At 43.0% G+C, this 72,089-nt stretch overlaps 1 protein-coding gene across 1 annotated transcript; it reads right to left on the bottom strand.

Annotated features, from left to right (window-relative positions):
* Positions 1–40,763: 40,763 nt before the first annotated feature.
* LOC130283158 (olfactory receptor 6F1-like) lies at positions 40,764–58,960 on the bottom strand. The gene is made up of 5 exons (XM_056532352.1): positions 58,665–58,960; positions 58,446–58,497; positions 55,977–56,976; positions 44,101–44,160; positions 40,764–40,825 (listed from the first exon to the last, which is right to left on the bottom strand). The coding sequence occupies exons 1-5, from the start codon at positions 58,958–58,960 to the stop codon at positions 40,764–40,766; spliced, it is 1,470 nt and encodes a 489-aa protein (XP_056388327.1).
* Positions 58,961–72,089: the final 13,129 nt, after the last annotated feature.

Below are 72,089 nucleotides of genomic sequence, written 5' to 3' on the forward strand. Positions count from 1 at the left end.
TTGTGGGGAAATTAAAAAGAAAACCGCAATTTAGCAAATTTTGGAAGGTTTTGTTTTCAAGCCATACAATTTATGGTAAAAATGACACGAGTTCTTTATTCTTTGGGTCAGTACGATTAAAATGATACCCATGATAACATACTTTTATATCACTGTTGCACTTCAAAAAATCTTAAACTTTTTAACCAAATTAGTACATTTAAAATCCCCCTATTTTGAAGACCTATAACTTTTTTCATTTTTCCCTATAAGCAGCGGTATGAGGGCTCATTTTTTGCGCCGTGATCTGTACTTATTATTGATACCATATTTGCTTATATAAAACTTTTAATCCATTTTTTATAAATTTTTTGGGAATGAAATGTAATAAAAAAAGCAGCTGTTTTGGACTTTTTATTTTTTTACGTTCACGCCGTTCACCATACGATATCATTATCATTTTATTTTAATAGTTCAGATATTTACGCACGTGGCGATACCAAATATTAGAGATGAGCGAACTTACAGTAAATTCGATTCGTCACGAACTTCTCAGCTCGGCAGTTGATGACTTTTCCTGCGTAAATTAGTTCAGCCTTGCAGGTGCTCCGGTGGGCTGGAAAAGGTGGATACATTCCTAGGAAAGAGTCTCCTAGGACTGTATCCACCTTTTCCAGCCCACTTGAGCACCGGAAAGCTGAACTAATTTATGCAGGAAAAGTCATCAACTGCCGAGCCGAGAAGTTCGTGACGAATCGAATTTACTGTAAGTTCCCTCATCTCTACCAAATATGTATATAAAATATTTTTTTAACACTTTTTGGGGGTGAAATAGGGAAAATGAGACAATTTACGTTTTTATTGGGGATGGGGATTTTTCAAATTTTTTTTACTTTCTTTTTTAACTTTTTTAACTTTTATTTTTACACTTTAATAGTCTATTTATAGCAATCATTCGATTGCTAATACTGTTCAGTGCTATTTATAGGACATAGCACTGATCAGTGTTATCGGTCATCTTCTGCTCTGGTCTGCGGGAAGGCAGATCAGAGCAGAAGACGCCGGGAAGGCAGCGGAGGCAGGTGAGGGGACCTCCGGCTGTCATGCTGGATGATCGGATCGCCGCGCCAGTGCTGCGGGCGATCCGATCATCCATTTTAATGACCGCGATGCTGCAGATGCCGTGATCTGTATTGATGACGGCATCTGAGGGGTTAATGGCGGACATCCCCGGGATCGCGGATGTCTGCCATTACCGGCAGATCCCTGGCTGTGATCAGCAGCCGGGACCTGCCGCGCTTGATCGGGTCATCACTCCGATGCTTGCGGTTATGCTAAGGACGTAAATGTACGTTCTGGTGCGTTAAGTACCACCTCCCCAGGACGTACATTTACATCTTGCGTCGTTAAGGGGTTAAGCGTACTGTAGCACATTTTTGTGTCCACATAAGTGCATACCTCATACCTAGATCTTAGTAGTAGTGTACTATTTTGTACCTGTTAATCTGTCAAGGGCCTAGATACTATGAAAGGACAGCCAAAAGTACACACCTGCTGCTGTTCTAGACAAATACTGTTTTAAGCGTAGTGAAGCGTATTGTACTCCCCTCATATACGCACTAAGTATGTCAGGCAGAGAAGTGCCAGGATGTGCACAGAGGAGTGTCAGAGGCCTAAATTCATCAGGCACAGGTTGCAGCAGACTAGGGGCAAGTGGCAGCAGGAGTCACAGCGAGAGGCCTGAGCTCCCGGTATCAGCTAATGGTTGTGTCTCAACCAGCAACCCATCTGCCATCATCGATTGGTCATCAACAGGGTCATCCACTTCATCAAAAGTGACACCTGATACACCAAGTCAACAGGTGGGTTCCTCAGGCACAACCCTCAGTTGGCATGGCCCGGGAGCAGTCCCTGTCCTCTCATTGCCTCTGACCTATGCTGTTCCCTCCCCTAAAGAACAAAAAGAAAAACAGGCGCTCCCTTGTGAAGAACCAACGGGATCACAGGTGTGTGGGAGGGGAGGGAAAAAGTGAAGGCTCACCCTGCCAGGTTGTGTGCACTCCCACACAACCAAGATGTGCGTTTGATATAATGATCCCGGTCTGCAGCCTTCCCAGAAATAGCGGAGAGATATAAAGCGAACTTCGGAAGAGATGGGAATACCGGCGCTGACCAAGGAGAAGACAATAGAGCCAGGTATGTAGCGAACAGATTTAATCCAATGCGATGCGTTTCACCGCGCTTGCGCGGTTTCATCAGGCATCATGCTGTGGGTTCAGCTCCACTATTCAGTGAGGACGATCTAATCGAGAACAGTCAGCAGCTACTGCCCAGCCAAGAAGTGGAGGAGACATCCGCAGCTTCCTCCGCTAGGATGGCAAGTAGTGATGAGGAGAGTGACGTGGGAGGTGGTGTTGCCAGCGTTTAGGGTCCTCCTGAAGCAGACACTGTTGAGGAACCTGAGGAGGACATCAGTGACGTGCAGTCACTTGATGATAAAGCCAATCGCAATTGGGAGCCAGGTGCAGAAGGGGCTTTGTCATCGTCAGGAGAAGAGGGTTGCATGTTGCCCGTGAGCCAGCAGCTGAGCCAGCAAGGTGGTAGCATGGTTGGCAGTCAGCATGGTGCCAGAAGTGGAAATTCTGAAGCCAAACATGCCCGGGGGAGACCACCTGCTTCGTGGCAGCCTACCTTCCCGGGAGGTAGTGGAACAGGGGTTCCTGGAAACGGCGGCAGTAGCAGTCAATTAGTGTGTACTATTGGTGGGAAAATCAGCTACTCGGCAGTGTGGCAGTTATTCATCAAGCATCCGGAGGAGGTTAACATGCAAGATGTGTCGGCAGAAGGTGAAGCGTTGCCAAGGTCCCAATGTTGGCACCACGGCCCTGTGTCAAAATATGCTGTGTCAACATAAAGCAGCCTGGGAGAACCATGGCTCTGATGTAGTAGTCCAGCCTGCTGCATCACCCAGTGGCATGCCGCTCCCTCTTTCAGCCAGCCAAGGCTCCACCACCTCAGCCAAAGGGAGCTGTGTGTCATACCCTCCTTCTGTTGCTCCAGATGCTCCTGCTCCTCCTACTTTTAGTCAGCCATTCCGCCAGCAATCCATCGGTGAAGCCATGTCCAAGAGACAACAGTATGCGCCCACTCATCCAACGACGCAGAAGCTGAATGTGCTCCTGTCCAACTTGCTGGTGCTGTCCCTGCCTTATCAAGTGGTGGACTCTGCACCTTTCAGAGAACTGATGGCTTGTGCCGAGCCGAGGGGGGGAGTGCCAAGCCTTCATTTCTTTGCGAAGAAGGCAGTACCAGCCCTGCACAATTTTGTGGAAGAGAAGGTGGGCCAGTCCTTGAGCCTGTCAGTGTGTACCAAAGTGCATGGCAGCGCCGATGTATGTAGCTGTAACTATGGTCAGGGACAATACATGTCCTTTAAGGCCAACTGGGTGAATGTGGTTCCTGCACAGCCACAACACCAACTTGGACAGGTCACACCGCTTCCTCCTCCGCGCTCTCAGGCCGTTGGTCCTGTGACAGTGTGCGACTCTGCCTCCTCATCCTCCACCGTATCCTCAGCCTCCACTGCACAGGCAAGTCTCAGTGCCCCTTCAGCATACCATGTGTGCAGGGCACAGTGGTGTCACGCTGTTCTTCACATTGTTTGCCTTGGCGAACGGAGTCACACAGGGGAGGAACTGCTAAAAGTAATTCATAAAGAAATCGGAGCATGGCTTACTCCCCAAAAACTGGAAATAGGAACCATGGTGACTGACAATGGGGATAACATCTTTTCATGGTGATTGACAATGGGGATAACATCTTTTCTGCGCTGCAACAAGGAAGGCTGAGCCATGTGCCCTGTATGGCACAGGTGTTCAATCTGGTTGTCAAGTGGTTCCTGAAGTGTGTCCCCCCATTTGCAAGACATCCTAACAATGGGAAGGAAACTTTGCATGCACTTCAGCCACTCGTACACCGTAAAGCACACCCTCCTTGAGCTGCAGCATCAGAACAGTATCCCCCAATATAGTCTGATTTGCGACGTTTCCACATATTGGAATTCCACCCTCCCTATGTTGGACTGACTATACGAACAGAGAAAAGCCACAACCGATTCCTTGATGATCCAAGCGGATACGGGTACTCCCCTGTGTAACTTCAATGTCAACCAGTGGCTGCTCATACGTGACACCTGCCATTTGCTCAGGCCCTTTGAGGAAGCCACATTATTAGTCAGACACCAGGATTACAAGATGATTGACGTCATTCCACTACTTCATTTCCTACAACACGTGTTGTCAGGGCAATGGAGACATGGCGCCTACATCTCACGGCCACATGAGCCCTGTGGGGCTGAACTGGAGGAGGAGGAGGAGGGGAAGGGGCACAGTGGAGCACAGTTTAGGTTTCGCGAAATGGGTTGATTTTTCTAGTAATTTGACAGGAGAGGAGCAGCCAGAGGAGCTAGAGGGTTATGAGGAAGGCGAGACAGACGGCCCAGACACACCGTGGCAGTATGCAGTGGAGATGGAGTCAGGTAGTACCTCCAAGTCCCTTGCACAAATGGCACGATGCATGCTCACTTGCTTGCATAGTGACTGCCGAATTGTCACCATTTGGCAGTGGGAGGACTTCTGGCTCTCCACCTTATTGGACCCTCCCTACCACCACAAAATGGGGGCCTTTTTTTACACTCACTGAGAGGGAGGACAAATTGACCCAGTAGTCAGTTGGCCGATGCCTATTGGCGCAATCGTCCATCCTCTCGCAGGTCTGACTAAGGTCTGCGTAGGTCTGCGCTCACCTTCCACTGCCATGGCTGCTGGGGAGGGGTGTGGTGGCAGGAGCAGTACCAGCTCCATCAGCAGCAGCCTGAGTCTACAGTCGCTGATGAGTACCTTTCTTCACCCGCATAGTGAAGCAACTCATCAGCAGCAGGTAGACCTGTAGCAGGGTATACAAAAAAGAGAAGGTTGCCCCAGCACTCTTGGTAAAAAAAAAAAAATGGAGGCTCCTAGCGCACTTTTTGATCAAAATGTTTCCCCCATCCACCACGCAGAGGAGGCCTCGTGTCGGATCTGACTGACACTAACATGCTTAATTCACTCACCTCTGCTGGGCATATGGCCTCTGACTGGGTGATATGCAGGTTCCACTAGCAATTTAAAAACCTCCTGTGAAACAGGGAAAGGTGCATGGCTGGAGAGGGTGCCACTGTTCCTAACTTGCATAGCAAAAACACACAAAAAATTTATACCAGCAGGTGGTGGCATACCTTGACATGCCCATGCCAACACACCTTGAAGATCCGCTGGACTTCTGGGCAGCCAAACTTGATTTGTGGCCGCAACTAGTAGAGTTTGCATTGGAAAAGCTGTCCTGCCCGGCCAGTAGTGCGCCATCAGAGCGGGTGTTTAGTGTGGCGGGGGCAATAGTCACACCAAGAAGAACTCTCCTATCCACAAAAAATGTGGAGAGACTGACCTTTGTGAAGATGAATCAGGCATGGATCAGACAGGATTTCCACCCACCAATGCCTGATGCATCAGAGTAGATTGACCATGGTGCCACACCAACACTTCACAAATATGTATAGTGCCAAACACACTTAAGGCGCTGCCACTCAGTTACAAACATTCCTCCGCATCAGACCTTTTTTCACCCACCTTCGTCACCGGGTACTTGTATTGCCAACCACCGTACCACTCTGTCACCGGGTCACTTTCAGGACTCCTGATGCTGCTACTGCCACCTCCAGGTTGTTCCATTCTGCCACCATATGGTCTCCACATGATTCTGCCAACTCCAGGCTGTGCCATTCAGCCACTATATGGTCTCCTAATCTGCCGCCAACTCCAGGCTGTGCCATTCAGCCACTATATGGTTTACTGATGCTGCTGGGCCTGGGACATTATCTAAAAAATGTTATGGTAGCACTAGCTACCATAAATCTTCCATTTAAATTTGAAAATTCATCTTTTAATCTTAGGGTTTGTGAAGCCCTATTGTCTCCTCATCTGCCGCCAACTCCAGGCTGTGTCATTCAGCTACTATATGTTCTACTCATGCTGCCGTCAATTCCAGGCTGTGCCATTCAGACACTATATGGTTTACTTATGCTGCTGGGCCTGGGACATTACTTAAAAATAATTCTGGTAGCACTAGCTGCCATAAATATACAATTTAAATTTGAAAATTCATCTTTTAATCTTAGGGTTTATGAAGCCCTATTGTTTCCTCATCTGCCGCCAACTCCAGGCTGTGCCATTCAGCCACTATATGTTCTACTCATGCTGCCGCCAACTCAAGGCTGTGCTATTCAGCCACTATATGTTCTACTCATGCTGCCGCCAACTCCAGTCTGTGCCATTCAACCACTATATGGTTTACTGATGTTGCTGGGCCTGGGACATTACCTACAAATTTTTGTGGGAGCACTAGCTACCATAAATCATCAATTTAAATTAAAAAAATCATCTTTTAATTTTAGAGATTGTGAGCCCTATGGTCTCCTCATGCTGCTGCAAGCTGCAGGCTGTGTCATTCAGCCACTATATGGTTTACTGATGCTGCTCGGCCTAGGACATTACCTACACATTCTTATAGTAGCGCTAGCTACCATAAATCTTCAATTAAAATTTTTAAATGCACCTTTTAATCTTAGGGATTGTGAGGCCCTATGGTCTCCTCATGCTGCCACGAGCTGCAGGCTGTGTCATTCAGCCACTATATGGTCTCCTCTTGCTGCCGCCAATTCCAGGCTTTGTCATTCTGCCAGATTATTGCCTCCTAATGCTGCTGCAGCCTCTAGTCTCTGTCATTGTGCCACCATGTGACTCCTTGTTAGTTTGGGTTTTGTGGTCATACAGTATTGGTTCAAAGTAAACTCCAGGACATTAAACATGGGAATCTAATATAAATCTTAAATTTAAATCAATGTAATCTTAAAAATCAATTTACCGTATATACTCGAGAATAAGCCGACCCGAGTATAAGCCGAGACCCCTAATTTCAACCCAAAATCCCAGGAAAATTGACTCGAGTATAAGCCTAGGGTGGGAAATACATCATCCCCCCATGTCATCATCCAGACCCCCGTCATTAACATTCTCATCATCATCACTGCCTGTCATCATCCAGACCCTCATCATCATCACCTGTCATTATACCCTTGTCATCATCCCACACCCCCCCTTCATCATCCCCTTGTCATCATCCCCACCCCCCTTCATCATCATCCCACACACCCCCTTCATCATCCCCACCCCCCTTCATCATCCCCTTGTCATCATCCCCACCCCCTTCATCATCCCCTTGTAATCATCCCACACCCCCCCCCCCTTCATTATCCCCTTGTCATCATCCCACACACCCCCCTTCATCATCCCACACCCCCCCTTCATCATCCCACACCCCCCCTCATCATCCCACACCCCCCCCCTTCATCATCCTCTTGTCATCATCCGCCCGCAGTGGTCTTCAACCTGCGGACCTCCAGAGGTTTCAAAACTACAACTCCCAGCAAGCCCGGGCAGCCATCGGCTGTCCGGGCTTGCTGGGAGTTGTAGTTTTGAAACCTCCGGAGGTCCGCAGGTTGAAGACCACTGCGGCCTTCGACATCATCCAGCCCCCTCTCGCCCCCCTTTAGTTCTGTACAGTACTCACCTCCGCTCGGCGCTGGTCCGGTGCTGCAGGGCTGTCCGGTGAGGAGGTCATCCGGTGGGATAGTGGTTCCGGGCTGCTATCTTCACTGGGGGCGCCTCTTCTCCGCGCTGCGGGCCCGGAATAGAGGCGTTGCCTGGACGATGACGCAGAAGTACGTTGGCAATGAACGCACCTCTGCGTCGTTGTCAAGGCAACGTGACTATTCTGGGGCCGGCCCGAAATTTATTCGGAAAATTCGGCGAATCAGCCGAATAAAATTTTTCAAAAATTCTCTCATCTCTAATTATATAGATATACCCTCAGATACCCCACTATGGCACAACCCAAGTTTCACAGATCTGAACAACAATCTTGATCCTGTCTTCTGGCAAAATGCTGGAGTACAAACTCTACACCATCTATATGCTGATAATGTGCTGCACTCCTTTGAGCAACTACAGGCTATACACGATATCCCAAGCCAGTGTTTCTTTAAGTATTTACAATTATGTCACACTCTTAATATTCAGTTCCTGGTGGGTGCCTCTTCCATTTCTGAGTTCCCGCTGATTGGAGTCTTGAATTCTCAGGGTCTTGTGCCCATCCTCTTTACTCCTCTTATCCATGCCAAGAACTCACAAGTGCAGTTGCCTGCAGTCGGGTATTGGCAGTCATATATCCCTACTGTTACAGATGATGATTGGGAGGAGATTCTATCTTCTCATATGTTCGTGTCCCCAGCTGCCAACAATAAGCTAATTCAATTGAATATTATAAATAATTGTTACATCACTCCCATAGTGTTGCACAGAATGGATAGATCGGGTTATGATGCCTTCCACCATTGCAGTGAGGCTCGGGACAGTTACAAAATTGCATTTTTTCTTCAATTTTGTCACACAATTAATTTTCTTTCCATTTTGCCGTGGATTTTTTGGTAAAATGACTAATGTCACTGCAAAGTAGAATTGGTGGCGCAAAAAATAAGCCATAATATGGTATTTTAGGTGCAAAACTAAAAGGGTTATGATTTTTAAAAGGTAAGGAGGAAAGAACGTAAGTGCAAAAAAATGGAAAAACCCTTAGTCCTTAAGGGGTTAACTGTTTAGGTAATTCTCTACCTTCTTCTTTTATGTTGTTTTGACCGAAGGCAGGTCTACTTCCATATAAGATTTCTGGTCTGTTTACCATTGCTCCCTATTGTATCTCAAATGTGGTCACACTATGATTAAGCTGGTATTTTCTGTATGTAACTGCTAGGTTGACGGTTGTTACCTTTTCAATAAAACGAATACATTTTTTTTTTTTATAAATAGTTCCTTACTAGACCCCATACTTCATTTAGATTTCCTGCATGTGATGCCCCTCCCCTCTGCTGGGCATTTTAAGCACCACACACTGAGGGAGATTTATCATTGCTTTTAGAGCATTTTTTTTGTCTATGTTTTGGCGCAGTTCAGACGCAAGCAGCATATTTTGAGACTTTTATGCACCTTTTGATATAGACAGTTTTACTCTTTTTGCCTACCCGTAGAACTTTTTCTTTTTTGACCATGCAGACAAAAGTCACTATTCTGTGCGCAAAGGTACTTTTTTAGGCGCAAAGCTACACCACTTACCAGTAGGCGTGAGAATAATTTCTACCTTCCACAATTCAACCTTTAACCTCTTGTGGACGACAGCGCCCCACTCCCCTTCTATGACACGCGCTCAGGAGCTGAGCGTGGGTCATAGCTGGGTGGTCCTGGTGGCTTTCTGCCACCGATCATGGTGATGCCTGGCTTTAACCCCTTAGACACCGCAATCAAATTTGATTGTAGCATCTAAAATGCAAGTAAAAATGTCCAGGCAGCTCTGTGAAAGTAAGTAACAACAACTAACCTGCCAAATTCAGAACCTGGGAAAGTGTCTACTTCCCTTCCTCACAAGCGTCTAGGAAAAGTGTATGTGGTAGAGCTTTTCCCACCCACAGCAGAGCTGCACAAAATTCATCATCCTGCTGCACCTTCTTGATAAATAAGATGTGCGCTAGTCAAACCCACCACCCAAATAAACGTGGGAAAATAGCTCTACCATAGACATTCTTTGATAAATCTGGGCCACTGTACCATGGGGAAAGGCCTAAGCAAATGTATGCTTAACAATTTGCCTACTAGCTGAGAGACTCCAGGGTAGATTAAGTGTACTTATTTTAACTAATAAGTTTTAGGAGTCTCCTGGAAAAAGCCCGTCCCGGCGAAACAATTCGGAGGTCTGGAGCTGGGGTGAGTCCTGACCGCTGCAGGTATCTGTAGATACACTTCTTTACATTCTACTCGTTCTTGGGTATTGGTTTCAAACCAGTAAATTCACTGCCCTGCTGCACTATTGCACTTTATTTTCACCTGTACTCTGCTGGCTTCTGTGTCACTCTAATTATGGAAATGTTTAACCCTCTATAGAGATTTATCTATTGGCACTCTAGCACTTTTCCCACATACATGATTGTATGTGTGTATGTTTATATATGTGTTTCAGAAAACTTGTCTATTATCTGCTTTCTTCTGTAGCACTATTACCTTACAGACATACAGTGTATTACCCTGTCAGGACTTTCTTCCCAGTATCCTCATGTGTATATATATATATATATATATATATATATATATATATATAGCAAACAAAATATAGAGCAGCGCCCAAGTAGATAGTAGATGGTGCAGGCAGCGATGAAAAGATCCTAGGTCAAGGTAGGTAATACATCAAAGAAGAGGCTGCAGCACTCAAGGTTATTTTTGACCCTGTGTGTTACTTTTTGGCACTTTTTGTATTGATATGGAATAAACACCTTTCTTCTACGACATTCGGCAGCACAGAAGGGATATTCCCGGCCTCTTTTATTCCCAGTAGGACCGCCCACCTACAAAAAAACTCAAACGAAGATTAACCAACTGGCAACAGACATACCTCATAAGTAGCCAACACACCTGCACGCAATTGTGTTTTTTTCTGTCCTCTTTTCTTCCTGGTAAGTGGTGTTTCCACACCCTGTTTTCTGCCCACCTGTAATACCTTTTTTTTTTTTTCTTTCCTTTTTCCTTAGGTTCTGTAAGAAAGTTTTAAAGCTTACACCAGTGTCCCAGCAGGTTGTCTGAGGGCCAATGTGGGTAACCCTGGCCTACCTGGTGTCCTGCCATCCTTACTGGCCCATGTGGGTGACCCGGGTGAGGGTAAGAGGCTTGGTGGCTAAGGCAGAGATGTTGTGCCCCCGTAGTAGATCCAGAAGCTTGGGGAGAGCCTGGGGTGCTGTTCCCCCGTGTAGGCTTCATGACAGCATATATTGGTGCGCTGCTCGGTTTTTCCTGGGTGCAGCTGGTGACGGGAGTTGCGATGGTTCCCTCCCCCTTCGTTCCCCCCGCGGTCCGGTAAGTATACCTTTTCTCCCTGCAGCCGTCGGGAGGTCCTTCTGCGTGCCGCGCCGGAATCAGAATGACAGCGCGCGTGCGCAGGACCTAGGTCGCGCCGGAAGTGACGTATTCTCGGCGCGACCGGAAGTCGGGCTGTACGGAGCGGCGGGGAGGAAGGAGATTTAAACAGGCAAGAAGCCGGCGTTCGGTCTCCTGGAACGGAGGCAGCCGGACTTCTTGCCTGCAAAGGTAAGTGTGCACACTGTCACCAATGACTATTGGATGCACACTGTCACCAATGATATGTTTTTTTGTCGCACACTGTCACCAATGATAGTTGAGGCACACTGGCACCAATGATAACAAACTCCCTAACATCATGGAGGGTTAGGTGCTGGCACCTGGGAGTATTGCCCACGGACACCAATGATGATATCAGCACCAATGATGCACTGACACCAATAATGATCAAGGGCACTCTGACACCAATGCTATCGCCACCATTCATCTGCTGACACTGTTTCTTCTACCCTGTGCATATATTGAAGTAACCTCGCTGCATTAATCATGGCTTAGGACATCAGTTTGGTCTGTGTACACTGGTTGGTGCTGTTTTGGGGTACTCTAGCACTGTCTATGTTATGTTAACCCCTTAGAAATCAGACCGCAGAGTCTATTTTTTTACTATACAATAGGCTGTAGCCCTAGTATAGCGTACTTCCTGTGAGGGGGTCTGTCTTGGAAGTGGACGTGGTGTTTTGCTTACTCCCTCTGTCTGTATTCCTTCCAGATGTCGAGCCTTTCTGCCCCTAGGAAAAGGAAGTCAAAGACTAAACACAGACTCTGCGTCTCCTGTGAACAACCGTTGCCTGAGGATCAGAGGGGTGATCTGTGTAGTACCTGCAAACATCATCTCAGGAAGAAGCCCGCTGGACACAAGTCTCTATGCGTGAGTTGCTTTCAACCTTTACCCCCTAATGCCAGTTCTACTGTGTGTAAGAAGTGTTCTGAACCTCAGGAGACTGCCGACTTCCTTCAGGAGGCGAAAGGTTTTTTCTCTTGGTTTAAGGAGAGTTTCGGCTCCACCTCTGAGCAGGCCGCTAAGAAATGTAAGCTAAAAGAGAAGAGGCAGTCAGCTGTTTTATCCCCTTCACCGCCTATCACTAGTGACACCTCCAGTGACTCAGAGTCGGATTCAGAGGAAGTTTTTTCTGAAGACTACTACCTCTTTAGGAAGGAGTTTGCAGATAAACTGGTGATTGCTGTGAAGGACATTGTTGAGTCATCTAAGGAGAAGGTGGCAGCTCAGGATAAGAATAGTCTTTATTATTTTCCAAAGAAGGTGTCCAATGTGTTTGCAGCCCATCCGGTGTTAAAGACAGTGATGGAGAAGGAGTGGAAGAAGCCGGAGCACAGGTTAGAATTGGGGTCCAGGTTTCGTTCAGTTTATAAGCTGGATCCAAATGATTCAGAAAAGTGGGAGAACCCAGCCAAGGTAGACACACCAGTGGCTAAGCTATCTAAGAGTACTCTTCTGCCTGCAGATGATACCTCTATTCTGAAAGACCCTCTAGATAAGAAGATGGATACTCTCCTGAAGCGTACTTATTCTTATACGGCTGCAATGACTAAAGCGGCCTTATCTGCAGTACCAGTTGCTCGGGCTTTAAGAGTCTGGCTCAGTCAGTTGAGCAGGGACATAGAAGAAGGTGTTCCCAGAAGGGAGCTGCTGGAGGAGGTCGCCACCCTGAAGGTAGCAGCGGAATTTTCCTGTGATTTCCCGCTAGATATAACCAGAGTCTGTGCTAAGAATCTTGCAGTTTTAAATTCTGCCAGGAGAATTGTTTATCTGAAGCCTTGGCCGGGCGAGACCTCTTCAAAGATTAATTTTTGTGCCCTTCCCTTCGAGCCGGGGTTCCTGATAGGCTCCCAGTTAGAGGATATTTTGGCTCCAGGCAAGGAGACGAAGGAGTTAAAATTTCCTTTTTCAGAAAAGAAGAAGTCCTTTCGTCCCTTCAGGGTCAGGAGGTCCTTTTACAAGAGAAGATCCTTTCAGGACAGAAGATCCACTCGTCGCTTCCAGAACAGCAACAAAAGAGGGAAGCAGGCGCAGTCCAAACAACCCAGGTCAGAGTTCTGACGCCAGGCTCCGAGATACCGTAGGAGGCAGGCTGTTGAGACATCAAGCAGCCTGGCAGAAGATTACGACAGACAGCTGGGTCTTAGAAATTATTTCTATAGGTTACAGCCTAAATTTCCTGGAGTGTCCTCCAGAAAAGTTTCTCTTGAACAAGAGCGATGGGGTCATGCAGTCTCTCCTACAGGATTTCTTGATGAAGGATGCCCTGGAGCCAGTTCCGGTGAACCAACTAGGCCAGGGGGTGTACTCCCCGATCTTTCCTGTCCCAAAGCCAGGCGGCAGGTGGAGGCTCATAATCGACTTGCGATACCTAAATCGATTTTTAAAAAGAGAAAAGTTCCGCATGGACAACATAAGATCCGCCACCACTTTACTCCAGAAGGACGACTGGATGATTACCTTAGATCTCATGGACGCCTATTTACATGTCCCGATAAACCTCGAGTCAAGAAAATACCTCAGACTCGCAGTCGTCAATCAGGGAGAGGTGAAACATTTTCAATTCCGCGCTTTACCCTTCGGCCTGTCTTCATCCCCAAGAGTGTTCACGAAGGTAGCAGTAGTCATTGTAGCAGCCCTGAGACTACAGGGAGTCCAGATCGTGCCTTATTTAGACGATTGGCTGCTCGTTGCAAGCTCGCAAGATCTTCTGCTACATCATCTGCATATGACTCTGAATCTCCTCCAAGAATGCGGTTTTCTTCTCAACAAAGAAAAATCAGACCTCGTGCCTGCAAGACGGAAGAAATTCCTTGGTCTGATTTTGGATTCGTCGGCCGAGAGAGTCCTCCTGCCAGTGGACAAACAGACGAAGATTATACAGTCTGTCACAGATCTGATTCAGAAGCCGGTGATGCAGATAAGAACAGCTATGAAGGTTCTAGGACTGATGACTGCTGCCATAGAGGCAGTACCATGGGCCAAGGCCCACATCAGAGAACTCCAGACAGAGATCTTGCAGGTATGGGACCGTCATCCAGAAAACCTTTCAGCCCCGCTGTGTCTCTCACCTCACACACGATCAACTCTTCACTGGTGGTTAGACAAGGAGAATTTGTCACGAGGCAACTGCTTCAGACTACAAGATCAGTCTATAATTACAACAGACGCCTCAAAGTTCGGCTGGGGAGCGCATTACAACGGTCAGTGGATCCAAAAATCCTGGTCTCCAAGAGAAAGACTGTTCTCCTCAAACCTGAGGGAGCTAAGAGCAATAAGATTAGCAGTGATGCATTTTACTCCTCTTGTCAAGGACACTCCAGTGCTGGTACAGTCGGACAACTCAGTCTCAGTACATTACTTGCGGAAACAAGGTGGAACAAGGTCTCAGGCTCTGCAGAACGAGTGCAGCATGCTCATGAACTGGGCCGAACACCATCTCGCCTCGCTCTCGGCGATCCACATAAAAGGGGAGCTGAACTACCAGGCGGATTTCCTGAGCAGGTACACCTTGAACCCCAACGAGTGGGAGCTGAACCCGAAGTACTTCTCCCAAATCATTCTGAGATGGGGATGTCCCCAATGGGACCTCATGGCTACCCGACAGAACAGGAAGTTGATGAATTTCTGTTCCTTGTACAAGATAGATCAACCAGATCATCTGGATGCTCTGACCATGAGCTGGAAGGGGCTTCATGTATATCTGTTTCCTCCAATTCCTCTCATGAGCCGGGTCTTGAACAAAATCATCCTGGACAGACCAACAGTACTGCTTATAGCCCCATTCTGGCCTCGCAGGGATTGGTTCCCGCTTCTGCTCCGACTGTCAGAGGGCAATTTCTGGAAGTTCCCTCTACACGAAGATCTACTTCTCCAGAGAGGTTTTTTCCATCAACATCTAGAGCGCTTACATCTGACTGTGTGGAGTTTGAAAGGAGAAAGTTTAGAGACAGCGGCCTGTCTGAAGAAGTCATAGACACTCTTCTATCAGCTCGCAAGCCATCTACTAACCAGCTATACTCTAGAGTATGGAGAAGATTTTTATCCTGGAAGGCTGAGAAAGGGGACCCAGAGATCTCGCTTCCAGTGGTGCTGCAATTCTTGCAGGACGGCTATTTGAAAGGGTTGAAGCCCAATACACTCAGAGTTCATGTAACAGCTATTAACTCTTTTACAGATGGTCGATTTGCCAACCAACCCTTGATCTCCAGATTCTTTAAAGCTCTAAAGAACCTTAGACCGACTGTCAAGACTCCAATTGCCACTTGGGACTTGCCACTAGTCCTGAAGAGTCTCACAGGGGCACCCTTCGAACCGGTCGCTGAAGCGGATATCAAGTGGGTCTCTTGCAAAGCTTTGTTCTTGGTGGCAATCACGTCTGCTAAACGTCTTGGAGAGTTACAGGCCCTGTCTTCCAAGTCTCCCTACATCAAGTTCACACAGAGTGGAGTTCTGCTCAGGACTGTTCCCTCCTTTGTTCCCAAGGTCGCTTCAGAAGTCAACGTCAACAGAGAAGTTTTTTTGCCAAATTTTTGTCCCCCTGAAGATGAAGATAATCTTCAATCTCTAGATGTGAAGAGCACTCTGTTAAACTATCTCTCCAGAGTAGAAGGGTTCCGTAGGGACGAAAATTTATTTGTACAGTTTGGAGGACCAAGAAAGGGGTGTAAAGCGGCAAAGGATACACTGGCAAGATGGATAAAGTCCACAATCATAGAAGCTTACAGGTTGGAGAATTTAGAGCCGCCTTTTCCTTTGAAAGCCCATTCAACTCGTGCTACGGCGACTTCGTGGGCTGAGAGAGCGCAAGTGCCGCTGAATGACATCTGCAACGCTGCTTCGTGGTCAACTTCATCCACATTTATCAAGCATTATCGGCTCGACATCCAGGCACAGAGTCCAGCCTTCAGTTCGGGGGTTTTGTCTGCTGCATTACAAGATTGAACCCCCCCTTTTTTTGTTGTTATTAGCTGCTAGCGAGCATCCCTTCTGTGCTGCCGAATGTCGTAGAAGAAAGTGAAAATTGTATACTTACCGTAATTTTGCTTTCTTCAAGACAGAAGGCAGCACATATAACCCTCCCAATAAATTTAATTTGTGCAACCAGAAAAGAGTCTAGTCATTTACACAATTGCGTGCAGGTGTGTTGGCTACTTATGAGGTATGTCTGTTGCCAGTTGGTTAATCTTCGTTTGAGTTTTTTTGTAGGTGGGCGGTCCTACTGGGAATAAAAGAGGCCGGGAATATCCCTTCTGTGCTGCCTTCTGTCTTGAAGAAAGCAAAATTACGGTAAGTATACAATTTTCACTTTTCTACACTCATAACCTTGAGTGCTGCAGCCTCTTCTTGGATATATATATATATATATATATATATATGTGTGTGTGTGTGTGTGTGTGTGTGTGTGTGTGTATTTTCTCCACTTTGTGTGATCCCTCATATGTTTTTAATATATATAACTTTTGTCTACTAATAAAGATTTGCTGATTAATTCTAAATATTACTCAGTTTGGAGGTTTTTTCTTTGTGCGCTTGCACAGGTATAGGTGTATATATATGGTATTTCTATAATAACTCCATTACATTAGTTTTTGGAGCCGACATTGGGGAAGGGCTGTATAGGTTAACTGCACCTTTTGACAAAAAGACACAGTTTTGGGCCCAACAGGCCTTTAAGAGCAAAAATGTACACCAGGTTTAAGGAGGTGTAAGTTTAAGTTCTACAACCAGTTTGGCTTCATAAAGTTCTACACTGCGCCAAATTTACCACATAGCGTGCGCCTTTTTGATAAATAAGGCGCAAGCAAGTCAAACTTCACACTGAAAATAAAGAGTAAAAAAAAGTCTAAAGACTTGCAATGATAAATGTCGACCATTATGTCTATCCCAGGTGCATACTTACGAGTATTGTTTCTGACAAATCACAAATAGTTACATTTTTATTTGGGAACCAGACATTTTTAAGATGGCAAATATCTGGCCATCGGCTGTCCGGGCATGCTGGGTGTTGTAGTTTTGAAACTTCTGGAGGTCCGCAGGTTGAAGACCACTGCGGCCTTCGTCATCACCCAGCCCCCCCTTTGTTTTGTAATCACCTTCACTTCGGCGGGACGTTAGAGTGAGCGGGTCCGGGCCATCTATGCTGCAGGGACTGTCCGGTGGGGAGGATTAGTCGTTGTGGGCTGTCCATTTTCACCGGGGAGGCCTCTTCTCCGCGCCTCGGCCCCGGAGTAGTGACGTTGCCTTGAAGATGATGTCGGGCCAGGGCCGAAGCGCGGAGAAGAGGCCCCCCTGGTGAAAACGGACTGCCCGCAACGACTAACCATCCCCACCGGATGGTCCCTGCAGCATAGATGGCCCGGACCCGCTCACTCTAACGTCCCGCCGAGGGGAGGTGAGTACAAAACAAGGGGGGGGGGGGCTGGATGATGACGAAGGCCGCAGTGGTATTCAACCTGCGGACCTCCAGAGGTTTCAAAACGACAACACCAAACATGCCTGTGATGGCTGTTCGGGCATGCTGGGAGTTGTAGTTTTTAAACCTCTGGAGGTCCGCAGGTTTAAGACCACTGATGAAGGGATTTACAGGCGGAGAGTTCACTCCAGTATAAGCCGAGGGGGGCGTTTTCAGCACGAAAAATCATGCTGAAAAACTTGGCTTATACTCGAGTATATACGGTAAGTACACTTAATTTACCCTGGAGTCTCTCAGCTAGTAGTCAAATTTTTAAGCATACATTTGTTTTGGCCTTTCCCCAAGGTACAGTGTGTGGTGTTTAAAATGCCCAGCATAGGGGAGGGGCATCACAAGCAGGAAATCTAAATGAAGTATGGGGTCTAGTAGGAAACAATTTATATATTTTTCATATTATAAAATTGCTATGGCTATCCGGTGTTTTTAGTTTCTTTTTCTCTCCTTTTATCCATGCATCAGTTACAGTGATTTGCAGCACAAATTCAACACAAACTAATAGAATTGTGTATTTTATTTTTCAGCTAATCTAGAGTGCAATATTTCGGAAACCAAAGCGGCACAAACTTACATTTTTTCAGCACAAATGAATGGTGTATTTGTTTTTAAAATTTAACAACATGGGGTGGAAAGTGGACGGGGTTTCAGCTAATCGAGCGTGCAATATCTTGGTAACCTTTGGCACAAACTTGGTGTAAGTTTGTGCCGCTTTGGTTTCCGAGATATTGCACGCTTGATTAGCTGAAACCCCGTCCACTTTCCACCTCATGTTGTTAAATTTTAAAAACAAATACACCATTCATTTGTGCTGCAAAAATAAACGTTTGTGCCTCTTTGTTTTCGAGATATTGCGCGCTCGATTAGCTGAAACTCCACCCACTTTCCACCCCGTTTTCTTACATTTTAAAAACAAATACACCATTCGTTTGTGCTGTAAAAATTTATTTGTTTTTAAAATGTAAGAAAATGGAGTGGAAAATGGGCAGGGCTTCATAAAACCCTAACGGGCAATATCTTAAGAACCGAACCGGCACAAACGCTCTTTTATGCAGCACAAATCAGCACAAACTAATGGTATATTTAGATTTATCTTTTGCGAACATGGGGTGCCAACTTCACACAGGTCAAACCATGACACTTCCTCCACCTTTCACTGACTTCTTTACACACTTTGGGGGAGATTTATCAAAACCTGTCCAAAGTAAAAGTTGCTGAGTTGCCCATAGCAACCAATCAGATTGCTTCTTTCATTTTTGAAAAGGCTTCTGAAAAGTGAAAGAAGCAATCTGATTGGTTGCTATGGGCAACTCAGCAACTTTTCCTCTGGACAGATTTTGATAAATCTCCATCTTTGGGTTCAGTCTTTCCCCAGTTTGTCGTTGAACATAATGTTTCCCATCAGAACCAAATAAATTAAACTTGCTTTCATCACTAAAATGAACTCTGGACTAGAGATGTTGCGAATTGTTCGTCGGCGAACGATTCCCTGCGAACATAGCTTGTTCGCGTACGGCGCGCCGTGCGGACATATGCGATGTTGGATCCGCCCCCTATTTGTCATCATTGCAGTAAACTTTGACCCTGTGTGTCACAGTCAGCAGACGCATTACAGCCAATCAGCAGCAGACCCTCCCACCTCCTGCACAGACTCCATTTTAGCTTCATTCTGAAGCTGCATGGTTAGAGAGGAGGAATAGTGAACCTGCTCCTGATTTAACCCCTTAACCCCTTAACGACGCAGGACGTATATTTACATCCTGCGCTGGCTCCCGCGATATGAAGCGGGATCGCGCCGCGATCCTGCATCATATCGCATCGGTCCCGGCGCTCATCAATGGCCGGGACCCCCGGCTAATACCACACATCGCCGATCGCGGCGATGTGCGGTATTAACCCTTTAGAAGCGGCGGTCCAAGCTGACCGCCGCTTCTAAAGTGAAACTGAAAGTGACCCGGCTGCTCAGTCGGGCTGTTCGGGACCGCCGCGGTGAAATCGCGGCATCCCGAACAGCTGACCGGACACCGGGAGGGCCCTTACCTGCCTCCTCGGTGTCTGATCGACGAATGACTGCTCCGTGCCTGAGATCCAGGCAGGAGCAGTCAAGCACCGATAACACTGATCACATGCGTGTTAATACACGCCTGTGATCAGGATGAGAGATCAGTGTGTGCAGTGTTATAGGTCCCCATGGGACCTATAACACTGCAAAAAAAATGTAAAAATGTAAAAATGTAAAGGTCATTTAACCCCTTCCCTAATAAAAGTTTGAATCACCCCCCTTTTCCCATAAAAAAAATAAAACAGTGTAAAAAAATAAATAAATAAACATATGTGGTATTGCCGCCTGCGTAAATGTCCAAACTATAAAAATATATCATTAATTAAACTGCACGGTCAATGGCGTACGCGCAAAAAAATTCCAAAGTCCAAAAAAGCGTATTTTGGTCACTTTTTATACCATTAAAAAAAATGAATAAAAAGTGATCAAAAAGTCCTATCAAAACAATCATATCGATAAAAACTTCAGATCACGGTGCAAAAAATGAGTCCTCATACCGCCCTGTACGTGGAAAAATAAAAAAGTTATAGGGGTCAGAAGATGACCTTTTTAAACGTATACATTTTCCTGCATGTAGTTATGATTTTTTTCCAGAAGTGCGACAAAATCAAACCTATAAAAGTAGGGTATCATTTTAACCGTATGGACCTACAGAATAATGATAAGGTGTAATTTTTACCGAAATATGCACTGCGTAGAAACGGAAGCCCCCAAAAGTTACAAAATGGCGGGGTTTTTTCGATTTTGTCGCACAATGATTTTTTTTTTCCATTTCGCTGTGCATTTTTGGGTAAAATGACTGTTGTCACTGCAAAGTAGAATTGGCGACACAAAAAATAAGCCATAATATGGATTTTTGGGTGGAAAATTGAAAGGGTTATGATTTTATAAGGTAAGGAGGAAAAAACTAAAGTGCAAAAACGGAAAAACCCTGAGTCCTTAAGGGGTTAAGGACCAGGGGTTTTTCCGTTTTTGCACTTTTGTTTTTTCCTCCTTACCTTTAAAAAATCATAACCCTTTCAATTTTGCACCTAAAAATCCATATGATGGCTTATGTTTTGCGCCACCAATTCTACTTTGTAATGACATCAGTCATTTTACCCAAAAATCTACGGCGAAACGGAAAAAAAAATCATTGTGAGACAAAATAAAAAAACGCCATTTTGTAAATTTTGGGGGCTTTTGTTTCTACGCAGTAAATTTTTCGCTAAAAATGACACCTTATCTTTCTTCTGTAGGTACATACGATTAAAATGATACCCTACTTATATAGGTTTGATTTTGTCGTACTTCTGAAAGAAATCATAACTACATGCAGGAAAATGTATACGTTTAAAATTTTCATCTTCTGACCCCTATAACTTTTTTATTTTACTGCGTATGGGTCGGTATGAGGGTTCATTTTTTGCGCCGTGATCTGAAGTTTGTTTGATTGGACTTAATGATGTAAAAAGTGACCAAAAATACACTATTTTGGACTTTGGAATTTTTTTGACCGTGCGGTTTAATTAACGATATATTTTTATAATTCGGACATTTCCGCACGCGGCGATACCACATATGTTTATTTTTATTTACACAGTTTTTTTTTCAAACTTTTAATAGGAGAGGTGTTAAAGGGGTACTCCGGTGAAAACCTTTTTTCTTTTAAATCAACTGGTGGCAGAAAGTTAAACATATATGTAAATTACTTCTATTAAAAAATCTTAATCCTTCCTGTACTTATTAGCTGCTGAATACAACAGAGGAAATTCTTTTCTTTTTGGAATGCTCTCTGATGACATCACGAGCACAATTCTCTCTGCTGACGTTATTATAATAATAATAACACTTTATTTATTGTTGTCTTTAGTGGGATTTGAACCTAAGTCCCCAGCACTGCAAGGCAGCAGTGCTAACCACTGAGCCACCATGCTGCCCTCAGCATACATCTGCTATTCATACATCTGCTATTCATACATCTGCTATTCATACATCTGCTATACATACATCTGCTATGCATACATCTGCTATGCATGGTTGCTAAAATGGACAGAGATGTCAGCAGAGAGCACTGTGCTCATGATGTCATCAGTGTTCCAAAAAGAAAGGAATTTCCTCTGTAGCATTCAGCAGCTAATAAGTACTGGAAGGATTAAGATTTTTTTAATAGAAGTAATTTACAAATATGTTTAACTTTCTGCCACCAGTTGATTTAAAAGAAAAAAGGTTTTCACCGGAGTACCCCTTTAAATGATCTTTATTCACTTTTTTTTCACTTTTTTTTTGCAGTGTTATAGCTCCCATAGGGACCTATAACACAGCACACACTGATCTTTTACATTGATCACTGGTTTCTCATAGGAAACCAGTGATTGATGATTCTGCCGCTTGACTGCTCATGCCTGGATCTCAGGCACTGAGCAGTCATTCGGCGATCGGACACCAGGAGGCAAAGTAGGAGACCCTCATTGTGTCTAACAGCTGTTCGGAACTCCGCGATTTCGCAGCGGCGATGCCGAACAGCTCCCTGAGCTAACCGGCATGGTTTCACTTTCACTTTAGACGCAGCGCTCAACTTTGAACGCCGCGTCTAAAGGGTTAATAGCGCATGTCACCGCGATCACTGTCGCGCGCTATTAGCCACGGGTCCCGGCCTCTGTTAGAGGCCTTGCCCAACCCACTACGACGTGGCCCCGCGTTATAGAAAGGGAAAGGACTCAGGATGTACCGATACGTCCTTGGTCCTTAAGAGGTTAATAGGGAAAGCGATAGCTAGGTAGTTTATTCAGGGTCCACTACACTCCTGAAGCACTAATCTAATCTTTGCTGTAAGGAAAGCACCCAAAAAAGCTATTTTTAGGGCTCAAATATCAGTCTGCATTTTTTTGTTTTCCCCCTGTGTACTCTAATAGCATTTGCCTGCCTGGCAGCGTGATTGGCAGGCTCACAGGGTATATTGTGCCCACTTGCCCAGTGGCACCACTCATATCTGTTGTCACAATAGCTTGCAATATAGCAGTAGTATAGCAGTCAGTTTCTTTCACACGTGTGTTTTGGAACAGCTGGAGGCACCCTGGTTGGGAACCACTGGTTAAAAGGGGTACTCCGGTGGAAAACTTTTTTTCTTTCAAGCAACTACAGTATTCAGTGTCCACAAAAGTCCGGAAGGACTCATCTGATCTCTGCTGTAAGGACAGCACCCAAAAAAGCCCTTTTTAGGGCTCAAACATCAGTCTGCATTTTTTATTTTTTTCCCCTGTGTACTCTAATAGCATTTGCCTGCCTGGCAGCATGTGTGGCAGGCTCACAGGGTATATTGTGCCCACTTGCCCAGTGGCACCACTCATATCTGCTGTCACAATAGCTTGCAATATAGCAGTAATATAGCAGTTAGTTTCTTTCACACGTGTGTTTTGCAACAGCTGGAGGCACCCTGGTTGGGAACCACTGGTTAAAAGGGGTACTCTGGTAGAAAACCAAGCAGGTTCAAGCAACTACAGTATTCAGTGTTCACAAAAGTCCTGAAGGACTCATCTGATCGTTTTGAGGGATCAAACTTCAGTCTGCATTTTTCTTCCCAAAAACACTTTTTTGATTGTGAAATAATAACAGTCAGTTTCCATCACACAAGTGCGTTTCAGGGCCTGCAAGGGACAGTGTTACACCAGTGCTACTCATATATGGTGTAGCAGTAGTGTAAATTTGAAAAAAAAAAACTAAAAACTTTTTTGGCTGTGAAATAAAATCAGTCAGTTTACAAAACACTTGGGAGTTTTTGAATACCTAATTCTTCTGGCCTCTGGTGCTGTACTGTGGCTTCAAAAACCAAACCAAAAACAAGGCACATAACAGGGATTAAACTGATAAGAATAGAACTACTTAACAGACCACTCCTATCTGGTGTCACAATAGCTTGCATTTAAAAAAAAAAAAAAAATTTTTTTTGACTGTAATAGAATAGCAGTCAGTTTCCTTCACACGTGTGCGTTTCCGACCAAAGTCCTCTGCACGCTAACACATGCAAAAGAAGCCTGCAACAGAGTGGGGATATCGGGGACCCCTTCCCACCCTTGCTGGGCTCCTTGTACATAACAGCCTGTTTAACTCTGTCCATTTTGCCCCAGATGAAGCAAAACACAGTCCGGGTGATGGCCCTGCAAATGGTGGCAAGGGGGGGGCATTTCCAAAAAACAGGTCCAAAGCGGAGGATACGCATCAGGCACCAAATATAGTGCCACTCAACGGAATCAAAAGCCTTAAAGATATCCAGGCTGACCACGTAACCAGGGGAGACACTCTCCTCCACTGCGGAGATGTTGAACTGAAGTCTCAGCACAGGCCAGCAGAGAGGGGGTTAATGGAGCAGCAGCAGGATCAACTGTCAGCACCACTCAGGCTCCAGCAAGTCCTGCAGCCAGGACACTTCCTCAGCAGAGAGCCCCACCGTTCCAGCAGCTGGAGGAGCGGGGGTTGCCCTGGAGACCTACACTACCTGATTGATACAACATAATACCTGATGTTTTAAAGCACGTTATTCCAAACAATTTAGGAATGTTAGGTGATTTATGCCCTTTATGGATTAAAACCAGACTCTGCATCAACTATGTAATTTTCCATGGGAGTTTTGCCATGGATCCCCCTCTGGCACGCCACAGTCCAGGTGTTAGTCTTGAAACAACTTTTCCATCACTATTGTGGGCAGAAAGAGTCCCGGTGGGTTTTAAAATTCGCCTGCCTATTGAAGTCTATGGCGGAAGTTTTATGTTCGCGACATCAATACTCTGGACCACTTTTTCTTTGTCCGCCCAATATGCTCCTCACCAAAGGTGAGTCTAGTCTTTCTGCTAATGAGAGGTTTGGTCATTTCAAAGTAATATAATTGAACATTCAATATTAAGATATCCATGCGAAATGTCACATTATTACTTGATCATTTAGGATTCATAAAATGTTGTTCTGTTTGTTTAATGTTTAAAATCTAATAAAAATTATTTTACAGAGAGATTTGGTCACTGCAGAGTGGGCTTTCAGTCCAAATGCTCTTAAACATCGAGACACTATATGACGAGACAGATCCTTTCCCTGTTCAGTGCTGAACTGGCCAGCAATTCCAGCTGCAGTGTTGAAACGATTACCCATGAATCTTCTCTGCATTATCCTGTCCTCTCTTGTATTTGTCTTTCGAGAAACCCAAAGAAGCAAACAGGCGTTTATTAATCAATAATTATATACTTTATTAATTTACCGTAGTAGAAAAAAAGGAAATACAATTAAAATTCATAAAATACATACAGTCATGGCCGTAAATGTTGGCACTCCTGAAAATGAAGTGTATCAGTAACACATGTTTTGCTATACACATGTTTATTCCCTTTGTGTGTATTGGAACTAAACCAAAAAAGGGTGGAAAAAAGCAAATTGGACATAAAGTCAAACCAAACTCCAAAAATGGGCTGGACAAAATTATTGGCACCCTTTCAAAGTTGTGGAAAAATAAGATTGTTTCAAGCATGTGATGCTGCTTTAAACTCACCTGGGGCAAGTAACAAGTGTGTCCAATATAAAAATCACACCTGAAAGCAAATACAAAGGAGAGAAATCACCTGAAAGCAAATACATAGTCTGTGTGTGCCACACTAAGCATGGACAAAAGAAAGAGGAGAAGAGGAGTCTGAGGACTTGAGAACAAAAATCGTGGAGAAATATCAACAATCTCAAGGTTACAAGTCCATCTCCAGAGATCTAGATTTGCCTTTGTCCACAGTGCGCAACATTATCAAGAAGTTTGCAACCCATGGCACTGTAGCTAATCTCCCTGGGTGTGGATGGAAGAGAAAAATTGATGAAAGGTGTCAACTCAGGATAGTCCAGATGATAGATAAACAGCCCCAAACAAGTTCCAAAGATATCAGTGTCAGCGCGAACTATCCGTCGACATTTGCATGAAATGAAACGCTATGGCAGGAGACCCAGGAGGACCCCACTGCTGACACAGAGACATAAAAAAAAAGCAAGACTACATTTTGCCAAAATGAACTTGAGTAAGCCAAAATCCTTCTGAGAAAAATGGATGGCAACAAAGCGCTGGAGAGTTCTAAAGTGGCCAACAATAAGTCCAGTTCTAAATCCCTTTGAACACCTGTGGAGAGATCTTAAAATTGCTGTTGGGAAAAGGCACCCTTCCAATAAGAGAGACCTGGAGCAGTTTGCAAAGGAAGAGTGGTCCAATATTCCGGCTGAGAGGTGGAAGAAGCTTATTGATGGTTTTAGGAAGCAACTGATTTTAGTTATTTTTTCCTAAGGTTGTACAACCAAATATTAAGTTAAGGGTGCCAATAATTTTGTCCAGACCCTTTTTGGACTTTGGTGTGACATTATGTCCAATTAGCTTTTTTTCCTACCTTTTTTGGTTTAGTTCCAATACACACAAAGGTAATAAACGAGTGTATAACAAAACATGTGTTACTGCAATAATTTTCTGTGAGAAATACTTAATTTTCTTGATACGGCCATGACTGTATATGGGGAGAATGAGACTGTTGGAAAACCAAATAAAAAATGGAAGCATACATAGAAAATGTGACCACAATGCCAAAAAATGTAATATAACCAGTATGGATACCACAAAAGTAAAATCGAGATACCACAAAAGTAGAATGCTTAAAGTAATAAAGGCAAAAAAGTGCCAAGGGTAGAGGTAAAAAAAAAAAGGGTGCCAAAAGTGCTGTGCAAAATGTGAAAGGCAAAAAAAGATGCCTATCACATAAATAAACATGTAGAACCACAAAGTACTAGTATACAATAAATAGTAGCAGTTATTACCAAGTGGACCGGGTACAGACAGTATGCTTCCACCAGCTGACATTTCGCTCAGGGCTTCTTTGGGGGAGTGGTCATACTGTGGTATAGCCCTCCTATTTATGTGTCTAAGTAGCCAATGATGTCACAGAGCGACCATCAGCTGGTCTATGTTGCAATTTCCTGCATATGGTCATGTTACCGGAGTAGGATGTAGCGTCAACATCAGCCCATTCATAAGCCCTGCATTATAATTATATATTAGTAGTACATACACTGTCCACCTGCCACATAACCTATAGTGGTTAATATAAAGAGCGATAACACGTCCTGTAATTCTAATACGCCCGTCCAGCCGCTCCCCCGGCACATACATGGCATCAGAGGAAGGGCAGAACGGCGCTTCGCCATGGTGATGAGACAACAAAGTCCCGTAGTGAAGATCACATGGGCGCCCTGGTGACGCCTCTATTTGACGTCCACATATCGTCAGAGGGACGAGGAGGAAGGTAGGAGCTATGGCGTGTGTACATCGCGGGGAATCCCCGCCCACCAACCGTTGCCAACAATGACACCGAGAGGGGGCGGAGGCGGGGAATCCCCACGGACCCACACCGTCAAAGCGTGTAACTAATAGAGTGGAGAGCAGGCAATAGCAACATAATCTGAATGCCTATGTAAAACAGAGAACCTATGTAATAATATAATATACAGTAGGAAGAGACAGCGATGATAGCATAAAGGTGCTAGTGATAGTGAAAATAAATATAAATATACATAAGTGAATGCGCAGACCTGAAACTAGTGATAGATGTTGCATGGAAATGAATGAAAGACATGTCTAGTGATGTGCAAATATTTGCTAAATAATGATTGAGCCTATATATTCTTTGTAAAATTCATATACATACCTAGAGATACACAATTATGTGCTTTACTATCCAAATGTGATACAAAATACATGATCCAATGTACAAAATGTAATAATAAGAATTATCTTAGTAAAAAAAATAGTGAAGATAATAATATGTGAAAGTGAAGAAATAAAAAAAAAAGTATACATATGTATATACCGGTATATATAATATAAAATAAAAAATGCATCATAAATATAATAATTTAATCCATGCAAAAGTAAATGAAGGGGGAGGGGAAAGAGGGGGGGGGGGGCTGAGAGAAAAGGGGGAGGGGAAATGGGGGAAGGAAGGGGGGGGGGGGGCAGGGTTGTGAATATACAACTCTTCCCACCCTGGAGTGCAAAGTGCAAACTATGTAACACTTGGGGCCAAGGTGAGAGGCCAATTCACCTCAGTCCCAACATGCAAAAATAATAAACTAAGTGCAACCAAAAAGCATGCAGTGAAAGTGAAGCGTGGAAAATTTGAAGATGGTAATGTGAAGTGCAGGAGTGAAGCGCAAAAAATGCCATACATTACCTAGGATTCTTATGGATACCCTCTTCTCTTTGAAGAGGGAATAATACCTTCAACCATATAGCAAGATCACCTATTTAACTAGTAAGACACCAAGGATGGATATATAAAAAAATATATGCAACATAGACTGTATTGGTACCTGAAATGTCTAACCGAGGACTGCAAGGACATTTATATATAAGAAGGATTTAGCAAAAAAAAAAAGTCCAATCCTACAATTGCTACTGGTATGAGCCAGGATTAAATACATGGTGACAGGTAGGTGTGAATAGTAACATTGTGGTCACATTAACCGTACAACAGAGGCATATATCTTAAGGAGATGATGAAAAAATCTGTATCCGGATCTGTTGGGCAGTGATAGGAACCATAGCTGATGTTGATAGATCTGGTTGCTCATGTTCATGAGAGGGGACACTCCTGTTGGTCCTAGCTGTAATAAAAAGGAGGGGAACAAGGGGAAAATGGTAAAGAAATTAAAATAAAATAAAACCAATTAAAACTATATCCAAAAAGGATAAAGATCCCCGAAAGGCTACTAAAGGTGTCCTATCCCATAACTAGAGTCACAAAAATGGTATATAGCTGTTGACCTCATTGAGCCCCTGAGGTGTCATGACTTCTGATTCTTGTGAATTTTTGGGAGTAAATAAATTGTTGGTACCATCGTATGCTGCATCACTAGTCCATCCACTTCTGAGATAGATTCCATTTTCATTTGCGGATCCCAAAATTTGTAATAATTCCATCCTGTAGTTGGGCCGATGCAGGAAATTGCAACATAGACCAGCTGATGGTCGCTCTGTGACATCATTGGCTACTTAGACACATAAATAGGAGGGCTATACCCCAGTATGACCACGCCCCGGAGGAAGCCCTGAGCGAAACATCGGGTGGTGGAAGCATACTGTCTGTACCCGGTCCACTTGGTAATAACTGCTACTATCTATTGTATACTAACACTTTGTGGTTCTACATGTTTATTTATGTGATCTTTTTTGCCTTCCACGTTTTGCACAGCACTTTTGACACCTGTTTTTTTTTCTTTTTTCCATACTGTAGAAAGAATGGGCTGGCACTAGTGACTATGTGTGTGGGCTGTATATGCGCTAGATGGTGGTGCACTGCCACAGCAAAATCACTGTCCAATGTATTCAATAGAAACAAGAAACGAGGCTGCACTCACCATAACTTCTTAGCGTGATTTTATTCTTCCATCTCTGAACTATACAGGGTTGCAGGTACAACAAACAGGTGCGTGTTAGAGCTCTAACACACACCTGTTTGTTGTACCCGCAACCCTGTATAGTTCAGAGATGGAAGAATAAAAGCACGCTAAGAAGATATGGTGAGTGCAGCATTGTTTCTTGTTTCTATTGAATACATTTTTTTTGCCTCTACCCTTGGCACTTTTTGCCTTTATTACTTTTAGTATGTAGATTCTACTTTTTTTGTATCCCTACTGGTTATATTCAAATTTTTTTACATTGTGGTCATATTTTCTATGTATGCTTCCATTTTTTGTTCGGTATTCCACCAGCCTCATTTTGCCCATATATGTATTTTATGAATTTAAAATGTATGTCCTTTTTTTTCTACTACGGTAAATTAATAAAGTATATAATTATTGATTCACAAATGCCTGTTTGCTTCTTTAGATTTCTGTGATATTGTTGGGCGTGGATCAGTCACACATGGGGATTATTTATGTTTTTATTTGTCTTTTGAGGACAACCAGCTTTCTTGACGGATTTGAATGAGTTTGTGATATTGTAGTGATGCAATATTCTAGAAATCACAGACTTGAAATGACCAACTTCTCTTGCTATGGCTGATAGGGTCACCCCTTTGGCCTTCATCTAGACAACCTGCTGCCGGAGGGTTTCAGTCACACCATTTTTGCAAAGTCAATGAAAAATGGAAAGTTAGGCTGACAGTTAAATAGGGTTTGTCAGATCATTAACTCCTTCCTGCAGAATGACTTATATAAACATCAGGTTATGCAGCTAGTTCACACATCCCACCGTTTATATAAGGCATTCAGTTAACCCGGCAATGCGCGGCATCGCACAGGTTAACAGGCAGAAGTCCCGCTGTTATCATGGGAGACAACTTCTGCCTGACATCCCAGGACATCTGTGATTGCTCCTGGTCAGCGATTACTGTGATTGGTCCCTGTGGACCAATCACAGTGTCACAGCTGACCAGCGAATTGCAGGGTGCGGGGGGGAGTAAAAGGTCAGATCCTCCACTCCGCCCACCGTTGGAAGTCCGGGCAGAGTGGGGGAAGATGGCGGCGATGGTGTGGGGGTCGTTGATGCGGGGGGACCGGCGGCAGTTACCTGATGACACGCGGGGACCAGTGGCAGAATGGAGGCGGAGGGAGTGGTGGCGACATCAGAGGCAGCAGTGAAGATCGCTGTAAAGTTATCTTCACTGCTGCTTTTAGGAGTTTCAAAACTACAACTCGAAGCATGCCCAGACAGCCTTTGGCTGTCTGGGCATGCTGGGAGTTGTAGTTTTGCAACATCTGGATCACTGTGCAGTGGTCTCCAAACTATGCTCTTCCAGATGTTGCAAAACTACAACTATCAGCATGCCCCAACAGTCCAGGCATGCTGGGAGTTGTAGTTCTGTAACAGCTGGCCCTTCAGATGCTGCAGAACTACAACTCCCAGCATGCCTGGACAGTCTCGGCATGTTGGGAGTTGTAGTTTTGCAATATCTAGAAGAGCACAGTTTGGAGACCACTGCACAGTGGTCTCCAAACTGTGGCCCTCCAGATGTTACAAAACTACAACTCCCAGCATACCCAAAGGGCATGTTGGGAGTTGTAGTTATGCAACAACTGGAGGAGAACAGTTTGGAGACCACTGTGTAGTGGTGTCCAAACTGTAGCCCTCCAGATGTTGCAAAACTACAATTCAAAGCATGCCAAGATTGTCCAGTCATGCTGGGAGTTGTAGTTCGGGAGTTGTAGTTTGGCCCTTCTGATGTTGCAGAACTACAACTCCCAGCATGCCCAGGCAGTCTGGGCATGCTTGGAGTTGAAGTTTTGCAACATCTGGAGGGCTACAGTTTGGACACCACTACACAGTGGTCTCCAAACTGTTCTCCTCCAGTTGCTGCATAACTACAACTCCCAACATGCCCTTAGGCTGTCTGGGTATGCTAGGAGTCATAGTTTTGCAACAACTGGAGGCACACTGGTTGAGAAACATTGTCTGTTTTCTAACTCAGTATTTCCCAACCCGTGGGCCTCCAGCTGTTGCAAAACTACAATGCATGCTGGGAGTTGTAGTTTTGCAACAACTGGAGGCACACGGGTTGGGAAACACTAAGTTAAGTAACAAACTCTGTGTTTTGCAACCAGTGTGCCTCCAGCTGTTGCAGAACTACAACCCCCAACATGCACAGACAGCCAAAGGGGGCATGCTCTGAGTTGTAGTTTTGCAACAGCTGTAGGTTTCTCGCTGCAAGTTTGAGATGCAGCAAATTTACCGCTGCAGCTCAAACTACCAGTGGGAAACTCGCTGTAAACCCCTGCCATGAGAATGTACCCTAAGAACACTACACTTCACTTACCCCTATACAGTTTTTCTCCTTTTACACCTGTGTTTAATGTTTTTTTCTTGTGATTTTCTGGCGTTTTTTGCATTTGAGTGGAATTTGCATATATGACCCATTTAGCGTTTTTTTTAAGTACCCAAAATTTGTTGGGGAGCAAAAAAAAAAAGGATACAGTAGTGATGGAAAAAAATATTTATTTGATGAAATTTGTATTTTTTATAACTAAATTTTAATACATTTTTAATAAAGTGTGTGTGTTTCACTTTTTTTTCTTTATGTTTCCCATTTTTAGGTAGTACTACTACTCCCAGCATGGAACAGACTGTTCCATGATGGGAGTAGTAGTACTTGTACTTATAGACATATCGCCCTGGGTGTCAATCGTGACACCCGATGCGATCGTCCATAAAATAGCAGAGATGCGGAGTGGCTCTATACAGCGCTCGCATCTCTGCTCTGTACTCGCATCTCTGCTCTGTGATGTGAATAGAACATCACTCATTCATATTTTCCGCCCAGAGTGGGGATTGGCTGGATGGTTGCAGCCAATCACCGCTCTCAGAGGGAAATATGAATGAGTGATGTTCTATTCATATCACTGGCCGGAGTATAGTGCAGAGATGCGTGCACTGTATAGAGCCACTCCACATCTCTGCTATATTATGGACGATCGCATTGGGTGTCAGGAGTGATACCCGCTGTGATCTGTTCTTAACTGCAGGTACTACTACTCCCAACATGGAGCACACTCTGCTCCATGCTGGGAGCTGTAGTACCTGTATTAATAGACAGATCGCAGCGAGTGTAACTTCTGACACCTGTTGCAGCTCTCAGCATGGAGCAGTGTGTGCTCCATGTTGGGAGTAGTAGTACCTTCAGTTAAGAACAGATCATAGCGGGTATCACTCCTGATACCCACTGCAATCCTCCTGTAAATTGTATAGATGCGGCCGGCCGCTCTTCTTTGGTCCCCGGCACTGACAAATATATACACCTATTCATATTTCCCACAGAGAGTTGTGATTGGCTGGAACCATCTGGCCAATCACAGCTCTCTGTGGGAAATATAAATAGGTGCATATATACTGCAGTGCAGGGGACCATAGAAGAGCAGCCACCCGCATCTATACATTATACAGGAGGATCGCAATGGAGCCCGCACACATAAATTTATCCCTGTTTTAAAAATTAATAAAAATGTTGTTATAAGAAAGAAAAATTGTGTTAGATACAGTGAAAAAACACCAAAAGGATTTAAAAAAAAAAATGCCAAACTGAAAAACGGCAAGTGGAAAAAGAATTTAGTGATTTCTCATTGATTTACAGCTAATATCTGGCCACAGCGTTTTTTGGGCGAAAAAAATGCCATGTTGCAGAATTGGCGTTTTTCTTTGCGTTCCCCCCCCCCCCCCCCCCCAAAAAAAAAAAAAAAACAAGTAGAAACTTAGCCTAGGAAATGGAGATTTTGTATTTTCTCCTTCACTTCACTTGCTATTCCTGTGAAACACCTAAAGGGTTAACAAACTTTTTGAATGTCATTTTGAATACTTTGGGGGGTGCAGTTTTCATAATGAGGTCATTTGTGGGGTATTACTAATATGAACACCCTTCAAATCCACTTCAAAACTGAACTGGTCCCTGAAAAATTCTGATTTAGAAAATTTTGTGAAAAATTTCAAAATTGCTGCTGAACTTTGAAGCCCTCTGGTGTCTTCCAATAGTAAAACATGTCAACTGTATGATGCAAACATAAAGTAGACATATTGTATATGTGAATCAATATATAATTATTTGGTATGTCAATTTTCCTCACCAAGAAATTATGCAACTATTGACAAAAATTTACTACTATGTTAAAGTAGAATATGTCCCGAAAAAACTGTCTCTGAATCAAATTCATAAGTAAAAGCATCTTAGTTATTAATGCTTAAAGTGACACTGGTCAGATGTGCAAAAAAAAAAAAAAATGCTCTGGTTCTTAAGGTGGAAATGGGCTTGGTCCTTAAGGGGTTAAGGAAATTAGCACCAGTTGCCAGATTAACACCAATAGCTTGCAGGCATCTGAAAGTGTTCTCTAATTTTGATAAGTGATCTTTTTCAATTATCTCATTTACATTTTTATTCTGTGTTTTAGAATAAATACAATTTATTAAATAAGCTTTAAAACACTGCTATTTTACTCATGTTAGGATATATTCACATAGGACAACACTATGACCTTGACATTTAGGAAATTGTGTGTTCTCTAATTTTGATCTCCATTGTACACTGCTCTCCATGTGTCCTCTCCAGACCAGATGTGCTGTACAGTCCATATCAAAACCCTCTGTAACATTCCTTAGTTCTCACAGGTGACTCTTCCTGTATAAACACCTTACATGGCCAGTACAATCAGACCTCCTCTTAACAAATTCATTATTTCATCTACCATGCCTTCTCCCTGTCAGAGTTGAGCTCCCTGGTAATTCGTCAGACTGGCTGCAGGTTTCATTCTACTAACCAGATAATGCAAACAGCTAGTTCCACAGGAGGTGTTGGTGTTTTACATATTGTTGGACTTTGTGCTCTACATCTCTACTACACCACTGCGACCTAGTAGCCATATTCAAGACCTGCTATTATCTGGTGAACTTTTAGAGCTAAGGCTGCTGTTCCAACCCTGCTATACCAACCTATACCAACTATGGGGGAGATTTATCAAAACCTGTGTTTTGATAAATCTCCCCCTATAACCCTATGTTGTGCTTCTCCATGCAAGAAGATCATCGGCGTGTCTTCTCTGCCGGGTGGGCTGATGTTCCTACATTAAGGTCATTTTGCCTTTGATGCTCCTTGTTTGACTACAGACAGCACTGCTGCTTTTTATTTGGACTAAAACAACATTGGTAGCAGCTTCACGCACTTGGTGAACCCACCCCATATTGGGACTCTGAGAACTGATAGAACTCATGTGAAGTTACTCTTGTATTATAGGGGCCCCCATGCCGCTTCTGTTGCCCAGACACACTTTTCCTTCTGCTGTGTCTAATCCTGCCTTGGCCTTTGTTCATCAACACTTCTATTGGCCAATATGAAGAAATATGGGATTTCTTCCTCTGCTAGATCAATGACAAATGGAATGAAGGCTACCAAGACTAAGTCAGTCCTGTTGGCACTTTCACCAGATCAAGATGAATATGATATCCCTGGCCAATCCACTCAAGCTTTGGCCAATACAAATCAATGCAGATCTTCTCGTGCCTACTTTCAGATTACAACTAATACATACATAAAGATATACAGATCTCTGACTTGGAGGACTCTATTCAGTCTTTCTCTTCCCTTCTGGAGGTTAAAGATGCAACAAAGGTGACTGGCATAGTAACTCAATGAGAGGTGGTACTTTTGTCAAGGTAGCTTAATGTGAGAGATAAAAAGGGGACATGCACTGGCACACTTGTGCCTTCATCTGGTGATAAACAGATGTGTGAGGGTAAGAAGAAACCTGCTCACCTTATGGTGTTATGCTCCGAGGACAACACCGTGTAGCGCTTCTAAATGCCAGTAGCAGCCTGTGCCCGTCCGCACCCAGGGTTCCAAGGCAGTGTATAGATAAGTAGGAGACTGCACGATCATTGTGGGCGTAGAAAAATGGCACTTGCTGGTAGTGGATCGTTCCTGGTACAGAAACCAATTCCAATGAGGTTGCAGTAAAGCAATAATGTTCTTTATTTCATACAGAGTGAGACAACGTGTTTTGTGGGGGTCTTCACCCCTCTTCCTTAGGTCAGGGGGGGATAACAGGCACAAGGGGCAAATATTTACACACACACATGCATGGGAAAAAAATAAGAAAAGCTTGCGAAGCTTGTCCCAGCTAGGGTGCAGGTCAGGTGACGTCATTGCAAGGCCATGTGCCGGCCCATATGTTTGTAAACAAACTGACGTCACATACCGGCGTCTGCTGTATGGCAGTTGTAAAACACATTAAAAGGATATTAACACCTATATTGTAAAGGACCATTATTGTGCTGTCATTATTGTGCTGTAGAAAGAGATGGGGTTAAAACGGGCTTCTTCCAGCATCAGTCCTCGGCAGGGAAATAAGATGCTGCGCTTGTTTAAACGCATCAGAGTGCGGTGCCAGGGGGCTGAGCGCTGTGACTGTTGCGGCACGGACGCATCTCATCAGAGATGTTGTGGTCCTGTGATCCCTGAGTGTAGCGCGATCACATTCTGTGCCCACAAGCAGGGGTTGAGTGAAGGAGTTCTGTGCGTGCACTGTGTACAGCTCGATCGCATAGACGAAGCGGTCCTGGGTGATGATGCCGGTGCTCCGTGCATATAAAAAAGTGGAGGCAAGGGATAGAAGGATGTATGAGACAATGGCAAACCTATAAGGGGCAATAGGAAACGTAGCTAATATATTGGCATATTATAGTAGATGGTCAAGCCAGAGGGGATATCCTGGTAAATTAAAATTACCAGGAGCTGGAAATTGGGGCATAATATGGGGAAGAATGAGACTGAATGGGGTGGTATAGACAGTTAAAGGGGTTCTCCACCATAAGGGGATTTTAGTACGTACCTGGCAGGCAGTAATGGACATGCTTAGGAAGGATCTGCGCTTGTCTTGGGGCTAAATGGCTATGTTGTGAGATTACCATAACACTGTGGATAGCTGTTTGTGAACTGGTATTTCCTGTTTGACTTTTCTTTTTTTGACTACAAATCCACATTTCCATTTTCCTCCCTCCCACACATCAGCCACCCCACCTATTGAAACATAAATGAGCTGCATCCATTCAAAGACCTGTGGTTTTCAATCAGGGTGACAACTGTCATTTTGTATGCTGGTAAAAATAAACATTGGAGTGAAAATCACAAAAGAATTGTGAAAAAACCATCACACACAGGTACAGACACTATATTATGAACTACACTAACTTTACAGCCCCTGTAGCATGGTCAAATAAAATAAAATCCTGGAATACCCCTTTAAATCCCTGACCTCCACTTTTTTATCTGCACGGAGCACCGGCATCATCACCCACACCCATCACTGTACACAGCGCACGCACACAGAACACCTTCACTCAACCCCTGCTTGCTGGCACAGAATGTGATTGCGCTACACTCAGCAATCACAGGACCACAACATCTCTGATGAGATGGGGCCGTGCCGCAACAGGTGCAGTGTTCAGCCCCCTGGTACACTACTATGATGCGCTTAAACAAACGCAGCATCTTATATCCCCACATCCCCGCCGAGGACTGATGCCGGGAGAAGCCTGTTTTAGCCCCATCTCTTTTAACCCCACCTCTTTCTTCAGCACAATAATGGTCCTTTACAATATTGGTGTTAATATCCTTTTAATGTGTTTTACAACTGCCATACAGCCGGCGTCTGTATGTAACCTCAGTTTGTTTACAAACAAACAGGCCGGCACATGGCCTTGCGATGACGTCACCTGACCTGCCCCCTGGCCGGGACAAGCTTTGTGGAGGAGGGGTGCAGACCACCTCGTTCAGCCGCCGAGATGAGATATATGCAGAGCCGCAGTTGCGACTATCTTGTTCACACGCCTCCACAAGCGCGTCATGGAGGCGTGTGCGGCTGTGCGGGTATATCCGGCAGCTGACAGGAAATGATGTCAGACGCTGGCACCTCGCTGGAACGAGCGAGCAGAGCTGCAAACCAGCAGCTCCCTGTGCCACAGCAGGTTGTGCGAGACCCTTCTTAAACAACAGGGAACCGTGAGTAAGAACAGGGATCTTTTATAGCTCCCCAACTTTCTCTTACAGGTACAAATTATTGATTGGGTCTTCTGTACTTGTGTTTCATCCTAGGTGGACCTGATCGGTTATCCTGGGCAAAATGTGGTACCTAGGGACAGATGTTTTCTTTCACAGGCGGTGCCCATTTTCCTTATAGGATTGTTAGGGAAAATCCAGACCTGTATACACCTGGACCCAATATTTATGGAACCCATTATTTAATGCCTATGACATTATAATTTTATATACAGTTTGTGGTGTCTATTTCTACAATTTCCATACCTCCCTGATGACGCAATCTAACTTATTGGCAGAAACGAATCAGCGGCTATAATTGGAGGGAGTAATTGATGCTTGGGAGGCTCGGCGGGGCTGGCAAGGCCAAGCAGAACCCACCTGGGCCATCCTAGCTGCACCAGTGACATCCCTTGTCATATTCATGTTTGTGGTGTTTGGTAACACAAGTACTCTAATCCCTATAGAATTTTAAACAGTCTTTATTAAAAGCTATATTTTAGGCACACCCGAGACACAATATTGGTGTTCTTATATTTTTGACAGGATATTTTTCAAAATAAAAAAGACAGCATATATTCAAAACTAAACTCCACAACATGGAGGAACACAGGTAAGGATACTCAGTGTGAACACAGACTAAGAAACAAGGTACAAGCAGAACGGACAAACAATAATCCTAAAAACAGACAATTGTATTTCAGACTAAAATCTACAATAAACAAGACTATTAACCATGGTTAAAAGCTCAGAAATATCACAATATAAATACAAATTGCATGATTAAGCAGACATGAACAGAGTAGCATTGTAAGACTCATGGCAATAAGCTGTAGCACAAGTGGTAGTAGTGGATCTGTTGGACCTGTGTCGCTGATGATGCGGGCCATGCCAGGGAGCAGAGTCTGCTGATTTTCACCAGAGCCCGCCGCAAAGCGGGATGGTCTTACTGCGGCAGGCGGCACCCAGGTCACTACCCCTGGCACAACTTGACCACACAGACAGCTGAGGAAATACGAGGCACAGGAGGGATATGGCAAATCATTCCTGACTTTGGCACAGGAACAATGGAGTCAGAAACACGGAAAGGCTTAGGGAGTCCTCTGAATCAACAGCCTTGCTACTCCTCTCCTGCCTGGCAAACCCAGATAAACACAGGGGGGGCGACTGTATCTATGCCCGCTGATGATGGCGCTGGACTGGGGGCTCTATCAGTATATGACCGGTCACTGACAGACACGGCTATGAAGGACATGCTCCTTGTTCTACAGAGATCTTTTTGCAAAGATACGCAGCTCCTGTTTAACACATTGCAAACTGCAGTAGACAACTTAGGTCACCGAGTAGACCTAATTGGGGAATTTGCCAATTCACATAATGACCTTATTGAGGCACATGAATCTGTCGAAGAAGATGTGGCGGCTTTGAAGGCTAAGGTAGCTGACCTTGAAGATCATAGCCGCCGCAATAATGTCAAGATCCGGGGGGGTCCCTGAGTCAGTCTCACCTGCGGAGGTTCTACCCTATGTCTGCTCGCTGCTTAAAACGGTCTAGCCAACCTGCTCTGCACAAGAACTGAAAGTGGACCGTGCCCACAGGGTGCCCTGCCCATGCCATTTGGGTGACTCAGTCCCCCTGAACATTTTGTATTCACTTATTTTCCACAAAAGAACACTTGATTGAACTGTCTCGGATCAACAATGGCCTGCCGGCTCCATACCACAATATCTCGCTATATACGGACCTATCAGCAGCTACACTACAACTGTGCCGCAACTTGCAACCTATTTCTGATGCTCTTCAAGCCGTGAAAATGCCCTATTGCTGGGGATTTCCAGTGAGTCCCCTGGTCCGCAGAGGCAATCGGATATATGTTGTCCGCACACTGGAGGAAGGCCAAGAGCTACTGTCTCGCGGGAAAATACCTGTGGAACCACCAGAACCTCACCTCCTCGGAAAGTCCAGAATGTTTGGGCTACTGTAAAGTGATCCCGGTACTCTGTGGTATTTGCTGTGAGTGCGGCTGGGGTGTTTGTACGTATTGTCTGGCTTCGGCATGGACTTGTACCCCACCAATGTCTTCGGATTAATTCTGTTGTTTTCCTAATCCTTTTTCCTGATTGTTTTATTTACAGATCGTTTTTCAGTACTGTTTTTTGTTTTACCTTTTCTTTCTAGGTGGCTAAAATTACATATGTCCTCACTGTGCTCCTTATACTTACTGGACCCGTACGTGCTGAGGTGTACGTGGTCACTTTATTCTCGAATAACATTGTTTTGATTCATTGCTGCCTGTTCAATGTTATGGTTATTAAGCTGATTAGTATGAACATTAATGGTCTCAACAGTCCACACAAGCGTTCTTATTTTTGGAGGGAAGCTTTAGTACTTGGAGGAGATATCATTTGTGCCCAAGAGACACATTTACTGAGTGCTGATGCTTTTCGCCTGAAACATCACGCTTTTCCACATGTATACCACTTGCATTTTTCATCTAAGTCCAGAGGTGTAACTATAGCTATTAGAAACACAATTGCCTTTTCTATCACTAAAGTACTAAGCGACTCCAATGGCAGGTACGTAATGTTGTGCTGTGTTATTAACAATGCCCCATACACTAATCTCTCTCTTTATGCACCTAATTTAGGTCAACAACGTTTTTTCAAATCCACTCTGAAGTATGCAGAACGTTAAGGGGTGGGTAAAGTTGGTAGTGTGTGATGACTTCAATGTGGTCTCCGATATCGCGTTAGACACTAGTTAAACACAACGGGCTTCCCAAGTTGCATTAGCTCCAATACTCTTATCGTTTAATTACATTTTTTATGATGCAGGATCATGCATCCTAACGAACGGGATTATACCCACCACTCTAACGTTAACAATTCCTACTGCAGACTGGACATGTTTCTGGTAGACAGAGCCTTGTTGTCTGGATTAGCTGGTACTACCGTACTACCATTGAAGTTATTTCTTGGTCGGACCATGTGGCAGTGACCATGTCCCTACATGAGAAGTTCCAAACACCACAGACATATCTGTGAAGGGCGAGTCCATTTCTAATGTCACATCCGAAGCATGCCCAGTCTCTACAGTCTGTCCTACACACCTTTTTCCAAACTAATACAACTACCTCCCCTGATCCTGTCACTCTTTGCAATTGCCACAAAGCATATATACAAGGTTTTTTCATCAAATACGGCTCCATTTGCAAGAAGCAGAGGGAGGAAAAATTTAATGACATTCTCTCCCAGATTCGCACCCTAGAGGTACTTAATAAAATCAAGCCATCTCCTTCCAATAGTGAGACTCTGCATACTCCGCACTGAGTTTAGAAATATACTTCTTAATAATTATATGAAAAACCTAAGATGTACAAAAGCAAAATATTTCTTGCAAAATGACAAGCTACTGGCCTCCTAGCTTAAAGCTAAGCACGACAAAATGAAAATTGCACAAGTGTCTCACCCTGTTACTTGGGCTACACTTTATACCCCTAAGGACATTATGGATGGCTTTCAGTCTTTCTACTCTTCCCTTTATAACCTCCATCTATCTACCCCTACACCTCCTGATCTTTCCACTACTATTCAATCTTTCCTTTCTTCTGTTCACCTTCCGAGGTTTGACGCAGACTAGCTAGGTAACCTAAATGCAGATATCACATTAAGGGAAATCATTAAGGTGATCAAATCTTCCCCATCTCAAAAAGCCCCTGGCCCTGATGGGTTTATGAATCTGTATTATCGTACATTTTGTGACACGTTCTCCTCATATTTACATGATTTTTGCCAATTTGATATGGGAATAGGTGGTTTTCCCAATGAAAATTTGCAAGCTGTCATGGTAACTTTGCAGAAACCAGGCAATTCCCCCATGGCCCCCCCAAAACTATAGACCTATTTCCCTCCTGAACCAAGACCTCACAATATTTGCGAAGGTAATGGCCACACGTCTTGCCACAGTGTTACCTAGCCTGGTACATGCTGACCAGGCTGAATTTATTGCTGGTCATCAGGCCTCGGATAACACTAGACATCTTTTACTGTACATAGTTTTGAGGTTCACAACATTCCTGCCTTGGCACTGACCCTCGATGCTGAGAAGGCATTCGACCGGCTTTGCTGGTCATATGCCGTCTCGGTCCATGGGGTTTGATGGAGCCATTCTTATCGCTATCGCCTCCTTATACACCTTGCCTTAAGCATGAATTGTTGCTAATGGAGCACTGTCGGAGGAATTTATGATAACAAACGGTACAACGGCTTCATCCTCTGTCTGGAGCCCCTTGCTCAAGTCCTTCTTTTAGCCCCTCAAGTCTCTGGTATTTCTATAGAAGGCCAGCAACACCTCATTTCCCTTTACGCAGAAGACATAATCCTAGTTCTTACCAACCCTTCGTCTTCTGTCTGTGTCGCCTTAGATATTATATCTCACTGTGGTTCCCTCTCTTACTACCATTTGAACACTACAAAAACACAAGCCCTCCCTCCACACTTAGATTCTAACACGGTAGCCCACTTAAAGACTCTTCATCCATTTGATTGGAAAACCCACTACTTGGTTATCAAACTGTCTTATCCACATAAACAACTCTATTCTCACAACTATGAACCCTTTTTAAAAACCATCGCAGAGGAAGCACAGAGGCTGACTGGGTTTGACATCTCTTGGACAGGCCGAGTTGGTATGTAAAAAATGTTTCTTCTGCCTCGCTTTCTGTATCTGTTCTGTACACTACCTATCCCTCAACCTTATTTTGATAAAGCCAGATGCATTCTCTCCCAATTTGTGTGGGCGAAAAATAAACCGAGGGTGGCAGCGTCCCTTTTAACCAAGGCTAGGGCGGTGGGTGGAATGGGAGCCCCGGATCTACATGGGTACTACATTGCTACTTTAGTTGGACTCCTACAGAGTTTTTGGAAAGCTGATCTTACACTTCCATGGGTGCACATTGAAAAAGCTATGGAAGCTTTCATACCCGAACAGAGATGTCCTTTTATTACCTTTTTGGAAGCCACTGTCCCTCCCTACTTCCAACCCCATCATTAAGGCCTCTTATACAGCATGGATCAAATACCTCTCTATAATACCTTCCACGCAATCCCCGAACATACAAACCCTGCCACTCACTGTGATCCAATCTACGGTTCCGCAGCTGGATAGTCGTTCATGGATAGTCAAAAGCCTCACACATGTCAGACACCTTTATTCTTCAGGCGCCATAGCGCCAATTCAACACTTACATGATTCCTTTTCCATTCCTCACAATGACTTTTATAAATACTCACAAGTTAGGCACTTCTTACATTCACTTACTGCCTCAGGGCTGGGCACACACGACTGCACTTTTCTGTTTCTAGCGAGCACCTTGTAAGGCTTACAACCCATATATTCTACATACACACAATCCCTAATTTTTTACAAATTTTATCCATTCCGCATGTGAGATAGAGAATTAAAAAGAAATATATTGGAGGCGACATGGAGAGCTGCTGAGAGGATTATTGCATTGCGCTCAGGCTCGTATCATAAGTTCCATTCTAACTGGCTCCCTTGGTCTTCCTCTAAATATGCGACACTTGAACCGAGCTGTTACTAGTCCTCATTTACTAGTTGTGGTGCAGAAACCCATGGACTCAGATATATTCAAAGTACTACACAAAACTATCTCTGTATTGTATACCTAGCGATATCACTTTCTTCTACCTTTTCCCCCCTCTCCCTTTCCCTTCCTCCCCCCTCCCCTCCACCCTAATTCCCTCCCCTCCGCCCTTCTATGCGCAAGAATTGATGTGTGGACGTAGCGAATAAGTGTATATCATACTGTACACAGATAAGGACCAGTGTATTATTCTCTGTATCTCACTTTATTAGCAATTCCATGAACATGATCTTTCATTCTTTGATTGGCTGAAGTTGACTATTATCCACCTGTTTAGTTCTATTGTTCTATGTCCTTTGAATCTATGTTCCTGCCAATTTACTATCTGACAGAAATGTAAGGACACAACTTTACATGTATTATGTTATGTTATACGTGTAACTTGTTTATTTAAAAAAATTCTCAATAAAAATTGATAAAAAAAATTACAAAAAAATATTTGTGGGGTGAAATGAAAAAAAAGCAATTTTGTAACTTTTTAGGGCTTCTGTTTCTACACAGTGCACTTTTTGGTAAAAATTACACCTTATCTTTATTCTGTAGGTCCATACGGTTACAATGATACCCAATTTATGTAGGTTTTATTTATTTATTTTACTATTTTAAAAAATTATAACTTCATGCACCAAAATTAGTATATTTAAAATTGTCATCTTCTGACCCTTATAACTTTTTATTTTTCCGCGTATGGGGCTATATGAGGGCTAGTTTTTTGCACTGTGGTCTGTAGTTTTTATCGGTACCATTTTTGTTTTGATGGGACTTTTTGATCGCTTTTTATTAATATTTGTATGGTATATGAAGTGACCATAAATACACAATTTTGAACTTTTGTGGTTTTTTTACGTGTACACCATCGACCGTGCAGTTTAGCTGTACCATGCAATCTTTTGATTGCATACACTGATCAATACTATGTCATAACATAGCATTGATCAGTGTTCTCGGCGCTCTGCTGCTCTAGTTGCTGAGCAGCCCAGTAAGCTGATCGGGTCATCGCGATTCTGTCCCGATAGTGCCGATCAGCTCTGTTGAGCTGCCTGGATAGTTTTACTTTCACTTTAGATGCCGTGTTCAACTTCGTGACATCTAAAGGGTTAATGCCAGGCATCGGCGTAATCAGTGGTGCCCTGCATTAACCCATTAACCCCGGGTTCCGGCTGCTAAAAGCAGCTTGAAGCATTCTCTGCTCGTTAGAACGCTTTAAATCCCAGTAACGGGACTCAGGACGTACAGGTACTCTGGAATGGGGGCTTACCTTGACTTGTTAAAGCCACACCCGAGCTGCAATAGGATGAGAACCTTAACTCTTCCAAGGCTAGGAAGAATTAGAACAAGAACTGCTTAGACATAAAAACCAATGTCTGAACAGACCCCAGGATATAAAAACACAAAAACGATCATTACATAGGCCAGGAACCATGACAAAGGGGCATTGTCTATGTATGAAAAGATCATTAGAAAGATCGCTGTACTGTCCATTCATATACAGTCATGGCCATGAATGTTGGCACCCCTGAAATGTTTCTAGAAATTTACGTATTTCTCACAGAAAAGGATTACAGTAACACATGTTTTGCTATACATATGTTTATTCCCTGTTTATTGTGTGTATTGGAACTACACCAAAAAAGGGAGGAAAAAAGCAAATTGGACATAATGTCACACCAAACTCCAAAATTGGTCTGGACAAAATTATTGGCATCCTTAACTTAATATTTGGTTTTACACTCTTTGGAAAAAATAACGGAAATCAGTCGCTTCCTATAACCATCAATAAGCTTCTTACACCTCTCAGTCGGAATATTGGACCACTCTTCCTTTGCAAACTGCTCCAGGTTTCTCTTATTGGAAGGGCGCCTTTTCCCAACAGCAATTTTAAGATCTCTCCCCAGGTGTTCAATGGGATTTAGATCTGGACTCATTGTTGGCCACTTCAGAACTCCTTAGTGCTTTAGTACCATCCATTTCTGGGTGCTTTTTGATGTATGTTTGGGGGGTCATTGTCCTGCTGGAAGACACAAGACCTCAGATGCAAACCCAGCTTTCTGACACTGGGCTGTACAGTGCGACCCAAAATCCGTTGGTAATCCTCAGATTTCATGATGCCTTGCACATATTCAAGGCACCAAGTGCCAGAGGCAGCAAAACAACTCCAAAACATCATTGAACCTCCACCATATTTCACTGTAGGTACTGTGTTCTTTTCTTTGTAGGCCTCATTCCATTTTCGGTAAACAGTAGAATGATGTGGTTTACCAAAAAGCTCTATCTTGGTCTCATCTGTCCACAAGATATTTTCCCAAAAGGATTTTTGCTTACTCAAGCTCATTTTGGAAAAATGTAGTCTTGCTTTTTTATGTCTGTGTCAGCAGTGGGGTCCTCCTGGGTCTCCTGCCATAGCATTTCATTTCATTTAAATGTCGATGGATAGTTTGCGCTGACACTGATGCTCCCTGAGCCTGCAGGAAAGCTTGAATATATTTTGAACTTGTTTGGGGCTGTTTATCTATCATCTGGACTATCCTGAGTTGACACCTTTCATCAATTTTTCTGGTCCGTCCACGTCCAGGGAGATTAGCTACAGTGCCATGGGTTGCAAACTTCTTGATAATGTTGCACACTGTGGACAAAGGCAAATCTAGATCTCTGGAGATGGACTTGTAACCTTAAGATTGTTGATATTTTTCCACAATTTTGGTTCTCAAGTCCTCAGACAGTTCTGTTCTCCTCTTTCTGTTGCCCATGTCTGGCACACACAGACACACAATTCAAAGACTAAGTAAACTTCTCTCCTTTTTATCTGCTTTCAGGTGTGATTTTTATTTTGCCCACACCTGTTGCTTGCCCCAGGTGAGTTTAAAGGAGCATCACATGCTTGAAACAATCTTATTTTTCCACAATTTTGAAAGGGTACCAATAATTTTGTCCAGCCCATCTTTGGAGTTTGGTGTGACATAATGTACAATTTGCTTTTTCCCCTCTCTTTTTCTGATGTAGTTTTAATACACATAAAGGGAAAAAAACATGTGTGTAGCAAAACATGTGTTATTGCAATCCTTTTCTGTGAGAAATACTTCATTTTCTAGAAAAATTTTCATGGGTGCCAACATTTATGGCCATGACTGCATTTGTACATTGTGCATTGTGATCAGATCGCCCCTAATGTCACAAAAAGTCACAGTGTAACCACTTCATTTTAATTTTCCCTGGTATATTATTTAAAACATGATGTTATTTTTCCAGTATTTTATCAACTCCTGTATCCACTTCTGCAATGTATCCATTGCTATTCAATCTAATTATCATCAATAACTAGCCTTTGAGTTCTGCTCTATCTTCTAGTTTTTATTCTATTTGAGCAATATACTTTTTTGTAATTCCAAAAATATTAAACTTGCAGTGATTACAATTAATTAGTAAACAAAAGTTTAACCAGAAAGATATTAAGATATTTTTCAATGTTAAAAGCAATAATTTTTATATTTTACAGTCAATGTGATCTTTACTTCATATTCTATATAATTGCTCAGTTACTATATATCAGGGCATTCCAAACTGGTGCAACACCCAGTTTTTGTGGCTTGATTTCTATAGTTTTATTTAATTTTTTATTATTCCTATCTCTTTGTTTAATTGTAAATATAAAACTAAAATAGTTGTTCATCTAAATGCGTAATTTTCTGTCAGTGAAATATTCTTAGCCTTCAGGTCTGTAATGTGAGCCTGAGATCCCAAGCACAATCCTTTGTTATTTCCCAATGGTAAAGTCTCCAGTGGAATAATATAACAAAAACAATGCAGCTTGTTTACCATATAATGAGCCGTTTTCCTGAAAGAGATATTATAAAATGGTCTCTAGTGAGAAGATGAATTTTTCTGGACATGATTTTTTGCTACATAAATCCATAGAGAGAAATTCCAAGTGGCTCATTTCTGATTTCACAACTTTTACTGATATTTTAGAATTGGATCAAGTGAATTTATTATACCCTGAACGACCTCTCCTTATACCAAACATCAAGGATTCTGGTTTACATTGGGCATGGTTGTCTGACTTAATAGAATACAGAGCACCAAGGACTCAGAGCGTTAAAAGGGAACTCTGGTGGAAACAAGTAGAAAACAAATGTTTTCAAATCAACTGGTGCCAGAAAGTTAAACAGATTTGTAAATGACTTCTATTAAAAAAATCTTAATCCTTCAAGTGTTTATTAGCTGCTGTATGAAACAGAGAAATTTGTGAATTTCTTTTCTGTCTGACAACAATGCTCTCTGCTGACACCTCTGTCCATGTCAGGAACTGTCCAGATTAGAATCCTATCCCCAAATAAAACCTCTCCTGCTCTGGACAGTTCCTGACAGGGACAGAGGTGTCAGCAGAGAGCACTGTTGTCAGGCTGGAAAAAACATCACAAATTTCTCTGTAGTATATTTGTAGTATACAGCAGCTGATAAGTACTAGAAGGGTTTAGTTTTTTAAATAGAAGTGATTTACAAATATGTTTTACTTTCTTGCACCAGTTTATTTGAAATTTAAAAAAAATTCCACCGGAGTTCCCCTTTAATGTACACCCTGCACCCGCTACCAGACTATGAAGTGTGCTCAGGAGATGATCTCACAGGAGGTCATGGCAGTTTGACCCATTGCTAACCCAGGACATCATCAATCAGGGTGATGTCCAGCATCAACTTTGATTGCAGCATCTAAATGTGTTAACTACCATTGCCAGTTAGCTCAGGGGCGAAACCGTGGTGTCCTTATTAGCTCAGGGGGAGGGTCCCTACCTGCCTCTGGCTTGTCTGAACAATCATCCAATAGTGCAGGCAGCCTTAGCAGCTTGCACTAAGGGAGCGCCAATAACCAATAACACTGATCAATGCTGTGCTATAGTACAGCATTGTTCAGTGTATGCAATCGAAAGATTGCGTGTAATAGTCTCCTATGGGGCTAAAATAATAGTGAATAAAATGGAAAAAAAAAAGAAAGTTTATAAATGCAAATAAGCCCCTTCCCTAACAAAAGTTTGAATCACCCCAGATTTCCCAATTTTTTAAATAAAATTACATAAACAAAAATAAACACGTGGTACCGCCACATGCATACATTTCCTAACTATTAATATATAATGCATATTTTTGGACATTTCATATACCAGAAAACAAATTTTTTAAACGTGATCCAACCTTTCTTTTGGTTGATTGATGACCCTGTGCCTTGGGGCCCTGAGATTGCCCTGCTATCCTAGGGTTTGAAATCATTGTCATACTCAAGCCTCATCATAATCTTCCATATTTTGTCGGTCACCTGAACTGCTATAGTTGTGGACGAAATTTTCACCTTCCTCATACATATCTGCACCATGAAGCAACTATTGCTGGATAGACTGGGGATATCTAAGTCTTCACTGCACAGACACATGGCGTGGGATCTCTTTTATAAGAAGTTAAAAGAAATGGTAAGAATGTGAGGAGATGGGCTTAGAGGAAGCGGGACTGTTGTGAGGTTCTGATTATTTTAACAATCTATAGTAGTAGGTTGTCTATCCACAGGGTGCTAAAGTCTTCATTAGGTTTACTATGTAAGTGACTTTGTGACTACTACTCTGTTGTTGGGGTCTTTGTGCCCCTAGTTCCTTCTGTTGTTATTACCTTACTTTTTGTGTGGAAATTTAAAAAAATTGATCAAAACATCACATCAAATCAAAATAATTCTGATAAACACTACAGATCACAGCACAAAAAATTTGCCCTCATAGAGCCCTGTATACATAAAGATAAAAGTGTTTTTTGGGGTCAAAAGAGGACTATTTTTTAGCATTCTCATTTTTGGACAAAAAGTAATAATTTTTTAAAAAAGTAGTAAAATAAAATAAAACATATATCATTTCGATATTCTTATTATTTTATGGAGCTACAAAATAAAGATAATGTGTCATTTTACCGAAAAGTGCACTGCGTAGAAACGAAAACCTCCAAACATTTTTAAAAAGTGCAAATTTGGGTAAATACATTTTGTTTTACCGTAAATTTTGTGGTAAAATAAGTGATGTAATTTCAAAGTGCAATTGCTCGCTCCAAAAATGAGCCCTTATATGGGTCTATAAGTGAAAAATTGAAAGTGTTATGGCTATTAAAAGGCGAGGAGGAAAAAACTATACAAAAATGAAAAATCCCTTCCTCCTTAAGGGGTTATATCTCCCTATAGTAATAACCCCCATCATAAATTTAAGCCTCTCTCTTACGGCATGCATTAAATGATTTAATGATTTTCTACATATCATTGACATTGTAGTAATAGCAAATATGTACAGTTTATGTCATATTTTCTGTATAAAAGCCCAATGTCAATGCATTTTAAGAAACATAACAAACAAGCAAGTTCCTCCGGGCTAGTGAACGAATCAGCTGAAAGTGCAGCAGCTCCAACAAGTGATCCAGCTAAGTTTTTTCACATCTAGCACCAAAATGTCCAGATAAACTTCCTTAAAGGGGTACTCCGGCGCTTAGACATCTTAGATAAGATGCCTGATTGCGGGGGTTCCACAGCTGTCACGCCCCCTCCCATAGGCTTGCATTGAGGGGCGGAGCCTGATGTAACACCGGGGCGGAGCATGACATCACACGCTGCCAGCCCCGTGGTCGCTGGTAATCAGACGCGGAGCGAACATGCTCCGGGGACTGATTTTAACTGGGGTGCTGCATGCAAGATCACGGGGGACCCCAGCGGCGGGACCCCAGCGATCAGGCATCTTATCCCCTATTCTTTGGATAAGGGATAAGATGTCTAAGCGCCGGAGTACCCCTTTAAACCCCAAAAGGGGTTACCCAGTGAAAAGCTGTATTCAACCTAGGTGCCCAGACTGCATAATAAAATTTAAAAAACTTCTACGTACATGCTTTGCTCTCTAGTAGCCTCAAGCATGGGCATCTGGTTTGAGCCACCCCAGTGCTTCACAGAGCCGCAGGCACCACTGCAAAGGAAATCAGAGGTTTGGCATCGCTGCAGTCAGTGATTGACTGAGCGGCAATGCGATGTGGCATTGCAGCTGCGTGAAATGCTGTGGTTGCACAAACCGAGTGCCCATACTGGAGACTACAAGCGAGGTAGGTAAGGTTTTCTTGTTTTATTATGCAGTCTGGGCATATAGGTAAATACAATATTTAACTGGACAACCCCTTTCACCTATTAATGACACAGCCTGTTTTGGTCTGAATGACCAAGGACATTTTCATTTTTGTGATTTTGAGTTTTCCTACAGGGCCATATGAGAGATTGTTTCAATTGTATTTTGTAATGACCTTAATTATTTTATTATATTAGCATGATCTAAGGTGATACAAGATGCACAACCCCAAGTGCAGTTGTGCACCTACATTGGAGGGGAGAACCCGCACCTATGGATCACAATATGGATTCACTCCTGTGGCAGATGTAAACAATGACATTAGCTAACCCTCAAAACTGATATAAAATTGAGACATTAGCCAGTATATCCTTACATGAAGGACACACCTGAGCCCGCACACCACGCCAAGGTTTCTCAAGTGATTCGGGACCTATCAACTAACCTACCTGGCCAGATAAATAAAACCAGGAACCAAATTACAGCAGTCTTAGGTCTGACTTGCAGATTGCTCCCCAGTTATCTCCAGTGTGAACTGAGAACACATACAATGGGAGGGGGGAGACAGGCTACAAGCCCCACCCCTGGTTGGTTAATTTATAAGCACAAAATTTACAGCAATAATGCAAGAATAAATGACAATTTGCTACTTTTTTTTCTTGGGGGGGGGGGGATGAGGGGGTTGTTTAAATAGTTTTTGTTTTATTTTACTACTTTCAAGAAGATTATAACTAGAGATGAGCAAACTTACAGTAAATTCGATTCTTCACGAGCTTCTCGGCAGTTAATGACTTATCCTGCATAAATTAGTTCAGCTTTCAGGTGCTCCGGTTGGCTGGAAAAGGTGGATACAGTCCTAAGAGACTCTCTCCTAGGACTGTATCCACCTTTTCCAGCCCACCGGAGCACCTGAAAGCTGAACTAATTTATGCAGTATCAATCATCAACTGCCGAGCCGAGAAGTTTGTGACGAATCGAATTTACTGTAAGTTCACTCATCTCTTATTATAACTTTTGTTAGAAAATAAGTATGCTTAAAATTGTCCTATTCTGACCCCTCTAACACTTTTCTTTAAATCTGACTAGCTGATGGCAGCATTTCGCACAGAAAAATCCTGAGCAGCGCAGTGTGTGTGTCCCAATCACGGGGATCGGGACACACACACTGCTCTGCTAGGAGACCCCAGTGTCTCTTACCTGTCCCCCTTCCCCCAGTGTCCCTTACCCATCCCGAACTGCCGACGCTGTGCCCACCGGCATGCTTTAGTTTCAATTTTCCTATTTTTTTTTTAAAGGAGCAGTTTAGTTGTACAACAGCTCTCCCTAGTGTCCTAAACCTGTTACTGCACGTTTTGTGCACTAGACACTAGCTGTTGTACAGAAGTAAAAAATAAATATATATATGTATATACACACACACGTGTGTGTGTGTATATACATATATATATATATATATATATATATATATATATATTTATATATATATATATATACACACGTGTTTGTGTATATATATATATATATATATATATATATATATATATACATATACATACAGTACAGACCAAAAGTTTGGACACACCTTCTCATTCAGAGTTTTCTTTATTTATGAAAATTGTAGATTCGCACTGAAGGCATCAAAACTATGAATTAACACATGTGGAATTATAGACATAACAAAAAAGTGTGAAAATATGTCATATTCTAGGTTCTAGCCACCTTTTGCTTTGATTACTGCTTTGCACACTCTTGGCATTCTCTTGATAAGCATCAAGAGGTAGTCACCTGAAATGGTCTTCCAAAAGTCTTGAAGGAGTTCCCAGAGATGCTTAGCACTTGTTGGCCCTTTTTCCCTTCACTCTGGGGTCCAGCTCACCCCAAACCATCTCGATTGGGTTCAGGTCCGGTGACTGTGGTGACCAGGTCATCTGGCGCAGCACCACATCACTCTCCTTCTTGGTCATATAGCCCTTACACAGCATGGAGGTATGTTTGGGGTCATTGTCCTGTTGAAAAATAAATCATGGTCCAACTAAACGCAAACCGGAAGGAATAGCATGCCGCTGCAAGATGCTGTGGTAGCCATGCTGGTTCAGTATGCCTTCAATTTTGAATAAATCCCCAACAGTGTCACCAGCAAAGCACCCCCACACCATCACACCTCCTCCTCCACACCAGCACACCTGTGAAGTGAAGACCATTTCAGGTGACTACCTCTTGAAGCTCAAGAAGAGAATGGCAAGAGTGCGCAAAGCAGTAATCAAAGCAAAAGGTGGCTACTTTGAAGAACCTAGAATATGACATATTTTCAGTTGTTTCACACTTTTTTGTTATGTATATAATTCCACATGTGTTAATTCATAGTTTTGATGCCTTCAATGTGAATCTACAATTTTCATAGTCATGAAAATAAAGAAAACTCTGAATGAGAAGGTGTGTCCAAACTTTTGGTCCGTACCGTGTATATATATACATATTTATATATATATATATATATATATATATATATATATATATATACACGTGTATATATATATATATATATATATATATATATGTAAGATATATATATATATATATATATATATATATATATATATACACACACACACACATATATATTCAAAATGTTATTGTTCCCCCCAAAAAATGTGATTTTGAACTTTTGTAAAAACTTTTTAAAAAATGCTCATAATTATATAAGCCTTCTAATGTCGTAAAAAGTAAAAGAATGTTTAAAAAATGATGCCAGCATAAAGTAGACATGTTGTGGATGTGAATTAATAACTAAATTTATTTGGCATGACTATTTCTCTATTTCTCTCGTTTCAAACATGGAAATGAAAATTTTTCACATTTTTCAGTTTTTCACAAAAATTGCTTCACGTATTAACAAAAATTTGCCACTAATATAAAGTACAATATGTCTCGAGAAAATAATCTCTGAATCACTTTGGCAGGTAAAAGCAGTGCAAAGTTATTACCACTTAAAGAGACACATGTCAGATTTGAAAAAACGGACTGGGTCATGAAAGCCAAAACAAGCTGGGTCATGAATGGGTTAAGGACATCGAGCGTACCTGTATGACCTAATCCTGCTCCCATTATATGAAGAGGACTCAAGAGCTGAGCGTGCTTTATACCCAGCAGGTCCCGGTCGCCATGAGTGGCCAGGACCCACGGCTAATGCCGGACATCGTTGTTTGGACAGATGTCTGGCATTAACCTTTTAGACGCTGTGATCAAAGTTGATTGTGGCATCTAAAACAGAAATAAACAGATGCTGATAACTCAGTGGAGCTGATAGAGAAACCTGCGGTGAAATCGCTGGGTACCAATCAGCTGAGAGGACAGCAGGAGGGCCCTTACTTGCCTCCTCGCCATTTAATCAGTGCTCCAACGCTGCGTAAAGCCATGGCAGCCAGTAGGAATGGCGCGCCGATAACACTGATCATTGCTGTAGCACAGCATTGCTGTAGCACAGCATGTAATAGTGCTATTTTTTAAATAAAATTATGTAAAAACAAAAACAGAAACATGTGTGATATCACCCCTATCTTAAAGGGGTATTCCAGGATTTTTTTTTATTTGACCATGCTACAGGGGATGTAAAGTTTCATAATATAGTGTCTGTACCAGTGTGTGACGTTTTCTCACAATTCTTCTGTGATTTTCACTCCAATATTTATCTTTAACAGCATACAAAATGACTCTTGTCTCAGATTTTTCCCAGATTGCAATGCGGACGAGACCTGACTCACTAGTCAGCTGATGACAGGGAGCCTGTCTGCTTCAATGGGTGGAGCAATCGCTTGGTGGGAGAGAGATCAACCTGAAACAGCTGTAGGTACCCTGATTGAAAACCACAGGTCTTTGAATAGATGCAGCTCATTTATATTTCAATAGGTGGGGTGGATGATGTGTGGGAGGGAGGAAAATGGAGTTGGGGGATTTGTAGTAAAAAAAAAGAAAAGCCAAACAGGAAATACTAGTTCACAAACAGCTAGCCACAGTGTTAAGGTAATCTCACAACATAGCCATTTAGCCCCAAGACAAGCGCAGATCCTTCCTAAGCATGTCCATTACTATCTGCCAGGTACGTACTAAAATCACCTTATGGTGGATAACCCCTTTAAATGTCTAAACTATTAAAATATAATGTTAATTTAACCCCTTGCCGTATGACACCGTTTCTAAATAATGCTGTGGCACAGGAGGGTTATGAAGCGAGCTCAAGAGCTCGCATCATACCCACACGGTCTCGGCTGCTATCGACGTTCAGGCAGATGTCTGGCATTAACTCTTTAGATGCAGCGATCAAAGTTGATCGTAGCGTCTAAAGTGAAAGATTCTCAGCAGCTCAGTCGGGCTGATCGAGCCCATCGCGGTAAAATTGTGATGTCCCAATCAGCTAGGGTGCATCAGGAGGGTGCCTCCTGCATGTCCGATCGGCAATTGATTGCTCCAAGCCTGAAATCCAGGCTTGAGCAATCAACCGCTAATTACACTGATCAATGCATTGCAATGCAATGGCATTGATCAGTGTATTGAATCAATGTACTGCATGTTATAGTCCCCCTCAATGCAAGTCTATGGGAGGGGGCGTGACGGCCATCACGCCCCACCCACAGACTTGCATTGAGGGGGCAGAGTGTGATGTCACACGGGGCAGAGAGATCACAAAGGTGGGTACGCAATGACAGATTGAAAGGGTCTCCAGCGGCGGGACCCCCGTGACCAGACATCTTATCCCCTATCCTTTGGATAGGGGATAAGATGTATTAGGGCCGGAGTACCCCTTCAACCTGTACTGTGTAAATGAGGTCTTATAATGTCTAAGGGTTTAACCCCTTAACGACGCAGGACATATATTTACGTCCTGCGCCGGCTCCCACGATATGAAGCGTGATTGCGCCGCGATCCCGCATCATATAGCGTCGGTCCCAGCACTCATCAACGGCCGGGACCCGCGGCTAATACCACACATCGCTGATCGCGGCGATGTGCGGTATTAACCCTTTAGAAGCGGCGGTCAAAGCTGACCGCTGCTTCTAAAGTGAAAGTGAAAGTGACCCGGCTGCTCAGTTGGGCTGTTCGGGACCGCCGCGGTGAAATCATGGCGGTCCCGAACAGCCCGACTGAGCAGCCGGGTCACTTTCACTTTCACTTTAGAAGCAGTGGTCAGCTTTGACCTATAAGACCTATAACACTGCAAAAAAAAGTGTTAATAAAGGTCATTTAACCCCTTCCCTAATAAAAGTTTGAATCACCCCCCTTTTCCCATAAAAAAATAAAACAGTTTAAAAAAAATAAAATAAATAAACATATGTGGTATCGCCGCATGCGTAAATGTCCGAACTATACAAATATATAATTAATTAAGCCGCACTGTCAATGGCGTACGCGCAAAAAATTCCAAAGTTAAAAAAAGCGTCTTTTTGGTCACTTTTTATACCATTAAAAAATGAATAAAAAGTGATCAAAAAGTCCGATCAAAACAAAAATCCTACCGATAAAAACTTCAGCGCAAAAAATGAGTCCACATACCGCCCTGTACGTGGAAAAATAAAAAAGTTATAGGGGTCAGAAGATGACATTTTTAAACGTATAAATTTTCCTGCATGTAGTTATGATTTTTTCCAGAAGTGCGACAAAATCAAACCTATATAAGTAGGGTATCATTTTAACCGTATGGACCTACAGAATAATGATAATGTGTAATTTTACCGAAATATGCACTGCGTAGAAACGGAAGCCCGCAAAAGTTACAAAATGGTGTTTTTTCTTCGATTTTGTCGCACAATGATTTTTTTTTCCGTTTTGCCGTGAATTTTTGGGTAAAATGACTAATGTCACTGCAGAGTAGAATTGGTGAAGCCAAAAAAGAAGCCATAATATGGATTTTTAGGTGGAAAATTGAAAGGGTTATGATTTTTAAAAGGTAAGGAGGAAAAAACGAAAGTGCAAAAACTGAAAAACCCTGAGTCCTTAAGGGGTTAATGCAAACTGGGATGTGACTTCAACTTGATGGAATATAGAACTCCCAATTCTTTCCAGGAGTTTCTATGTCTTTGAAAAGCTTTTCTCAAAGCCTTTTTTACCTCATTATTTCTTAAACTGTAAATAAGAGGATTCAATGCAGGTGTAACAACAGAGTAAAAGATGGATATAGCCTTGTCCATCTCAAAATCTTCTCCAGAGGAAGGTCGGATGTACATGAATATCACAGTACCAAAGAAAATTATTACAACTGAAAAATGGGAAGCACAGGTTGAGAAAGCTTTGCGTCGTCCAGAAGATGAAGATATTCGTAAAATGGCAGATATGATGAAGACATAAGAAACTGTAACAAGCAGTAAAGAACCAAGGACTACAACAGCAGAGATCATAAAGACAAAAATATCTAAGAAGAGTGTGTTAGGGGATGAGAGCTTCACCAGAGGTCCAACATCACAAAAAAAATGATTGATGATTTTCGGCCCACAAAATGGCTTTCGAGAGAGTACAATTGTGGGTACAGTTGGGACCATACATCCACTTATCCAAGATCCAAAAACTAGCTGGTAGCAGAATCGTTTGTTCATGATGTTGGGATAATGAAGTGGATGGCAGATGGCCAGGTAGCGGTCAAATCCCATTAGAGCCAGAATAAAGAATTCTGTGGTGCCAAAGAGAAAAAAGAAATACATCTGAGTGAGGCAACTCTCAAAAGATATAGTCTTGTTTCCAGACAAAAGATCGAAGAGCATTCTAGGTACAGTGACTGCTGTATACCCTATCTCTAGGAAAGAGAAGTTAGTTAGAAAAAAATACATAGGCGTTCTTAAATTGGTGTCAGTTCTAGTGAGTGAAATTAAGGTTATGTTTCCCGACAGGGTTACCATATAGATCATCAAAAAGAATAAAAAGAGTATGATGCTTATGTCCCTTTCATTAGTCAATCCAAGGAGCAGGAGCCCATCAGCCAAGCTTCTGTTCTCTGATGCACATTCCGTAAATAGGTTGGACTGCAAAATGACACAAAATATACATACATTTTTTTATTTTTTATTAGTGTTGTCTAAAATGTGTCAGCACCTTCCTATATTTGTCCACTAGATTAAAACCGAGCACGCATCAACAACATTCATCTAATCATATAGGAACATTTCGAGCAAAGCCTCTCCTTAGGCTGAATAAGAAGTTGCATGTAGATAACTTGGTGACAAAGTTGTTCAGGGAGTCATACATGTGACATACTCCTATGAAACATAGTGGTGGTGGGGGGTCTCATATAGAAGGACAAAAAACAAATGGTCTTCTAGAGGGGTGGTCTTCTCACAGAAGATGGTCAAGTTGTGTAAAGTATGATGGAGCTGAAAATCTACCACAAAAAATATGATCTAGGCAAAAGGATGTTCTTCTCAACTTGGTGGCTCTGGACATCTGGAGAATACTTATTCCTAAAGGCAACAGGTTGGTTTTGGCCCATGGCATATGAGACACCAGGAGCAGGTGAAGACCATCAGCAGCCCAGCGCATTTAGAAAATTGGTGTCACTTAATTCTGCTGCCTGTAGCAGGCCACGGATGGCATATATAAGATCAGCATTTCATAGGAGTAGAGTTAGGTAATATACTGTACATTAACCACCTTTAAGTCACTAGATTTAACTTTACTGTATTTACTTATATGATTTGTGGAGCACCTGAGTAGAAGTGTTTTTCTACCACTTTAAATTCTTTTTTATATTTTCAAGTTTTTACAATAACAATACATATAAATCATATTCAATTCAGTGTTTACACTATATATAATGTTTCCCATGTACAGTGAAATAAAAAGAGAAAGATAAAGAGAAATAGGAGAAAAATAAAAACAAGGGAGAAAGATAAAGAAGGAAAAAAAAGGGGGGGGGGAGGAAAAAAAACTATTTTAATTACAAGAGATAATTCTTATAATGTATTGCTTTTCAAGTGACTTCCATTCCTGCCATGCTTTCTGAAATTTATAATTTGTATCGTTACGCTTTGCTATTACTCCTTCCATTATATAGGAATGGTGGGTTTTGGAAATAACAATTGAGATCTCAGGAATATGTTTTGACTTCCAGAGTGATGCTATTCTGGGCATTAGTTAACACATGAAAAATAATAGTTTGTCTAGATTTTGGAACTTTGATTAGTTCCAAAGATAATAATGCCAATCCTGGACCCCAAGAAAAATCAACTGCCAAAGTTGTTTGGAGGAAGTCATAAATCTTTGTCCAAAATAATTTAATAAAAATACAGTCCCACCAAATATGAGAAAGTGCCTCTATCCAAATCACATTTCCAACATATTGACGAATGTTGCAAGTACATCAGCGAAAGTAAATGAGGAGTTTGATATGATCTATACATCAATTTACGCGAGGATTCGTAATGGTTAGCGCATCTGGAAAGTTGGAATGGTAAGCTATACAGCAATAACCATTGTTCCTCGGATATTTTTATACCCAAATCAGCTTCCTATTTAAGCTTGAAGGAATGATGCGTTTGGATGGGCAACTGCATAAGATGGAAATATGTTTAAGAAATCCTTTTTTTTATACCTTCTATACTGATCAAAATAATTTGTATGAGTTGACGCTAATGGTGAAGTCGGCCAGTTTACTGATCCCAAAAGATGTCTCAGTTACAAATATTTAAAGAAGTCGCCTGAAGGTAGACTATACCTATCCCTGATCTCCTGAAAAGACAAAAGCGAGTCTCCATCGCTTATATCTCTTAAGGAGATGGTATCTACTTTAACCCAAGTTGAGAAATCAACACTTGGTAAAAGAGGCTTTAAACCCAGCAGAGGAGTAGATGGATAAGAGATTGGATTTAGGAGACCCGAGGAAAGAGCATGCTCCCAACTAGATAAACCTGCTTGAATAGTTGGATAGTTAGTGGGATAGAAAGATTTAGTTAAAGCTAATTTCAAAAGTAAATGCAGTAAAGAGGTGACTCGTAAGACAGACTTCTCCATCGATACCCATTGGGGTTCTGATTTGTTCTGTTTTTCTACCACTATACAGTCACTGCACGACAATATTTATCTTTGTATAGTGTTTTTTTTTTTTCATGACAGTATGATGATGCTATTTAACCTTCATAATGTGGTGGTTATACAGTATGGGGGGGGGGGGTATTTATCAATTTTGCCTGTTGAAAGTTTCTTTTTACCCTTTTATTTCACTTTGGTTTTTGTGGACATGCACCAAATTTATCATTTGGATCAAGTTGTTAGTAATTTTAGCTCAAATGTTGAAATCAGCTGTTCACAGCGCCTTTTACACAGAACTTACCACCACAGAGGACGCGTATGTTACCCAGTAGAGCAGCCATTTCGGAGTCCCTCCTGCAGTATATCAGCAAGCTACGCGAGTTATTTTCTTTTGTGGGGTTTATAGCCACCATGTGAAATGGATTTTATTTTCAACTTGAGTAGTTTTTTTTTTTGTTGCTTTAGTGCTTACCTTTCCTGAACCTGTGTGGCCATGTCCAATGCTGGCTCAACGGAGGGTGAAGGTCCCTCAGAGACAACTATGTCGCAGGATAGTATTGCGCAGCCCTGGAGGCGTCGCTGCCTTCACAAAAATTTTTTTTGATGTATTTTGACACCTTTACATTTTCTGACATTGCTATGTGTGTTTTCCATGTGCAAAATTTCTTGGCGGTGAATTGCACCAAAAAAAAACCTAAAAGCGCAAAATTTGCCAAAGATTGATTGGCGCAAATGATGAATTACTGACTAAAGGTAAAATCACACACAGGACCGTGTGATTTTGAGAAAATTGTAAAAATGACAGTGGAGAAAATGCGCCAAACTTTGGCGCAAAAAGACACTACGCCAAAGTATTGCACCAAAGTTACGTGAAAAAAAACACATAAATCCTTTGATAAATACCCCCCTATATGAGCTTTGGCTTTTATATAGTGTTATTATGCAAATTTAAAACCTTAAGGACCAGTACAAGTAAACCAGTAAAAACCCCTGAATGGCCAGGCCTGTTTTTTCAAATCGGGGATGTCTGACTTTATTAGAGAATAACTCTGGTAACGTTTTGCCAATCACGATAATTCTGACATTGTTTTTTTGTCACAAGTTGTCCTTCATGTACATAGTAAAAGTAAGCCGATATCATTTGTATTTTTTTTTTTTTTTTTACAATGCAAAAAACATAATAGGTTGCATATATTTATACTTTCTGACCAAATAGTTTATGAAACTTAAACTTTCAGATGTCTAATTTATTTTGAAAGCATTTCTTTTGTTTTTAATCAACATTTTAAATTAATTAGAAACCTAACAATTTTACTTGAAATTTTGAAAATGTTGAAAATTTGAAAAGTACATCTTTTTTTTAATGTGCTATGCAAGGTGGTAGAACCCCCAAATGAACCCATTTTAAAAACCACGGTATTCGCTAGGGGGCAGGGCCACCATCAGGGGGGTACAGGCAGTACTACCGTCCGTGACCGACCCCGCCCGGCCGGATTAAGGGCCCACAGACACTCGTCCCAGATCCCCAGCAGACAGCGCAGCCTTCTCCTGTATGTGCGATACACGCAGATACAGGAGAAGGCGTCCCCTCTGTCTGAGCCCCATCTGCAGCTACACAGAGGAGACGTGACCTCTGCCCCCACGCAGCACGCAGTACAGGCGTACTCATCCAGCGCTTGTACTGTGGAGGGATATCAGGTGAGATTTTTTTTTTAAACTATGCCTATACATATGGGGAAGAGAGAGGGAAGTGGGGGGGTGGTAACTGCATATACCTATGGGGAAGGGGGGTGACTCTGCCTATACCTATGGGGAAGGGGGTGTAACTCTGCCTATACCTATAGGGAAAGGGGGGGTAACTCTGCCTATACCTATGGGGAAAGGGGGTAACTATGCCTATACCCATGGGGAAGAGGGGGGGGGTAACTCTGTCTATATCCATGGGAATAGAGGGGGGGGTAACTCTGCCTACACCTATGGGGAATGGGGGGGGGTAACTGCTTATACTTATTTGAGGGGGCTACCTAACTTTATACCTGGTTGCCTAACTACTTATCTACATACCAGGCTATCTAACTATGTACATGGCCTTCATACATGGCTGCCGCACTGCCTAGCTAGCCCACTACCTACCTGGCTTGTCACCTACCTACATATCCGGCTTCCTGATCTACCTACCTAGTTACCTATTTACCTGGCTACCTACCTACCTGCCCTTTTACTGTGCAGGACACCAAGGAGGGCATTATTACAGTTTGTGGACCTATAGATGGAACGATTGTGTAGAGGAGAGGAGATCACTGGAAAAATGTAAAGTCTAACATGTTTTTCCTGCAGATGTTAAGAGATCCACATGGCGGTATTATCCGGACAAAGAAGAAAAGGAAAGAGGACGCTGCTAATCAGAAAAGACGTAATTGTGAGTCCCAAAATGTAACTGTAATCGTTATATGGTATACGCATCCTGTGTAAAGCTGATATCTACCGCTATATGGTCCTGTATATAATCACTTATATTGTATACAGATCCTTTATAGTATACTGGTCTGTGTATAGTGGTTTTATTCAGTACAGTATGGTGGTATTATCCAGTTATTGTGTGGTGGCATATATTTACTCCTTGTATACCAGTATTATTGGTCATAGAAATTTACCTACGTTTAAGTGTTTATTACATATGTAAATTTTAGTTTATTGTGTGTAGGATATGGGTGGAATAGGGTGTGGCAGAAAATTGAAGAGCTGCAGAGCCTAGAAGGAGCCCTTGCATTTTTTTTGGTCCGGGGGCCCCGAGTGTTATCGGTCCGCCTCTGACTATGACCCATAGGCCATAGCAGTGGATCCTGAACCCAGACTAGAGAGGGAGTGATTGCACCACGGAAACCGGCCGGTACACAGACATACTTCCTGCAACCGCATCCTATATATGGCTGGATGCAGTATGTCTGTGGAGGGCCGACAGCAGTGTATTGGGGCACAGAGGGGAAGGGGGGTCATTAAATATATATGGGGGCACCAAGAGGGGGTCATTAAATATATTATGTGGGCACCGAGAGGGAGTCATTAAATGTATATATGGGGGCACCAATAAGGGGGGGGTCAATAAATATATAGGGGGGCACAGAGGGGTGTACATATATACAGGGGCACAGAGAGGCACAAAGTGGGCACTATTAATGTGTGCAGCCATACACATGAGGAGTCTGTAAAGAAGTGGGTATTGTGCTGAAGAAAGGAGCCTAAAATGTTTGTCTGGCAGGTTCTTTCGAGACGAGTCTTTACAATGGCCTCTGATCAAAGTAGACGTAGCTTGTGATTCAGTAAATGTAACTGTAATCCCTTATAATGGCTGCAGAGCCCTTACCAATATCTACCTCTGTATGATCACTATGTGGCTATATTGTTGAATTTTTAGGGAAGTTTCACAGGAACTAGATTAGGGTGTATTAGAATATTGCAGGGTGCAGTGCAGTAAAATACTGTGCGGCACAATGTCTTACTGCACTGCACTCTGCTTTAATCTACCGTAATTAGAAATATATACCGTATTTATCGGGGTATACCACGCACCGGCCTATAACACGCACCCTCATTTTACCAAGGATATTTGGGTAAAAAAAAGTTTTTTACCCAAATATCCATGGTAAAATGAGGGTGCGTGTGTGCGCGTGTATACCCCGATATACCCCCAGGAAAGGCAGGGGGAGAGAGGCCGTCGCTGCCCGCTTCTCTCCCCCTGCCTTTCCTGGGGTCTAGAGCGCTGCTGCCGGCCCTTCTCTCCCCCTGGTTATCGGTGCCGCTGCCCGTTCTGTCCCCCTGACTATTGGTGCCGGCGCCCCATTGCCGGCGCCGATAGCCAGGGGGAGAGAAGTGGCGCCGACAGCCAGGGGTAGAGAAGGGGCAGCGGCACCCATTGCCGGGGCCGCTGCCCCGTTGCCTCCCCCCATCCCCATAATTACCTGGGTCGGGTCCGCGCTGCTGCAGGCCTCCGGCGCGCGTCCCCTGCGTCGTTGCTATGCATGGCGCGGCGCACTGACGTCATGCGCCGCGCCGTGCAGCGCATAGAATGGGCAGCGGCGCCGATAGCCAGGGGGACAGAAGGGCCGGCAGCAGCGCTCTAGATCCCAGGAAAGGCAGGGGGAGAGAAGCGGGCAGCAACGGCCTCTCTCCCCCTGCCTTTCCTGGGGGTGTATCGGCGTATAACACGCACATAGACTTTAGGCAAAAAATTTTAGCCTAAAAAGTGCGTGTTATACGCCGATAAATACGGTAATTAGAAAATAAAATAAGATTGGGGACAGGCCCTGGGGGTGGATTCAGGGGGTGGGCCATGTGGTGGAAGGGGGGGGGGCAGGCCTTGAGCTGTGTAAGGGGCCCCAAAATTTCTGATGGCAGCCTGCTAGGGGGTACAGTGAGTCTTTTAACACCATAGTTTTTGTCAGGAATTATTACAAAGTCAGTGTTAAAAATTCGAAATTAGGTTTTTTTCACAAATGCATCATTTGTGGGACATATTTTTTGTACATCGCTTCTGATATTGAAAGAAGTGCACCCTATATTTTATTGAGCTGCTCGGCCTGTGTTTGGAAATACCCCCGCTTAGGCCATATTTGGTTCCTTGGCTGCGTGGTAGGACCCAGAAGGAGAGGAGCACCATTTGGCTTTCTGGGCATCATTTTAGGCCAAATGGATTATAGGCCGCACTTCATGCCTGAAAAGGGTTTTAGCTGCCAGAACCATACAGAACCCCCACAAGTGACCCCATTTTGGAAACTACACCCCGTAAAGTATTCAACTAGACCAAAAGTGAGTACTTTGAGTCCTTTTTGTGTGGCTGGAATGGTTGCAAAGTCAGTGGAAAAATTTATATTTTCTTGTTTTTTTTCCACAAATGCATCATTTGTGGGACATATTTTTTGTACATTGCATCTGAAATGTAGAAAATGCGCCCCACAAAAAAAAAAAAAAAAATCTTGAAGAAATTGGTTTATTTTGTTAGAGGGAGGGTGGTGGGGGTGGGCTTGGGTGATTCAGCAGCATTTCTGCAGTATAGGTGTCCGATGTCATGTCAGAAAAGGATGCCAATGTATACTGTAGCAGTGTCATTCAGAAATGAATGGAGCTGCTACAGTACACGTCAGCATCACTTTTTTGATGTGATGATGACGGATACCTCTAACATACTGTTGAAACGCAGAGGGCGCACAAAGAGTGCATCCGCAGCATATTTCACACAAGGGCAAGATCACTGCTGCAGCTGAGTAGCTCATTGTGTCTGCCAGCTGGAAATCTGCCACTATGAGTGGACACACAAAGCTACCCAGCCGCAGCAGGGAGCTCATTATTGGGATTGCTGGTGGGCATCCATAGTGTAATATGCTGCGGATGTGCGCTGTGTGATCCTACACATTATGCATTTTTATTTTTCATTATATTTATTTAATACATTTATTTTTATTTTTTATTTTATTTAATTACAAAACACTTTTTTAAATTTAAAAAAAAAATTACACTTTTTTTTTACACTTATTGGTTTTACACTTTTTTCTTTGACACTTATTGTTTTTATACTTTTTTTTACACTTTTATTTATTTTATATTATTTTTTTTTTACACAATTGCAGTTATATGTTGCTTGCCAGCTCCTACAAAAAAACACAGAGAGCGCTCCGTAGTGCAATAAACGATGGGTAGGAACCGCATATAATAATGATTTGCGCTTACCCAAAGAGTTGTGCTGACAAGCAGGCACAACTCTGGTGATCGTGTATAAGAATGTGTCCAAAGTGCAGCCGGTCCCTCTCCACCACCTCGTGGTGTTCAGTATTCCAATGAAGCCTCCAAACCACTGAGGGTTAATTCAGGCGCAGGCAATGGAACTTAGTATATGCAGCAATGCTGATAGATGGTTTGTAGGAAAGTAGGGTCAATGTGGATAACCAAAGGTCCTTTATTTCAGAACAACGCGTTTCAACGCCAGAGCAGGCGTCTTCCTCAGGTTCATATCAACAATACAATTACATGTAATTTATACAAAAAAGTACCGTATTCCTAAGGGCAGTTGACCCACGTCACGCCGCAAAGCTGGGATCCAGGAGCGGGGCGGAAGCCGCGTACGCCACAAGAACAGGGCGGAAGCCACGTCACACCACTAGCCTGGACACCCAAGGAAAGGGCGGAAGTGAATCAAAAAGACCGAAGGAACAAAAACAACAAAATAATGTAAGTAAAAGCATACAAATACATGTTAAAAACCAATAATATAGGACAGGTATACAAAAATTATAATTTAATGCAACTATAATGTGTTTTCAATGGTCTCATTTAGCCCATCCGGATGCAAGCATTTCAATTTATAAATCCAATAGGATTCTTTGTTGATTAATTTTTGAAAGCGATTATGTGTGTCCACCGGTATTTTATCTATAATGATTAGTTTTAATAGATCTTGGTTCTTATCATGCAATTGTGCAAAATGACGCGATACACTATGTAAGGGAAAACCTTTCCAAATATTGAAAGAGTGTTCATGCGGGACCGCACCGTCTGAATGGTGCGGCCCACATATTGTAATTTGCATGGACACTCTAGCAGATAAACTGCATAGTCAGTATCAAAATTATAATTGTTTTTTATGGGGAATGATTCGTGTGTAATGTTAGATTGAAACCGATTGCAATTATCTTGAATGATATTGCAACATAAGCATCGTGTCTTATTACATTTATTGTAACCTTTATCATTTATGTTTTTTTTGGACTCTTTGTTCGTAAAGGTGTCACTCTTCAGTTTGCTAGGGGCCAAATAGTTACGTAAGGACATAGGTTTTCTATATGTAATTTTTGGTTGGATAGTGGTGTGACGTGGTGTGACGTGGCTTCCGCCCTGTTCTTGTGGCGTCCGCGGCTTCCGCCCCGCTCCTAGATCCCAGCTTTGCGGCGTGACCTGGGTCAACTGCCCTTAGGAATACGGTACTTTTTTGTATAAATTACATGTAATTGTATTGTTGATATGAACCTGAGGAAGACGCCTGCTCTGGCGTTGAAACGCGTTGTTCGGAACTAAAAGACCTTTGGTTATCCACATTGACCCTACTTTCCTACAAACCATCTATCAGCATTGCTGCATATACTAAGTTGCCTGCGCTTGAATTAACCCTCAGTGGTTTGGTGGCTTCATTGGGCTTGCCAGCTCCTGACAGACAATAACCGGGGCAGACCTGGGGGTCCTTGTAAAGACCCACGGCTGCCCAGGTAACTAGTAGCACCCCGCGATCATTGCGGGGTGCTACAGGAGAGAGACAGAGGGAGCCCTCTCCCTCTGTCAAAACTCCTTACAGCTCACGGTCACTTTCAACCGTGGATGTAAGGGTTAAGCCGCCGGGGATCACACACAGCGGTGCGATCGTGCTGCGGGGTGCTGCAGGGAAGACAGAGGGAGCTCCCTCCCTCTGTCAGAACACTTACAGCCTGCGGTCACTCCCGATCACGGCTGTAAGGGTTAATGGTCCTGGCAGTGTGGCAGGGTCCCAGCTGTGTGTTACAGCCGAGTCCCTGCCACGATCTCGTGGGTGCACTGGGCAGCACCCACGAGAACCATGGACGTCTATACTCGTCCTGGTGCGGGAACTTGCATCCTGCCTGGACGTGTATACACGTCCTTGGTCGTTAGCGTGTTAAATCATGGTATAATAAATTTTGTTTTGTAACAGTATGATAAAATTATATGTATAGTGATAATATTTGCTCCAAGTATAGAGAAAATATTTGTTAACTGTCTGTATTGGGCAAATTTGATACTCTGTAATGAAGTGTCTACAGATGTGCATGTCAAAAAAAGTCCTTTACATGTACATCCTTTGTATACATATGATGGATGCCATTTAATGGCCTCTGTCATAGAAAGGGTCTCAAAGTAAAAAGATCTAAACCTAAAATATGTAAATCCTAACAAAAGTCCTGTTTTGCCTGGCACACAGTGTCTTGATACTAGCCAGCATGGGAACAATGTGTGAGGCTGTGCAAAGAAAGCCTTAAAGGGGTATTCCGGGCAGAAACATCTTGTCCCTATCCAAAATATAGGGGATAAGATTTCTGATCGTGGGGGGGGCCCGCCTTTGGATAGGGAATAAGATGTTTTTGCCCAAAATACCCCTTTAATGCTGCCCAGGTTTAGAATATTCTCAACAGAGGCCAAGAGGCCAGACTGGCACACAAGGTCTTGACACTAGCCAACATCAGAATAATGTGTTTTGTTCTGATACTTTAAAATGTCAGGAGTTTTAACAAGGTGGCTCCTTTAAGTGAAATAAATTAATAAAACCTGAGACTGGTAAATACAGTACATCGGGATCTGATCTGAGGTCTGAATTTTTTTTTATACTGTTTCAGGTTTTAGGTCTGATAATTTATGAATCTGGCCTGAGGTATGATAAGCAAGGGGACAAGTCAGAGGTCTAATAATTTTGGGTCATTCCTGAGGTCTAATAATTTAGGGGCTTAACTGAGGTCTTATCATTTAGGGGTCTGAGACCTGATAATTTTAGGGTCTGGTCTGTGGTCTAAATGAAAAATTTTCAGATCTGGCATTACGTCTTAATGAATTTAAGAGCCTGGTCTGGAATAACACCTTTCCTAATTCTGTAAGACTAGGTTCAATCAGTGTTTTTTCAGATGTATTATGTCTGCATTTTAACATTAAAGAGTACCTGTCACCAAACCATATTTTCTAAACTAACTCAACTTTAAAAAGCTCTATATCATACCCTTACCCTTGCTCACATTGTGTGAGCTCACGGCAGGAGAAAGTGGGTGTTCCCCAGCAAGTGTAACATCACTGAAGCCTTCAAAAGCTGTGACTCGCCATGCCCCGCACGCACTTCCTGAGTTTGGTCTCCTGCCAGGCAAGGAGGAGACCAAACTAACTGTTTGAATTGTGGCAGGGAACAGAAAAGAGCCACCTAGTGGCCGTTTTTTCAATCCCATTAAAAACAAATAAAGGTTGAGAATTTTAACAGCAAGTAAAAGCAAAGTGTCAAGACACTTAAGTGTCTTAGTATAATTACAGGAACAGAATATTAAAAGTTTGGTTTTTGGGGACAGGTACTCCTTAATGTGCTCTATGTAATACTATAAGAAAGTAGTTGCCTGTGCACAAAATATGTAAAAAAATATAGATGCATTTGTACAGCCCCGTAAATAAGTGACAAGTTACTAATTTATGCATCTGCAAAAAATTTGTCCTAATTTTTTACATATTGGGGGAGATTTATCAAAACCTATCCAGAGGAAAAGTTGCCCAGTTGCCCATAACAACCAATAAGATTGCTTCTTTCATTTTTAGGAAGGCCTGTGTAGACATAGAGCACATTCATGTTAGAAATTTGAATGCAATTTTGCAGACACATTTTTACAAATAAAATACACCTGAAAAACCACTGTGTGAACATGGCCTAAGTGTTAGGATTCGGCAGGCTGGATGTGGATCCTCTGTGTCAGTGAGGGATTGGCGTGGACCGTGTCGGTGGACCGGTTCTAGGTTGCTACTGGTATTCACCAGAGCCCGCCGCAAAGCGGGATGGTCTTGCTGTGGCTGTAGCAACCAGGTCGTATCCACCGGCAACGGCTCAACCTCGCCGACTGCTGAGAAGGCGTGGGACAGAAGGACTAGACAGAGGCGAGGTCAGGCGTAGCAGAAGGTCGGGGCAGGCGGCAAGGTTCGTAGTCAATGGAGATAGCAAGAGGTCAGGAGCACTGGTAAGGCAAACACTGTAAACGCTTTCTTTAGGCACAAGGGCAACAAGATCCGGCCAGGAAGGGAAGGGGAAGTGAGTTTATAAGGACGTGGAGCAGGTGGAAGCTAATTAGACTGATTGGGCCAGGCACCAATCATTGGTGCACTGGCCCTTTAAATCTTAGAGAGCTGGTGCGCGCGCGCCCTAAGGAGCGGAGCCGCGCGCGCCAGGACGTGACAGCATCCCCGCCGGCAGTGTCAGTGCAGCGCTCCCGGTCAGCGGGTCTGACCGGGGCGCTGCAGAGAGAGGAACGCTGTAAGCGCTCCGGGGAGGAGCAGGGACCCGGAGCGCTCGGCGTAACAGTACCCCCTCCTTAGGTCTCCCCCTCTTTTTGTCCGCTTGTCGCTTCACATGGGACGAGGACATTGGGAGCGATTCTAGAGTTTCCTTCTGGAAGACAGAGAAGTCCTGGGTAAACTCATCAATGGCAGGCAGTCCAGAAGAAGTGGGAATGGGGAGCGGTGTGGCCCATGACAGGGCCTTCCCAGACAGGAGACTAACCACGAAAGCCACCTTCGACCGTTCTGTAGGAAATTGGTCCGACAACATCTCCAAATGTAGGGAACATTGTGACAGGAAACCACGGCAGAGTCTAGAGTCCCCATCAAATTTGTCCGGCAGGGACAAGCGGAGGCCAGGAGCGGGCACTCGCTGTGGAGGAGGTGCAGGAGCTGGTGGAGGAGATGGTTGCTGCTGTAGCTGTGGCAGAAGTTGCTGTAGCATGGCGGTCAACTGCGACAGCTGCTGTCCTTGTTGGGCGAACTGTTGTCCTAGTTGCTCTATCTGTTGAGACTGCTGGGCGACCACCGTGGTAAGGTCAGCGACAACTGGCAGCGGGACCTCAGCGGGATCCATTGCCGGATCTACTGTTAGGATTCGGCAGGCTGGATGTGGATCCTCTGTGTCAGCAAGGGATTGGCGTGGACCGTGTCGGTGGACCGGTTCTAGGTTGCTACTGGTATTCAAGAGACCCGGAGCGCTCGGCGTAACACTAAGGGTTTATTACAGTAGTTATTTATTAGATTTTCTGGCTGAAATAGTTTTTCCAACATTGTCATTGTTGACCACTGCATATACCGGTTAAGCAGTCACCTTGACCCCACCCTCCTCTTTTTTAGGGATTGATGTCTTAATTTACTATGAGTACATTGTTATAACCAACCACATCGAGTTGATACTTCTGAATGGGGTATATTGATGTATACATTCTTTGCAGGGGATGCATATCCATACACTGGGATGCCCCCAAATTGGATGATCCGGCAGCCATGTGATGCTTTTGAGCCTAATGATATATAGGATTGTATTCAGGAGTGCATCTTTAATATATTTAGATGCACTCTGGTATTGTCATTTATACTTTATCTGGTGGCACTAGGTCCCCCTGAAGATGTCCCCATGCTAATAATATCCCCTCATGTGGACACCAGTTGGGAACATGTGCTAACATTTTCTGTTACTTTCCAGATGTCATGCACACCGCGTATCCATAAGGAGTGTATATGGTGTTTATGGTGACATAATTGATATCTATATATTCATACATCCTGTACTCCTGGAATTGGAGCCGTGAATAATTAGTCTCTACAATTATTTGTGGTATTTTGCACCGTGTTTATATGGTTTTAACGACACCCTTTGGTTTATTATTTAAGATATACTGTTTAAGCAGCAATACATTTTTTTTTCAAACAGCAAATTAAATATTAACATTTACTGTATAAAAATTTAAATCCATTTTTTTTTTTACATTTAAACAAAAATAGTATTTATGTGCCATTGTGCAACATTAGGGGCATAGCTGTGTATGATAAGCAGTGTATGATTAGTTTTTATATTTTTTATAATATTTTCTTTATTTCACTCTTATCCACAGTGGTGGAACCCACTCATAACAATGGGGAACATGGTGAATGGTGCAGTTAGGCAGAGATCACCTACCATTGTTTCCCTGTTCAAATATAAAAATAAGCAAATAACAATTCTTAAAGCCAAAGTAGCTGCATACGTATTTTAGCAGAAATTTATTTTTCATTTAGGGATTGGTGTGAATTGTAATTGTTGGATTGTTTGTGTGATTCTCTGAAAGCTATGTACTTTCTTTTGGAGTTATCCTTGTTTTCTAACTAAAAATGTCTCTCTAAAAAAGTTTTTTTTTCTTCCAGTTTTTACAGCTTAGATATACAAAAGTGAGTAAACCAGGGGATATGGTTCGGAAGAGTGGTTACCATTCCTTCTGAGCAGTAATTTACAATGTATTTTCTTTTACTTTCTCCAATTGAGAAATCTACTAGTTATCATCAAACTTTAGCTAAAAGGAATCTCCTTACCTAAATTACAGAAAATTCAAATAAATACTTGGGGGGACTCTGCAAAAAGATCCATTCAGATTTCTTAAAGGGGTCTCCCACAAAATAAAAATATGGCTGCCCAGCCATCTCTAGACAGTTTGTGACTGGCAAAGATGATCAAACACTGAAAACAGAGTTGATTGTGTTACACAATTTGCCTTACTATCTCTGACAGTAATGAGAGTAACGCAAGCAATATAGCCCTGTGAGCTACACTGTTTACGTAACTTCCAGAGTTTTGAACACTATAGCTACCGATGCTAAGCTGTTTCATTAATGTTAAAATGAGTTACACAAATTGTGCAACCAAGCTATCTCGGCAGCACCCGATAATCTTCGCCAGCCGCGAATAGGACGGAGATGGCTGGGCAGCCATACATTCCTTTAAAATAGCAATATCCTTTAAAATAGCATATTTTACCCCCCTCAATATTGTTAAACATTTATTTCCATCTTTCTATAAAGATCAATGCTTTCAATACAATGTTTCTGTGAGATAGTACACTTGTTATGAAACTGCCCAGGTTACCTTAATATTGGAACTCTACTGTGAAATGTATTGCTAACATTTTTATAGAAGATTTACTCCCAACACGAAATTTGTGTCTTGGATGTGATCCAAACCAAAAACACAAAGAACAGATGGACACAGTCCAGTTTCACAAAGGTGTAATACAAACATAGTTTTGCCCACAGATTACATTCTTGACATGATTTTGTCAAGACCAGGGGTGGACAGGGAGAGTGAGCCCTAAGCTGTCCCTAGAATCACTCTCCCTGCCTACTTGCCCATCTACCCTAAATGGTGGATCAACAACTTGCAGACGGTCCTTTCCTGTGCTAAAGTGCAATGGGCGAAAAGGTACACAAATAATACAGTACATAGACGGGGACAGGTCAGAAACGTAACGGGAAAACAACAAAACAACCAGATAAACCAGGCAGGATATAAATATGCAAACAGGGC

This window comes from Hyla sarda, chromosome 7, assembly GCF_029499605.1.
Source record: "Hyla sarda isolate aHylSar1 chromosome 7, aHylSar1.hap1, whole genome shotgun sequence".
NCBI lineage: Eukaryota > Metazoa > Chordata > Amphibia > Anura > Hylidae > Hyla > Hyla sarda.

Bases quoted from the DNA above. Each gene is read 5' to 3' on its own strand.
- LOC130283158 (XM_056532352.1), bottom strand. From the start codon at position 58,960: ATGGAGAAGTCTGTCTTACGAGTCACCTCTTTACTGCATTTACTTTTG. The intron at 56,977-58,445 runs GTATAAAAATAT...GTCATTTTGCAG, and splicing joins TAAATAGGAAGCTGATTTGG to TCCAACCTATTTACGGAATG. The intron at 44,161-55,976 runs GTTTGCATTAAC...AATTCTTCCTAG, and splicing joins CAAGTTGAAGTCACATCCCA to CCTTGGAAGAGTTAAGGTTC.